Consider the following 72089-nt stretch of genomic DNA (forward strand, 5'->3'; position numbering starts at 1 on the left):
ATAATATTTTATCAACGACATCGTTTTCATGATTTAGCATCTTCTCGTTACTAATCCATCCTCATCCTGCTGGTTGAAAATAAGAGAGGTAGATGATCTCATTGGACGGCAAAAATGGCCCCCACAATCTCATTATCATGAACACACTCAATGCAATAACTTAATCTTAAAGGTTTAATGCCATAAATAATAAGTAAAGTTGTTTGGACGGTATTTTTGTCAAACCCTATTTAACTCAGTAATTAATTCATAAACTCCATGATTACGATGTAATTGGATCAAATTTAAAGTTAAACTAAATAAAAAAAATAATCTAATAAAATATCGATTTCAAACAAAATTGTTGACACTCAAACTTGAAGCTAGAAAGTTTTTTCTGTACAAAAATGTATTTTTTATATATATAGTTATAAATTGTTTTTAATTATTTTTTCTTAAAAAATATTAAATTGATATCTTTAAAATATTATTTTATGATTTTGATGTGCTAATTTTAAAAATAAAAATAAAAATATTATTTTAATACATTTTCAATTTAAAATCACCAAATCTTAAATACCAAACACATAAATAAAATGTTTTACCAACTTACTATGCCAACTCATATAGTTTTTTAAATTAAAGAAAATGAAAAATACACAAATGACTTACTCTTCATATAAACCCTCTAGATATGCATGTTATACACACACACACACACCAATAAACTAAGAGGGTGTTTGGGAATGTGATAGCGGTTGCTTTTCAAATAGCTTTTTATGCTGAAAAGCATGCTAATAATGTTTTTTTATTTTTAAAAATTATTTTTGATATCAGCACATCAAAACGATTTAAAAAGTACAAACTGCACTCAATTTTAGCAAAAAAAAAAAAGTTTGAAATTTTTCAAAAAACAGGTTGAACCTCAATATCAAACAGCACTCGATAATCTAAGATCTTGGTCGGGTAATGCTTTAAGTTTAGTTTAACAATTATGGTTTATATAAATCCCTAAAATTCGAGAATTTTATAGACATGTGATGATGTGATAAACAATTCTTGAATTGGGTGAGATTCCCATATAAGAAATATTTTCTACATTCAAGATAAAAAAAATAAAAATAAAAAACCCATATTTTGTTCGCATTTTCAGATTTCAGATTCCCTTTAGCAGAATATGCCAATTCAGCTTTGAATTCCATAAGTTCTGTAAATGTTTATGGTTCCACTCATTGTCATGTAGGCGTATTCTCTTTGCTCAAGATGACTTCTTCTTCTTCTTCTTCTAGCAGCTAAATCTTTCTTTTATGGCTTGCGATAACGTCACCTGATGAACTTTCAATGAAGTCTCTCTCGACGACAGTAGCTCTTAGACCGGCCATATTTCCTTAAAAAACTCTCAATATTTCCATTACATATGGATTCAAGATGACAAAATAGAGAACAAACCTACTTGCCATCCCAACCAAACTACAGAAACTAATAACGGATGCGCATTCCAGCTTGCATCTTGACAATGACTTCAGGACTTTGTGGTTCTTAATTTTCTTTGTCCCATCTTCTTAATTTGTTCATAAAACCATTACGAAATAATGCATAAAAATCATTTGGAGCCATGCAAATTAGTATATTCTGTATGTTACTGGCCTGTATTTGAATCTCTCTATTGATTTCATGTTTGGGACAGATTCACAAACCTCAGATCTTTCAAATAACTCTAAATATGAAGGATTTTGACGAAATACCCTAGCTAGCAAAGAACTCCAAGATCTTTTATTGGATAATAAAATTGTTGTAGTTTGTGGTTTATAGGCAGATGATACGGTAAAGAGATATTAGAAAAAAAATATTAATACTTCTTGGACGAATAAGTTTTCTTAAATAGTCTAAGATGTATTTATTTCAATACATTAAAAAATAAAAATTACTCGCTCATATAGACATAGACACGTTACCGAACCAAGTTAAATCTTGTGTTCTTTCTAGTTTCTCACCTATTACAATATTCATCAATAATTGTTGCAAGTTTTTCAACAAAAAAAATTGCATGGAATTTTTTGACAGTAATGCCTTGTTGCAGGCCAAATTGATTATAACTGCGATCAATCCACACAAGAATTATTTTACCATGACATAGGGTTTCCATCAAATGTCAAAAAAAGGGGCTGCCAGCAAAGATCAAAGTAAAGGAAGGGTTAAAATGGAATGAAAATAGAACATGATAATGAAAGATGATAGTGCTGCAAATTGCTTAATATCTGTCATTACAACTATTGTTCATAAAAGAGGAGACATATCATTACAACGTTAATAAAGATCATAACGAACTCCAAAATGTACAAAAATTACAAATGTCTGATTCCATCCTCCAAGCAGATCAAAACTAAGCTTGTGATGGATAGACCAATGAAGAGGGAGATCACCAAACTGTCTCCTTCTATGCTGGTCCTGATCGTGGAAGTTCAATGCATTCCAGTACTGAAACAGCTAAGAAAAAAATATGTAAAACCAAGATTGTGAATGCTCCTAGGATGAGGGAGACTACCTAGAGACTGGATAGATAAATCAGCAGGAAAGAAAATGCATGAGCTATAAAGCTAGATTTTCATTGCACAGAGGCCTGAAATATGCAGCCTTTGTGCAATAGATGCAATGGAAAAGGATTGATAGGAACAAGAAAATGTGTGAAGGAGGTTTGGAAAGGAGAAAAAGGGAAGAGTGGTTTGAAGCTTTTGGAATCCTGATAAGAAAGGGAAGGGAGGCTCCAAGGGAATCACAGGTTGTTTGTGAAAAATCTGCAACCAGTGAGTAAAGAAAAAGGCGAGTCTAGAGATCATAGTTTCCTAAGCATAGCAGGTCAAAAGTCATAATTGGTTTATTAAAAAAATCAGCAACCAGTGGAGGAAAAAAAATCTAAGGGGATGGTCCAAAACCTCCTAGAAAAGACTAAAATTTGAGAGAGAAAAGTAAGAGAGAGATAGAGAGAGGCTACTATGCTATACCAGTGGGAAACTAGACTTATGTGTGACTGTGTCAATCAATCTTGATCCTTCAAAAAGTATGACTTCATTGGGAAGAAAGAGGAGGAAGAAGAAGCTGAGCCCATGCTGTCTTGGAGAACACAAGAATCATTAAACTGCTGTTGATTTGGATTAACAAAAGGAAGATGAGATTGTAATAAAAGATTGTTAGTGGAGTCCAAATCGTCCCACACAGGACTCCCTGGACCCCAACCTGCTTGAATAGCATTATACCAAGCTTCTGCCATGTCTCCCCACTCCAATTCTTGAGACCCCGAAATGCCTTCCCCTGCACTGGACCCCTCTGCCACTGCCTGAATCTCATCACTCACAGTAGCCCCACTCGAACCCATCCAGGAATTGTCATCAGGATGGTCTCCTGGAGGTTGTTCTGGTGGTGGTTGTGGTGGTAATATTGGTGGTGACATGGTTTCTGCCTGCGAGTTAAGGCCTTCTTGGGCTTGTTTTGGATTTAAACTTTGATTGGGAGTCAGCGGAGAAGAAACTGTTGTACTTGGAGCTGTGGAAGTTGCTTTATCTTTGTTGAGGAAAAGTTCAGGGAAATTCAGCCTTGCATTCTCACCTCTTAACTTGAACGCCTCGCGATCATAAGCTAAGGCAGCATCTTCGGCTGTATCAAATGTGCCTAGCCAAAGGCGAGTCCTGTTTCGAGGGAGACGAATCTCGGCAACCCATTTTCCCCAATGCCTTTGTCTCACTCCCCTATAAAGCTTTCTTGTGTTTATAGGTTGAATCGGAGGCCTAAACAATGGTCTCCCATCGGGCCCCAGCTTGTTCATCATCATCATCCTTCCTCTCGGACTTAAGTTCAATGCATCACTCCAGTACTGAAACAGCTGCTGCTGCTGCTGGTGGTGGTCAGCCATTGGTAATCCTCCAGCAAAAAACGGAGGATATGCAATGCCATGTTGCTGGCTTTGACCAAAAGAAATCATTTGCTGTTGATTCTGTGCAACTTGAGATAGTGGACTGAAAATTGGCAATGAAGGGTTTGTTCTAAATTGTTGAGGGCACTGAATATGTTGATTGGACCCTTCAACGGCAAAAGGAAACACAAGTCTTGAACTTGAAGATGACATAGGTGAAGGCGACGAAGAAGGCGGATACAGAGACAGAGTCGAGGCAGAGCTAGAAGAGACAGAGAAACGAGATGGTAATTGATGAGCTAAAGATGCAGAGGATTGTATCTGTTCTTGACGTTCAGGGCTACAGATTTTCTTCAAAGGCCTATCCGACAAGAAAGCTTCACCAAAAACCGGTTTCCATTGCCTCCTCTCGAAGCTAACATCAGCTTCTTTTTTGCCTCTATCAAGCTGCCAATCTTGTTCCATCGTCATCTTTCGAGTTTCATCAACAACACCCTTCTTGGATTTTCCAAAATTATTCTTAGCTGCAGCCATTGATAATTACCTTCTCGCTCGCTCTCTCTGAAAAGATTATATTATATGCAAAGGGATATAAGAGAATTTTTGAGAGAGGACAAGATACCAAAGAAAATGTGGTAAAGAAGATTGGAATCAAATGTATCAAAAACAAGAAAGCAATTCTCAAAAGAAGAAAAATGAAAAGCAGCAATACCAAGATCCAAATTTGGTAAAAAGAGATTTGAGAATCTTGTATGGGATTTAATGGCTAATCCGATTGAAGTAAAAACAGCATCGGATACCAGACATATCAAATCTTTGAGCAATCCATCTCTAGAAAATGAATACTCAAGAGAGAGAGCGAGCGCAACGAAGAGAGGTAAAAGAAATCCAAAAGGGGTGTTGTTGTTGTTCGTTTATTGGTGTTTCTGCTTGTAGTGATGAAGAAATCTTGTCTTCTGGTATTTGTGGAGTGAATTTTGGAGAGCTCGAAAACAGAGAGAAAGCAGGGGAGAGTTTATTTTTTAGTTTTGAGAGGGGGAGAAGCAGGGGACGTGGGTTTATATGCGAGCAGGAAAAGATTTTCAAGCAAAGGCTTTTGCGACGTGTAGAGAGAGAGAGTAGAGAATTTGTTGAAGCCTCGTGGTTGGTTGGCTCTGTTTGGGACCCACACGTTTTGTTGTTCAACTCTTATTTGCCTATGCTCTCTGACAGAGATGGCAATAGACACCCGCGGTTTGCATTTTTTTATATTAATATTTTATTTATTATTTATCAAATAAAAATTTTAAAAATTATTAATTAGATTTTAAATATCAATAATTATTTATTAATTATTAATTAATAAAAAATTAAATATTTAAAGAATAAAATAATATATATATTAATTATGTCAATATTAATATGTGTGTATATCATATTATATTAAAAAAATATAAATATTCTAAAAATATATAATACAAATATATGTTTCAGGTTAAGTTCGAATGGTTTTAAATTGTATTTAACAATATTTATACCTACTTATTATTAATTAAATATAAAAAAATACGCATTTATTTTTTATTTTGATCAAATCAGATTAATATCCATTGAATTTAAATTAAATTATTTTCTCCACTTTCTAACATTCTATGCAAATTTTTCTATTATCATTGACAAAATGTTAATTTAAGTTCTCTTAACTTAAATCTTAGTTACAGTTTGTTGATGAAAGCATAAAAAAGATAAAGATTCCTTTTTTGAGTGTAAAACGATAAACCTTAGGTTATTAAATCATAAAATTGATTCAGAAAATTTATGTTTTAAAACTTAATTCAAGTTATATTTAAAGTTGAATTGAAAAAATTATTAATTTAATAAAAATTTATTGATATAATTAAGTTTTTAATAATTCATTTAACTTGATTAAATATAGATAAATTAATATTAGTAAGGTTAAAAAATATATATATGATTTTAATTTTTTAATAAAAATATTAACTTCATAATTTGCATCTAGGATTTTTTTTTTTTTTTTGAATCGGTCTAAAACCATTATAACGAGATGTATTGATTGGACATACTTTATAGTAGGAGTTTATCTATAAAATATCTTATTAATTCATGCTTTACGTTAAAAGTTTGTGCTCGAGTTATTTTTCAAATCAGTATTACAATATCACACGCATATTAAAAGTCTAATTGACCATGCTATATTAACAGTAAAATACCTTCTTTAACTGTTTATAAGAGAGTGACGAGAATAAATATATTTTCTCGTGACTATTTTTTAATTGTTTCTTTTGAGTTAAACTACTTATTTAAATAAACAAATGAATGAATAACGATTTAACTTATAAACTCATAGTTTTTAGACTTGGTTTAGTGGCTGGTCCAGATTCTGGTTTTTTACTGAGTCACCAGATCGTCTATATCAAAATTTTTTTAAAATTAAAATGACATCGTTTTAGTAAAAAAAATAATAAAAAATAACAGGTTGTAACTGGGTTTTTGACCAGGTCAACCCGCTTAGTCAGTCCGGTCAACCTGGGTTTTTCCTTCTCCTATTTTTTCTTTAACTTGGCCCGGTTATAGCTTCAGGTCGGCCGAGTCCTGGGTCAACCCGTCGAGTCAGATTTCAAAACTATATATAAACCTAGCATTATAAATAAAGAGACCGTTTGACTTGGTAGCTTATGTTTTTTTTTACCCAACAATAAAAAAAAAAAAATTGCTTGGGTAATTAAGTAATTTAAAACTCTATATATAATTATATTTCAAATTTTGTTTTTGTTGAAGGTATAATAATCTGCTTTTTATTCATGATGACATGCTTTTTATTTAATTTACATATAAAAATTTATTTTATAATAATTTTAATCAAACACATCTTTTATAAAATTATACAAAATATATAATTTTTTTAAATTTATTTTTAAAAAAGCTTTTACACTACCAAGCAAATATGCAAAGTCCGAAAGTAAGTTCGTGCCATGGGAGGACGAGTTTAAAATACACAAAGAAAGGTCTTTCTTCCTCCATCTACTTAGAGAAATTCAGATTCAAGCACTTAATTTTGAGAAGATATTACATACTTACCACCTAGCTAAAATCTTTGGAGATCGGTAATATTTTTCTTTCTCTAATATTTCAACTCCAAAAGTGTGTTTGTTTTTGGATTCAATAAACATTTTTTAAATTTAGAATTTTTTTACTTTAAATTAATTTTTTTTATGATTTTAGATTATTTAAATATGCTGATATTAAAAATAAAATAAATAAATAAATATTATTTTAATATATTTTTAAATAAAAAAATATTAAAAAAACGATTGATAGATGAAGTATTTTAAACACTACCTAAGTGAATAACCAATTAGGTGCCTATAAAAGATATGGAGGGTTGGCGGAATAAATTACTCTTGCTACTTAAATTTCAATGGCCGTGCAATGATAAAGAGAATATTGTATTGTTTTCAAGTGGCGTTATTGAGTATGTTGCCTAATGATTGATAAGATCTCAGAAAACACATGTACACTTGCTCCGGCCAGAAAGCGGTGCTTCCAACATAATTTCCGGTGATAGGAAGTCACGGTAACGGAATTCTTTATGAATGTAGCTATGCGAATACGTTCATATGTTAATGGATGAGTATTCCATACAGTTTTTTTTTTTGAAAAAAAAACTGCATATGTTCATTTTATATTATGTTGAAATTTAATATAAAAAAATAGATTCATAGTTTATAGGAATGAAAGACTCTAATTTATATAATTAAAGAAGCTTTCATATCATATAAAAAATTATTAAATTGTGATGGGTTTGATTTCTAAACCCTAAACATGTGGTCAATATGATAGGATTCATTACAAGGTATATAAGGATATACATTTAAATTTTTAATGCCCTATGTAGCTCATCTAGGTATCTAGAATTCAAATGTAGATTACATTCTTTTAAGTTAGAGTATATCATATGATATTTACCTAGACTTGAAATGGATCTTTCAATTTTCTAAAAGCTTTATTGAGCAAGCATACTGAGATGTTTATCTTTGAGTTAAATATGAGATATCTATAGAGTCAAACATCACAACACTTTTATATAAAAAGACTAGGTAAATATAAAATGATTAAATCGTGATTAGTCATTTTATTGTGAATTTTTATAGATTTAAATCGTGATTAGTTAAACATACGTTGAAGCCAACCATTCGATTTTGGTGCATTAATCAAATACGTCTTCATATGTTTAACATAATCAATTATATTAAAGTATTCTATATTTATAAATTATCCATGATCAACACAAGTTTTAAGAACCTTGTACTCATTAATTCTTATGGGTTAACACAATTAATAATGCATTTTTGTCAATAAATTGTAATTCATTTGATATTAATATCCTTGTTTTTTAAAGATTTAGAATTCGAATCTCTCTTTATATATATATATATATATAGTAGCTATGTAAGGGTGATAAATTAATTAACTAAATTAACCCGAATATTTATAAAACTAGACCTAAAATTAACCAAATTAAATGAATTTTTTTGCATTTATTGTATAATTTCAATTAGATTGTTTTTAAAAGATCAATTTATATTGATTTCAGTTTTATATTTTAGAAAAACAAAACCCACATAATCAAATTGAACCAGATGGAAAAACGAACTAAACCAAACAAAACTAAAAAAACTCAGACCCATTCTTGGTCCATAATAAATTTGCGTACGCGAGTGAAACATTAGGAATATTGAAGGTCTTGTCTTCTGCCACCAAAAACTTCAAAAAAATAAAAAATTAATGATAATCCATCCACTGTTTTTAAAGGCTCATCACTTTCGGTGAAAGGGAATCATTCAAGAATATGAAATAAAGAAATTTTCTATAAGATCCTTCCTCTGTTTTTTGTCTTTCTAAAGTCAACATTGCAACGGTTTCTTTGAAAAGTCGGTGTAAATCGGCACGTGTCGGCGGTCCACCCACCCACCCACCTCATCATCATCATTTTCTTTTTCTTTCCTTGTCTCTTTGTATTTTTCCAAGTTCGACACTTCAGAAAGAAAGAGAACATTAGAAAGAGAACACTAATTGCGTGTATTTTAAAACAATATTTTTTTATTAAAAAATATATATATTTTTTTTAAATCAGTATATCAAAAAACACTATAAATTATATATATTAATTTGATATTTTTTCAATGCAAATATATTTTTTTAAAAAAATCTAAATTAAAAAACTACCGTGTCTCTAAACGAAACCTAAGGTTTTTTTTTTAGTTTTTGAAAGAATAGTTTTTGAGATTAACCTAATTAATAAATATATGATCTTAATTTAACATAAAAAAATTATTTTAATTTAAAAATTTGAATTGTTAAGTAAAACTTCAAAAATGATGTTATATTATTCTAATACATCATAAAAGTTTTTTAAACTTAAAATTTACATAAATTATTTATTAACTTGTGCTTGACTTTATTAATTTAATTATCTAAAATAGGTTGATGAGATTCGTAATAATCATTATAAATAAAAAATTAACTTAAACTGTTAAATAATTAAGAACATATAAATAATTTTATATTATTTTCTAATATTTAAGAGTATAAGATTATAAGAAAGAATGTAAATGAGTTTTTTGTTGCTTGATAAGAAAATAAATGTATTAACTCTCATATATATATATATATATTAAAGGATGCATCATCGATACAAAGAAATGTTTTTAGACATGAGTATCGGTTACAAAATGGAGTCAATTCCAAGATAGCAGCACATTGCTCTTTAAAATAAACTTTAAAGATGGAAAAATATCAAGCCACCTTCGCTTAGTGACCAAGACAGGAAAAGCTTTCTTTTGAAGTTGGTGACTCAAGTGATGAACACGTGGTTCCCATTCCATGATTGTGGCTACATCAATATCTATCTCGAGAACTTAAAATTTTAGAAAAAATCAAGATCTTTACTGGCTCCTAGAGCCATTGAAGAACATGGAGACAATTTCGAAATCTCTTTCTTCTCGCCCTCTCTACTCAATTTCAGAGACACATGCATGAACATGTCATGGAGTTTGTGATAGAACCTTTTGACATTTGCTGACAAAGGGAAACATGCATGAGTATCTTTCAAACTATTGGACTCCTTTCACTTGCATAATTCCTTGGCACCATCATACTTTGGCTGACACGAAGGCAACCACGCTCCCTCTAAATCATTTTATAGCTCGGTGATTGATTGCTTTGAAGTTTATTTCCATATCAATTCATGCAATTATGTGTTTATAATGTGATTTAGAGTGTTTTCTTTAGATTTGTCTTTTAATTTTTAACATTAAGACATTAAAATCACAAGAAAAACACTTGAAACAATATTAATTTGAATTTTCTTACGTGAAAAACAAGGTTGAATCATGAAAACAAACATTATTTTATAGCAAGCATATTCATGTTCATCATCAAGGGTAATAATAGAACAAAAATAAAAAATAAATTGATAAATAAATAATGTTACTAATCCAGTAGTGATCAGTTGATTAAAGATTTTTTGTAGCTTCATATCCTAAAAAAATTTATCATAAAAAAATTATTAAGACTTTATTTAATCTATAATATAATCAGTTGAGTTCAATCAAATTTGAAGAGGCGTTTTGTATATTCCATACTTGGCATTAATTTGAACCAGTCATGTATTTCGGCATAAAATTCTTTATTAATCAACTAATGGACTCTAAATGGAGATCATCCAAAGCTGATTCTTCACTAAATAATTTTTATTTCATGTAGTCAACACGTATTTTCATTGGTTCCTGCCTCCCTCTTTGTCTGTGAGCTGGAATGCCCGACTCAAAAAAATCTTGGTTGTTACAAGAAAGGGACTGCACCAGCCTAGAAAAATCCCTAAATTATAAAAGAAAAAAAATTGGACATGATTTATCGAAACAAAATCAATTTAATTTCAAGTGTAAGACTCAAGATTTGAAATATCACCTCTGTAATGGGGAAATCAGTAAAGGGATTAATAGATATAAATTTGGAAGAACTATTAATTTGTTGCATAGACATGTAAATTAATTTATAGCTAAGAGACTCTGCTTCAGCAGCCTCTTTTATGCATGTTTTTTTTTTTTTTTCATAGTTATAAACTTAATTTAATGGCTAACTTGAGGCAAGGCACGGGTTATTATTAAAAAAAATTAACCTGGAACAATTCTTATTTTTCTTAAAAAAAAGTTTAAAACAATATGATTTTAATTAAAATAATCAATGAGTTGAAAACTGAACTTTGATCAGGTCAGATCTAGGCCGATAAAATCATTAAGTCAACCTTGGTTTGTTTTTTTACTAAATATATTGAGTTTTTTCTTTTATTTTTTTTACAATCCGAATAATTTTAGATCATAGATTTATTGAGACTTAGATTGGGTTAAATTTTATAACTATGTTTTTTTGTATTTAAAATTAAAAATTCATATACGCTTCAATTTTCTTTCTCAAAAGGAAAATAAAAAAAAATGAAAACTTTTTTTTCTTAATCAATTTGTAAAGACTAGTGGGTGATACACGGCAAATATTTCACATCATATGTTAGCTATAATGGTAATGTGATTATCAAATAGATCATTTCCAATATATATATTAGCTAAAGCACTTTAATTCAGATGCAAAGTGGAGATTAACACATAGCTCTAATCGTGAGAGTACTTAACCAATTAATCACATAAATAGCTCTTAAAATAGCTAAGGAAGTGCTTATTACTAATTACAAGAGGGTGACTTTTCGATTCGCCATTGGTTGCCAGAACGTAGTTTTCCTCGAAATGGATCGAGTTAGGAAGCTAAATATTAATATAATATTTCTTATTGGTAGGGTAAAATAATGGATGGCAAAGTCAACCCTAATTTTTTGGTTGAGGATTTGAAGTGGGAGTTATGGAAATAGTGTTATCATACACTTCCTTATTGGCCCATTTTGGTAATGGCTCAACAAAAGAAGTCTTTCTTTTTTCTTTGTTTTCCACTCTCTCAATTTCTGTGTATGGTCCTCATGCATTAAGACCATGAAATGGTGGGCCATGTCTTCTTCTTTACAGGAGTTTGAGAGTGCACGAAAGGTTTTAATGGAAGTGGCTGTGCACAAAGTCCATGCCACCTTTCTCTCCCGGTGCTCATGGTCAACCGATATTATATTCTTTTCATGGTGAATGCTGTAGCAGCCCAATTTTAACCCCCTCCTCATTTCACATATTTCTCCAAGAAAATCAAATATCATCCCTAGCTAGGTTAAAGAATTTGGAGGACGATATATATATATATATATATATATATATATATATATAGTTATCTATTAGACTACAGGTCATGCTGCCGAAAGTAAACGGTTGATGATAAGTGCAAGTTCTAGGATGATTTCCATAATTTGATGCGCTAAACTTCATGAAGTGGCCGGATGTTTTTTTTTTTAATTTTTATGGCGGATTAGGAATAAGATGATTTGGGTAATTCTTGCTCAAATGAATTATTTATTAAGCTTCATGCCTACCCAATATATGTATAACAATCATGAATTGTTTCTCTTAAAAAAAAAAAGAATTCCAGTTAAAAAATATGGTTTTACTAAGATAAATAAGAGATATATTAATAAAAAATAATAATTTTAGACTTGAAAAATATATGTTTTGTACTTATTTTAAATGACTTACTTTTTTAACAAAAAGAAAAGAAGTTATTGTTCTATAATTAAATAAAAGAATTTGAAGAGTTACATATAATATAAATCATATATATAATTAATATGCATTTTTATCTCAGCTCTTTGACTTAATTTCTACTTTAAATTAATAAATTTATTATTATTTATTAACATATATAATTCTTTATTGATTTTATTGAACACATACAACATAAAAAAACTTGAATGTCATGTAGGATTAGTAGAAAAGTCCATTGCAGAGCCTGATAAATATAGAGTTATTTAGAGTTAAGTTTGAAGGAAAATTGATAAAAGAAAAGAATTAAAGTAAAAGAGATTTGTCTGACCATAAACTTTGAATGTAAATTAATTTCTGTTAATGTTGTTGATTGTTTTTTTTTTCTAAACTTCAATCTAATATGTATTGTTTTTTCTTAAGAATATTTAACTCAAACTTTTTTTAAAAAAAAAATTAATACATGGTATTTTTGGATAATAAAAGTTTTTATTATTTACTAATTTTTTTCCTTTTTTATTCTTGCTCCTGTCATGTTTCTTTTTCAATTTAACTCATAAATAATTAATTGGCTTTGAGAAATATATTTGGAGTTGGTAGATGCTATACAAAATGAGTTTGAGATAATAAGAAAGTAATTGAAATTCCAAAAAGGTTTTCAAACAGGTCTTGGTAATTATTGAAGTTTTTATTTTTTTTTATCAGAAATATAATTCATTAATAATAATAATAATAAAAAAAAGCACAAATTCATCATAAAATTCACAAAACATATATAAAAAACAAAAATATAAAAGTTGAGTCTATTTATAAGGAAAAAACCTGACATATTGAATCTTTGGATAACATTTTGTTCTTCGATTCATACGTTTTGCTAACTTCCAATCAGCTTTTTTGAGTTCTCTCTTTTTAGGCTTCTCCATGTATCTCACGAGGCCCCAGAATTCAATCTTTCAAATTCGCTTTTTTTTTTTTTCTATACTATCTAACAAAACAACTCACAGACATAGATTTAACACATAAAATAAAATAAAAATAAAAACTTATGTTGATTTTCTATGCTTAGTTGCATAATGATATATAGACAAATTAAGGTTTCCATCTCCAACTTTCGGCATCGATGGTTGTTAATGGAGGTTTTAGATTTGTTTTGGTTGTGGCGTTGGGTGTTGATATCAGTTTTGAGCTTGTTTATGACGGCGGTGGTTAGTGATTATAAAGTTTTTCGGTGGCCGGCGGCCATGGAAGAAGGAAAACATTTATGGTTATTATTTATACGAAGGTATGATCTTTAACTTTTCCTAATTCTAGTAATATAAATTTTAACACCAATAATTTAAGATATATATTATAACACAAAATATTAACACACTCAAATTCAAACCATTAATTATAAGATGATTATCATAATTTATCGAAGCATAATCTACTTGCTATATGCTTCAGTTCATAGAGATTGGAGATTATTTTCAGGGTGCCTGCGTCGTTTTCGAAACCAAATTTTTGATAGATAAGAATTATCAACTTTTACGCATGTTTATGGAGATATCAACATGCCTCTGAGTCACCATGGAAAAGCAAAGTGTTTCTCCATTAAAAAATGATGCACGCTTCAGTTAGATCATCGAAACACAGCCGGACAACACTTCTGATCTGTTTGTAACCTTTTCTTTTATTCTTCATCTACATTCGCATGCCAAATATGTTAACGTTTAGGAAATTATCAAGGTTGTATTTATGCCACAGAGGTGCTAATCAGTGGCATCTATGGTGGAAAAATACTCAAATTCCTCCAACTATATATAAATATCTATATACTGTATTGTCTAGGTCGATGGATTAAGCAAAAAATCAGAAGAAAATCAAAGTCCCACATGCATGTTCATGAAGTTGCTGCTACAGCATCCATTGATTTGTTCAGAGCAAAATGACCTGGAGGCTGGAACTGACCTACAAGTTAAGCAAGCCATAAATGATTGGGCGTGTTCTAGTTGAAATTAAACCAGACACAGACCAATCAAGAAGGAAAACTCTTGAACTCCTTATCCAGCAACTTCTGTCTGCAAGTTGCAAGAAGGAAAACTCTTGAACTCCTTATCCAGCAACTTCTGTCTGCAAGTTGCAAGAAGGAAAATTCTGTACATATAGTTATAGCAATAAATTGATGGGACCATATTCCATGTTCTTTTCTATGCAGCTAAGACTGAGCGATCCTCCTTAGCCCAAGCAAGTGCTCTCCACCATTAAAATGATTTGTCAAGCAATTATGAACATGAATGAAGAAATTAATGCTACGATGTTAAGATGATTGTATTCACATCTAGAATTATATGCTGCTGTGAGAGAACTGGTGCTCATAGTTGTTCATAAATTTCTTTCTTGGTTTATAAGAAATTCGAGCCTAGAGTTTAACGGGGGATGGGAATGACGATGTGCATGCTAATTGTCTCAGCAATCTTTCCATATTATCTACCATCTTTTATTTCTTAAAAAAAAAGAAAAAAATAGGTTTAAAAATGATACTTAAAAATATTGGAATTAATTAATTGATTTTTAAATCTAGAGAAACTATTTAATTCATAATACTCTGTATGTTGAGCATATCCCACTTTTTTTCTTTCTTTGTGAAGAATGTAAAACGAAAAAGAAAAGGAAAGAAAGGAGGAGCCCTAAAGTCAAGGAAAGACACACCAGTCCTAAATAGAATGGTTTGAGCCCATGACGGGTTCCCACTAAAAGTAGTTTTATGAGTCCATCATAAGTAGCACCCCAACCTGATCTCGCTATCAATATTTATTTCTAAATATAATTATTGGGAATGTTTTTTAAATTATTTTTTATGTTAAAATATATTAAAATAATATATTTTTTATAATTTAAAAAATTATTTTTAAGATTAATGTATTAAAATAATTTAAAACATATAAAATAAAATTAATTTTTAATAAAAATAAATTAATTTTTTAAAAAACACGAGTTGTCCTGTGTTTTCAAACTCTTCCAACCTCAACTGCTATTGTTTTTATACAATTTATATGTTTATTAGCGTATTGTTTTAAAAATAACAGGACTTAATGAAACTAATTTTCCCTGTATAAAAAAAAAATGAAGCTATTAGAAATTTTGAGTTTCTAATTTATATTCAATTCAAGGGAAATGGTTAGATGAAACTAGATGAGTGTACAACGCTATAATAAGGGCTAACCAAATTTTTTCAAAATAAAAAAAATACTTAGATGATATTACTGTTTTTTTAATAAAAAAATATTAAGATTTATATCATTAATTTAATTGAATCTAATAAACTCGGTTAATTTTATAATATAATAAAAATAAAAAAATAGATAACTATAAAAAATAAACTATCAGTATAATAAAAAAAATATTCTCCTAGTATTTTTTAAAAAATTTTTCATGATCTCCAATTAAATGAATTAATAGAATTTTTTGTTCATATTTTCTATTTGCAAGTAAATTTTTTATTATAAAAACAAAATTTAATGTATATTGATGAAGTTATAAAAAGATTTCATACAAAAACCCAACTTTCTACATGCTTATATCTTGGACCAATACATTTGTATTTGATTAAGGGCTTGATCGTTTTTTAAAAAATAAATCCCTTATAAAATAAGAGACTCTTCAATATTTAAGTTAATAAATATATGATAAATATAATATGCAAGAGAATTAAGAGAATATTTTGAGTTTGAGAAAATTATCCTTCTTTTATTTATCTAATGACCTAAGGTATTATCGACCTTAATTATGTCGGCTCACATCGAGAAGTTGAGAGTGTAAACCATTCAGGTTGCTACCCAAAATGGCTATTATTTTATTTTTAAAAAAAAAAATTATTTTTTTTATACCATCATATACGAAATAATTGTTTCTTTTTAATATCAAGATGATGACATCTTTAATAGATAAAAACCTATTCAAGTTAATCTATTAAACAAGTGATTGAGGTCATGGATCCTATTGAGATTAATAACATCATTAATTTAGAAAAAAAAATTTAATCAAATGACAGTAAAAATACATGCTATCAAGAATGCAAACTAGATAACTTTTTTAAAAAAAGATAATGACAGGGTAAAATAATTGCTAATATTATAAAAAAAAACTACTACACACTTGTTTAAGAACAAAGTAAAAATGAATTATTTTTAATAAAAACAAATATGTAATAAATAATTTTAATTAATTTAAAATGTTAATAAATCAATATACTTATAATATTTTAAATTAATTAATTTAGAGAAAAAATTAAATTAAAGGAATAAAAAGTTCAATCGCACCTAGTTTTTTTTTTTTTTTTTTCTTTTACCTCGAGATTGGATAATGCATCGTTTGCTCCATTTCTTTATTAAGCAGATGACAAGTTACTTGCTGGGCTGCTATTCAAAATGAAAAACAAGGGGATTTCCCTAAAAATCTATGTTCTTGCAAAAACACCATAAAAACTTATAAAACCATCCAATAACCTCAAAACACCCTAAATCAATAATATATATATATATATATATATATATATATAATGAATGAGAAAAATCAAAATTAAATCCAATCTATTTTTTCTGCTATATTTAAAGAAGAAATTCATTTTCATTAAACTTCTCTTAAGAAAAGAAAATTATTGACACAAAGATAATTTTTTTATGGCTAGATTGTTGTCAAACAACAACTTTATTATTTTTCAATGAGTTTCTCACTCCTTTCTCTAACTCAAAAACTGAAAAATTAAAAAAAATAATTTGGATCAAAATATAAATTACAAAAACCTTAAGACTAGTCATATATTTTTTCCATATTTTACTTTGTGGTCTGCTCACTTTTAATTTTATCTTTTTAATTTAATTGAAAACTTTATCTCATATAAGGAGACCTCAAAAGTATCAAGTCAAAAAGAAAAAGAAAAAGTCTAAGAATGAGATTTAAAAAAAGGATGAAAAAAAGAGAGGAGGGAGGTGTTTTATTATTTATATGAATAGTGAAGTACCGTAATATACTCGGGTTCTTTTAGTAGTTTTGTTCCATGGAAAGGAATTTGCCTTTTTAAATGAGTGACAATTTATATTTACTATGAAAAAAAATGATAATTATAAGATATAATTTAGAGACTAACCTCCCCAAAGTCTAAATCATGAATTGATTGAGTTAATCAGCAAAATCGATAAGTCAATTTAATTTTTTCTTCAACTCTTTTTTTTTTTTTTTTATGAAAATGATGCATAATAGGATTTTCCAATTAGAATGACATTATTTTGATAAGTAATCGAATGAGATCCAACTTAGGCAAGAATCCAAATGAGTTTTATAACTAAGGGAAAAAGGACGTTGTTGGGCGGTTCATCATGTTGCTTCATGTGATGAGTCTGATCTGGTTGGAGAGCTTAAACTAAATTGGTACTTCTTTTAACATGAAAAAGTAAGTAGTTTCTTTCGATAAAGAGCCATGAGTATAACAAACAAATTTCTATATTTCAATCAATTGCTATTATAAAACAAATAAAATCATTCTAGTCTTGATCTGGGGTAGAAATAGAAAATCCTATAAATAACTCAAAACAAGTGCATCGTTGTTACAACCTAGTTCAATCTGTCTATGCGTGAGTGTTCTTTGCATGTTCTCTCTTGAGAGCTGTGAACTTAGCTGCTATGTCATCACAATCTGGCAACTTAGGGTGGACATGAAAGGGAGATTCAATGGGAAAGGAACTGCTCCTTTCAACATTTTCTCTGTTACTGTTCTTGGACCTTTCTTGGGGCATTGTCATGGCTCTTAGATAAGGAGCCTTTGGTTCTTTTCCCGTCAATGAACTAGTTGGTTTGGGGCATGGATATGCAGAAGAAACGTTGCTGCTTGTAGAATTTCGTTTCCTTTGCAGATCAGGCTGCCAGTCTTGGCTGGTAAAAAAATCACACGTGGAAGCACCAAATTCACAGCTTTTTCTCCGAGGCTGGTGAGGGAAGGCATACCGTTCCATTTCTGCATCTGATTCTCCAGTTGTGGGACAGTGGAAATGATGAACAACAGTGACGAGTCTCTTTTGGTTCCGAGGTGGAACCTCATGAGCAACTCTGCCATCATTGGTGCAGAAGTAACAGGGATGGTTCAAGCAGCAGTGGTTGGAGCGGTGAGGTTGTTTTTGCCTCTTATCTGCATCACATGTTTCTTCACTCTTTCCTATTGCAGTCTTCTTTTGATGCTTACTGGGAAGCTGTGATTTGTGCTTGGGATCAGTTGTGTATCTTTTGCATGGTTTGTTGTAATAAAGCATGCATTGGATATCCTCAGCACTTGAATGTTCTTGAGATATCGATCTCCTTCTTGATCTTTTAACATTTGTTTTCCTTCTAGAGCTGCTTGAACTTGACTTCTCACTCCCTGATTCATACTGATCCATATGTTTTACATCGCAACTGTCTTCAACTTTTTCTTTTTTAGGCAGGAACCGAGATGATTTGAACTTGAAAATTCTCTTGTCCTGGCAGCTACCTTCTTTTGTGATGGATTGAACCTCCTCTACATCATCAAGATAGACTATCATCTCCTCTGGAAACTGAGGCAGACTCTCTGAAGAAGTTCCTGCCATCTTTCTCTCTTCCTTGTGTTTTGAGGTGGTAGAGTAATCACTACTAGCTACCTGACTTTCTTCAGTGCTTAAAGCAACCACTTTAAATTTTGATGGTGAATGCAGTCCTGCAAAATTGTCCTCTTTCTCTGCTTTGTTGCGCGTCGGAGATTCCAGTGTATCAGGTGAAGATTGCTGAGCTATGGAAGAATTAATGGAACCACTGCTTGTATGACTGTTCTGAAAATAGTGAGTTGATGTTGTTGAACTTCGGCTTGTCGACCTTGAATCAATGTATATTGCTTTCCCTTCTAGATCGTTGCCATCTAAAACGTCCCTCTTAGATTCTTCTATTTTACTGCCATTATTTTGAACATCTTTATCTCGGACCTGATGCTCTCTATGTTCCTCTTCCTGTGGTTACATGGAACAAAGATCTTCAGTATTTCTTATTAGAATAGGCAAGCATTAGTTTAGACAGATTGACAGAAGTATAAAAAATGACCTGCTGCTGCAGCTCGGAAGCGTATTCAAGTGCCAAAATCTCTGGTCGGAGGCAGTAATCTTTAGCAATCTTATCCACCAATCTCTGCTTCACATCATCAGGAACTGACAGAATAGAAAGTCTCTCTTTTACCTGTGGTTACAATTTTCCAGTGCATTAACATATGTATACTGAAGAAATCATACGAATTATGGCAGAAACTTCTTATAAACAAGATACAAGAACCTGAAAATTAACAAGGTTCCCAGGCAATAGTTCAAGAGCTGTCTTTTCAAATCTTTGGCCATAATGCTGTCCAAAGATCTTCCGAACAGCACGAAGCTCTGGTACATCCCCACATCTTGCAGAGGAAAATATAAGAGTTGAAACTGCTTCATTGACATCATTAGGACAATCCCTGAAGCCACAAAATTCCGAAGACGGAACAGGTTAACATGGAGTAATCTAGATGTGAATACAAAATCCTTTTCAGTTATATACGTACTTGTTCCAGCGGATATATGACAGGTTGGCAACGATGAATTCGCAGAAACCATCCAATAATTCATAAATCGCTACAATATTTTCATCTTTGAAAAGAAGCTCAGCCTGGAAATCACAATAATAATCATAATCCCATTTGATCATTCTGCAAATTCTCATGCAAACAATATCTTCTATTCCATCAAATTTCAATGACATACTGCTAAGACTTAACAGTAAAGCTTAGATGATCGATGCTATCAAAATTAAGACTCTTTCATTTCACATATCATGTTGATGAAAAAGTAAAGCTTATTTACTTATTAAACAAGAAAAACGTGCCAGGACTCGAGCATTCAAAAAGTTCATAAGACTAGAAACAACAGAAAGCAGCAGGACAATGAGCAGAGGAGATAACAGAGAAGAGATTCCAAGTTAACATGACATGATACTATATCAGCAAAGAAATCGCTTATGCTTACCCTATTAAATGCAATATTTTCATAGCCGGCCTTAATGAGCTGAGCAACATCATCCCTTAACTGCCTTACAATTGAATGCCTCTTCGTCTTCAATAGGTTAATCCGGTATTGAATTTGCTTCATCAGCCTCTTGCTGCAACCCAAGATAACAGAAACCCTTTAAAAAAAAACCAAAAAAGAACATCATGGAAGCTATAAACCCACGAAGCAGCTTAGTCACTTACCACTTGGAAGCTTTTCTCCACCCAAACAAGGTAAAAAACATGTTTCAAAGTTTCTGTCTTCTTGATGGGTTCTTTCTGATCCTACTATAGAAACACCAGAACAACAACAACATAATACTAATGTTAAGTCTTGCTAGGAGTATAGAAAAAAGCTGGTATAGACAGTTTGGATGATTGTGTGTAGTGGGGGAAAGTTAGAGCTACCTGAACCAACATGACAGCGTCAGTTTGTGGAGTTTACGTGGTGTGGGAGTCAGTTTCAAGGAGGAGTGGGTTTGACAAGAACCACATAGAAATCATTGTGCTTCGTTGTCTCTCCTTCCAAAAACTGCTCCACGTCTGATTTTGAAACACTTGTCTTGATGCGCCCCCATAAGCCAAAGAGAAATCCCAAATTAATGAAGACTTTTTTTCTTCTTACCAATGTACAAAACAATACCAGATTATCACCTATGGTTCAATCATTCGGTCACATTGAACCATCTAGTTTCAAAATGAGCAATTAGATCCATGCCATGTAAGATTCATGACAACCTTAGTCTCTCTCTTTAATTTTGTTAGAAATCTCCAATAACGTTAAAGTTATTAGCTTAAATAGGACACGTGACAAATGCTAATTGGTTGGATTTTTATCAAAGTTTGACCACTAAGTGTTAATTTTAGCAGAAAGCGGTCACACAATTAGATTGAGGGGCTAACTTTGTGTCCTGAAAATCACTTATTAAGGACCTAACTGCATTTTTCTTAAGCCCCAAGTTTGCATGTGACTCAATGGTGGAATTATAGGGACCTCCACTGAAGAAAAACAGATTAAGGAGGATTTTTGGTTACTATGGTTATTCCTGTCCGTCTCATTATTTATTTATTTATTTTGAAATCACTGAGATTGGTTAATTTCCGTGTTTAATTGGGTTTAGGCAAGTTGGCTACTTTCGTTTGATTTTTGGTGAATTTGGCAATTTCAGGGGCAAGCAAGCCCACCTCTCGAATTGAGATGAGATGGTGGGTGATAGGGGAGAATAAGTCAGCCATCATGGGAAAGAGAATATGAAAATATCTTGAACATGCGTTCTGCTAATTGGATCATTAGTCTTTTCAATTACAACTTTTAGAAGACTCTTTGCATTTTAATCATGATGGAAAACTTTTTTTTATTGGATAGGTGACTTTTTGATTTAGATTCTAGATTGGATGGAGCTTGTTTTGGGATAATTTCATAAATTATTCAATAATATTCTTGAGTAGGGTCCTTAAATGAGATTTAAATGGATTAATTTTAAGAATTTTATTTTATTTTTTTTGTAGATGCTATTTTATTTTTTTAAAAATTAATATTCTCTTTAAAATAAAATTAAATTATTTTAGGTTATCCTGAGAAATCCATGACCCAAATGTTAGGTAGGGTCTTAGAAATATTCTTTAATATAAGTTCATGGTTGATATTTCCTAGAGAAGAGAAAGTGTCAAATTTGTTTAGGTGCAGGAGAGAATATTGGTAACGTGCAAAGTGTTTCGATAAAAATTCATTATTTTTTTTTAAATTAAAGTGTAATTTTTTAAGATAATGTTTGGTAACGCGGTGCAAACTAAAAAATTAATTTAATTTGTGTTTTAAATTGTTTTTAATGTGTTGATTTAAAAATAATATTTAAAAAAATAATAAAAAAACATCATTTTGATATATCCTCATAAAAAACAATCATTATGACAAGTCAACCGCAACTAGGCTTGAAAGTCTAACAAATTTGTTACAAATGATTTATCTAGTATAAATTATTCTTTAGCATTTAAGTTTTAAACATAAACAATTTATTTCATCATGTTTGAAATCTGTAACTTAGTTTATTTTAAATTATTCTTTACTGTTTAAAAAATAATAATAAATAAAGAATTGACATCAATGATATTTTGGTCATGGGAGAGAGAAAAATATCTTGAACATGGGTTCTGCTAATTGGAGAATTAGTCTTTTAAATTAGAACTTTTATTTGAAGACTCTTTGAACTTATTTTAATCATGATGGAAAACTCTTAAGTTATTATTTTAAAATAAATTTAGTTATTCTAGATTATTCCCAAAAATTCCGCTGTCCAAATTTCAAGTATGATCGATCTTATAAATATTTTTTTTAATATAAGTTCAATGGTTGATATTTCTAAGGGAAAGTGTCACAATTGATTAGGTGCAGGATCTCAAAAGTCTAACAAATTTGTTACAAATGAATTATCTAGTACAAAAACATTCTTTAGTATTTAAGTTTTTAATTCTTCTTTACTGTTAAAAAAAATAAAAAATAAATATAAGAATTGACATTAATGATATTTTGGTCCTTATTGTATGACAAATCGCCCAAACTAACCTTTGACCGTATGTGTGTGTATATATATATCATAAAATTAATTTTATGTTAAATTCTGTTATGGTTTCTATTTTTTTTATTCAAATATAACAAATTTATCAAAGATTAGCATTCCAAACTCACTTTACTTGAGAGAACGTTGAATTTATCCATCATGGATTAGAATTTAGAAAAGAACAAGAAGTTCAAAAAAAAAAAAAAAAAAAGAAGAAGAAGAGAGAGCCACGAGCACGGCTGTAGAGGTAAGTGTGATTAAATGAGAAAGGAGCAAAAGGTCAAGAATATATAAGACGGGAAGAAAAAAACTTGAGGCAGCTAAATAAGTTTCTTGGATGTTGTAGTTGTGTTTGGTTTTTAAATAATTTTTTGTGTTAAAAGATATATTAATAATATTTTTATTTTTTTAAAATTATTTTTGATATCAACATATCAAAATGGTAATAAAAATATTAAAAATATATTAATTTAAAATTAATAAAAAAATAAAATAATTTTAAAAGTATAAAAATATAAATGCGGAGTGCTGAAGGTCATTTCTGCCGGCCTGACACAAGACCTGATCCTTAATTCACACGCAGCAAGGTTGCCGCCTGCTCATGATTGGTTCTTGTCTTGTAAGAGCTTAGATTTATAGCAAACAGACAGAAGCAGAAGACTTTTGCTGTTGTTGTTGTCAGGACAGGAGTCAAAGAAACAGGTGATCAAACCCACGCCCTCTCTCTAAAATGTTTTTCTAGTTTTGGGCTGGTGGCCAACTCATGGCATGCAAGTGCAAGAGGTGGTTCCTTGTCTGGGCATGTTAGGAAAGCTTGGGAGTCTGTGATGATGGAGACCAGAGCTCTCACTTTGTTTTTTACGATTGCTTTTTCGAGGAGATAAAGGGAATGTTCGTGATGATTAGTGCACAATAATCTAACCATCATTCAATTTTAAAAGGGTTTTGTTTGTACAATGAATCTTTTTTTTTTTTTTTTTTTGCAGAATTTGTGTTTGGCTTTGTTCTGAAAGTGCATTGAGTGTATTTATATTAAAAAATATATCAAATTGATTTTTTTAATGCTTTTTTAATAGTTTTAATGTGTTAATATTAAAACTAAAAATAAATTTTTAATAAACTTTTTAAGCCAATAATACTTTTTAAAAAACACTCTATACCAAAATACTAAATACATATTAAATATAGACTTCGTGCTTGTTTGAAAATATAGTTGCGGCTGTTTTTTAAAATATTTTTTTCATGATGAAATGTATTAAACTGTTTTTTTTTATTATTTAAAAATCATTTTCAAAAATCAATGCATCAAAACGATCTAAACTTAAAAAAATAATTAATTTTCAGTAAAAAAACTAAATTTTTTGGTGTTGAAATCATGATTTAGCCAAATTCTTTAGCGTTTTGGTTGTTTTTAAAAAATTATTAACGGTGAGAATTAATCTAGGATGTTGGTAGAACATGGTCCATTGCTGGGATTCGTAACAGGGGATGTGAAAATGGAGATAGGATTGATCATTTTGATATTCTTTCTAAAGTAAAAATCCCTATGGAACTTGGAAAAGCTTGAAATGTTCTTAGAAATGGTCACAATTCCCACACTTTTTTAGGGCTAGGAGGTGAAATAACAATGCACATTGAAATTGAAATGCTTAACGGGCTTATCCACTATGATGATTGGCTTGCCAGAACAAGCAGCCCATTTACCTTAGAGGCCCAAACTGTGGGAGAGGCCGAGTCTAATGGGCTAGGTGGATGAACTTGCTCAAATTTTTAAATAGGAGTTGAGGGAAGAACCTTTGCAATCATGCCCCTCTAATTAAGCTTTTTAAGATATGATAAAGGATATCCTATTAACCATGACAATTCCATTTGATTTCAATTCGAATGGATATTGATACGAACCGTTTTGAATTAATGATTTTTCTTAATAGTTATTTTACTTAATACATAATAAATAAAATATAAATATTATTAAATCTGACCAAACTATAACTTGAAATATATATATTTGTAATATACACAAATATTTGCTTATATCTAAATTGTCTTATGTTTCTGAAACATTTGGTATTAAAAAAGATTTTAATAATGGATGCCATGATGCTAATAAAAATTATTAAGTGATATTCTAAAAATAATTTTATATTATTTTTGAATAATGATATCCCCAGTACTGCTTGGAACTAGCCGTGTCAACATACTTGTTCACCTTAAGAGTTGGAAATCTACAAGCTATCCAAAAACAAGACTTAAACCCAAGATATCATGGATCCTTAGCCAAGTCTTAATCACTTATGCGAACCCTCATGAATTTAGCTTCGGCTGATTCTACTGCAGTGGTTTTCTACCAATAATATCTAGCAGGTCTGAAATCATTATATTTTGACACCATGTGTTTGGTTGCAGAGAAAATAGAGAAGTGGAAATAACAATATCTGAGATTGCGATTTTAGTGTCATTGGAAAAGAAATTGAGAAGGAATGAACCAAACATGGATTAATCTTTCTAAATTAGTGAAAACAATAACAGGTTCTGGGTGACATATACATTACAGAATTACAATACTGCTGACAAAATGCATAAAGTTAAGAATAAATTCCAACAAAAGCCTGCACAGAACAAGCTAAAACTGCATAACATAAACTTGCTTTATAATCAGCAATCAACACAATATAGCATGCAGAACAAAACTATTCTGATTTCATCTCTGAGAGAAGACAAATGGCATGGATGCTATTAGCCCATTCTGCTCCTCCTTTCCCTTCTAGCTGGAATCGAAGATGTTAATGAAGAAGAGGAAAATGAAAAAAATGTGAGTCACTTACATTTGGAGCTTCATACCATTAACGGAATAGGCATATTCACTTGATAAAATCCGAACTCTCTTGTTGGGTGACAAGTTATCAACAACCAAAGAACAGTTGACATTAACTATAACTTCTCTCAATGGAAAACTTTTAAGCACCACAGAAACAGGTGCGTTCACCATTACAAGCAAAGGGATCTTTCCTGTTTCCCTGTTGTCCATAAGAACTTCTTGAAGTCCGGAACCGAACTCGCTTTTTCCTTTCAAAACAACTTGGATCATTGTTGTGTTCACGCCTGGTTGGTGAAAGGCAGGAAGCTTGCCCGAACAAAGAGTCGAGTCTGAATAGGCTACAACGACAGAGCTTTCCTTGCCGTAGATGAAAGAAATGTCTGTGTTAGGATTGTTAGCTTTCACAGTGACGGCAAATTCTGTGTAGAGGCTAAAATCTGGAGCCATGTTGAAAGCATTGACATCGAAACTCGCGACATTATATTCAGGCATTTTGGGGTTAAGTGTCATGTAAAAGAAGGCAATAACACTAGCAAGAAGGATGATCATAACAATCAAGAAGCAAAAGCAAAAGCATACACACTTTAAACAACCACCATGTGAATGATGATGGTTTGATTGGTACCTAGGAATGTTACGCCTTTGAGGAGGAGGTCTTACGCTTGAAGAATTATCATAGTTTAGCATAACATAATTTGGTCGGTATTCAGGAGCAGTGCCCATTGCTGCCTAACGTCGATGGATGAACCCTATGAGCATAGTCCATACAAGAAAGGAGAAGAAGAAAGAAAAGCCCTTTCCTTTCTCATCCAAGAATCTTGAACTTGGAGGTGGAGAGAAGAGAGAGAGAGAGCCTTTTTTGGGGAGTTTGTCTCCATTAGTTTAGGGTATTGTTCCACAACGTGTGGACATGGAAGATTTTTCGTAAATGGCATGGTTGTTACACAACTCTTGATTCTTCTATTCTTGGCAGACAAACTCTGCTGACATTTGCCAAGACCATCCAAGGAGGAGCCATTTTAGGAAAATCTAAAAATATTTTTTTCATATCATTGTGAAAAAGCATGGATTACATGCACAAAATCAATTAATCAAAGCAGATGCTAGCTAGCAATGGCAAATTGCAGCCTGTTATACATGGTACTAAATGGTAAATGATCAGCCTATAAATATAGCCAACACATCAAATTTGCAAGGCCACCCAAAAGAAAATGCCAGTTTGTCAAGTTGAAGCAGCAGGTTTGAAGAATCTAATGATTCTAAATAGTCATCTGGATCTTCCACCAGTAGACTCCTTTATCTATGATCAATGGGGTAAAGACTTAAGTCTAAAAAAGATGTATTGGCACTAGCTTGATAAGAAAATTTCATCATCTAAACTTGAGATCAAAAAGATGTATTTGTTTTTTCAAAGTTACTTTTAAAATATAAAAGCAGACATTTTTCTATTTGTTTCGTTCACAAGTTGAATATATTTAGCGGGGAAGATTGTTAAGGAATATATCAGACAAGCAATAAGCCTCTAGCTTATACACAGTTCAAGTCATATATCTTGATGAAAACCAGAGTGTTGAATCTTTGCTAATCTGTCTGCTTAAAACAGATTATACAGATGCAGATGCAGATACCTAACTCAAAGAATTGCAGCATCAGAGGATGCTTTATTAATGAAGAATTTAGTTCAAAAAAAGAATAAATAAATAACAAAAACTAACAAGACTAGTTGAGTTTCATAGGAGAGGAAACACAGATTGATGATCTAGAATTACAAGTTTTTAAAGCATTTCCTCTCGTAAATGAAACTACTGACAACACAATCATCCTAACCTTAGCCACCACCTTCTTTAGCTTCAATGATCTTGACCTTCTTCTCAGATTGGTTCTTGATGCTAACCTGTAAGACTTCAGAAAAACCTGCCTTTGCTTGGCCCTTGCAGTTCTATACCCCATGTCACGAGGATCATTGCTATGCATAGAATCATATCGATCCAGAGGCTGGTAACCATTCATTCTACGGCTAAAGTTTTTTGTTATGGCGTCATGGACAAGGCTGCTGCTGGTGTTCATCGCTGTATAAGCTGAGAGATAGTAGACAAGATCATAAGACCTTGATCATGGGGTTAGTTGTACTCATATATAGACCAGAAAAACTAAGTTTAATGTTTGATTTTATTAAATATTGTTCTCTTTCTTACCATAAATTTCATGTTTTCATTCCTTGGCGGCCGTACATAAACTACTACTATATCTATAGCAAGTCAAAACCTTGTCTTGAATGTTAAATGGGCAATGAACTTGTGCATTAAGATTCCTATTTTGACCATTGACCAACAAGGTAACATGTATATTCAGAGGGTAAGCCTGAATTTGAAAATATTTTTTCACACGAAACATCCAAGTTTCCTACTGGGTGACATGAATATGCATAGTTCGTTTTATATATATATATATAGTAAATGCTTGGTTGGTGTTCATGTTTTCCTCATCGAGGATAGACTTGAGGCAAGGTTTGGAGTAAAAACTTGGGAGGATAGACCTAAGTCAATTTTAATTTTTATTTTTTATAATAAAAAAATTAAAATATTATTATTATTTTTTTTAAAAAAATAATAGGTTATTAATGATTAGGTTATTAATGATTAGGTTTTAATCAGGTAAAACCTGGTCAGGTCCATGTCACTGAGTCATTCAAGTATTTATTTATATATATATATATATATATATATATATTTATTTATTTTAACTAAATTGACTCTGAATCTATCTAATGCATCCATTTTTTAAAACAATAGTTTTATTATCTTAAGGCAAAACATTGAGGTTTTTGATATCTTACATGCAAAATATTTTGATGTTTTCTTGCGCACAAAGCTTTTCATAATCTAGGCTTAGCATGGATAGTAAATCTTCAAGCTTTTTTATCATCCGGTGCAAGAATACCTTAAACTGACATAACTATGATGATAATGATGATGATTATTTAAACATTCAATAGAGGAGAAAAAAGGCAAATTCAAATCTCAACAACCTGTCATTCCCCAAAGCCATCTCAAGCTCAGGCACACACTAAACCTGCCAATTGATTAGTTCATAATATATATTTTTTTGCAAGTATCTTCACAATGTTCATATTCAAGTTGAGGTTTTATAATTCTTTATGTCTTAATTTATTATAGTTTGGATTGTCTTATCCTATAGAATTTCAACCCTGTTAAGCAAGAAGCCAAGAACTGCCGCATCCAAGCTAAATATTTTATGCCATGTTTTTTATGACCTTCTTCCATCTTTGACTGCATCGATATTAAGAAAACAATAAATTGTGATAATATTTTTGTGGAAAAAATAACAATTTGGAGAATATCTACCCTGAATTTCCTAACCTTATAGTAAGAGCCATTCAAGAATTTTGCTTGAGAAAATTCAGAGATATTGCATTTAATATAGCTATAGCTACCAAAATCTCTACAAAAATGGAGGAGATTATCTAACAGGTAGCAATTTGGGCATTTTGCAGAAGAAATTATTTTACTAAAAGTGATCTCAGTCCTGGATTTATCTATATTTATTTTCTATTCAACACCAATCAACTTAGATTCATTATTAATTGAATTATTATTTGAATTAAGATATTTAACATGTGCGACATCAATTTATTGTTTTAAAACCTAAACTAGCCCAATAAATTAACCCAAAACTAAGCCGACTCAAGGCTTGAATTGGTCCAGATTAAATAACATTAGAAAATAGAAAAAACTCGGCTAACTAGGTTAAAAACCCAGGTTAACCTAGGTCTAAACCGGTCAAAACCTAGTTATTAACTCTTCAACTCTTTTTTTAAATTTTTCGTTAAAACATGTTTTGATTTTATAAAATAAAAAAATTAAATTGATCCAGATGAATCATTTCAACCAATCAAACTGAATGATCACATGGAAGTCGATCCTAACCTAATATTAGTCGGGTTTTACATTATGCCCCTATATCTTCAGGAAAGAATGATTGCGTGAGCTACAAAAGATGACATTTGAAAAACAAAAAACTCTGAAATCCCAAACAAGTAGAGTCTTTAAAATTTTGTCTTTATTTTCATTATATATATAGAATAAAAATGTAGCAAGAGAGGTTACAAGAAGGATGGCAATGAAAAAAATAAATAGATCCATTCATGATATTTCCATTTGTGAGCAAAATTTACCGCTGGCAAGATAAAAACCAAGAGTAACAAAAACTTAAATTGCTATATCTTAATCCACATGTCCCAAAGCCAGCTGCCCGAGGCGCCAAGCTGTTGTTGCTCTAGTTGCATGGCCATCAAGATAGAGTAATAAAAAAGATTACGAAAGATGATTAGGATATGGCAGCAGCTTCTTTAGCACTTTCTTTCACCATTGTCTTAACAAAGAGTTCCCCTGCTCTGTACGAGGATCGAACCTGGAAAAATCAAAATTTAAAGCTCTCGTAAGAAAATAAATGCGGTGTAAATATTAAAAAATGTTGATGAATGGTGTTTTGAATATTACCAAATGAACTCAAGCACAGATAATAAATATTGGATATGAAGCAAAACCATACATAATTTTGCAAGCTTTTGTTATAGTAGCAGACTTAAAGTTTGAACAGTCAGGATTTTAGAGGAACACAACTGGACTTGAACAGGGAACCTGATGCATTTACGAATTTTGATTCTGACAATTTGCCTGTTTTCCTTTTTGTTAATTTGTGTAAGAACACAAATTTTAACATGTATAATCACCAAAATATATAGTTACTCAAAGAACTTACCAGAGGTCCACTGGCCACATAACGGAATCCAATAGACTCTCCGTATTCTTTCCAAAAAGCAAACTTCTCAGGTGTAACATACTCCTTGACAGTTAAATGTAACGGAGTGGGCTGCAAGAGATAAGCAATTCCATATTGAGAGACCGCTATAGTAGTCAGGTAAATATAGTAGCGTGATATAACACGACAACCTAACAAATGTCTAAGCCGTGTTGAGCTGAAACCATCTTATGACAACATGAGAATACCAAGGCACAACAACGCTAGACTATGGCCAGCTTTAGAAGTGTAATATATTTAAGAAAGCAAAAAAGCCCAATTCTAGGCATAATACATGTAAAGTACTCAAACCAAATGGCATCAAAGTGTATTGGTATATCATTTTACCTGTAAATATTGTCCAAATGTCAGAATATCAACACCTATAGCCCTTAAATCAGCCATGGCTTCCTTCACCTCATTATCAGATTCTCCCAGACCCAACATTATGGAGGTTTTTGTTATCATTCCCTTCTTACTGATTTTTGCATGTTTCAAGACTGATAAACTCTGTTCATACCTGAATTTTCCAAACCACAACTTAGAATCAAAATTGGCATCCACATCAAATTCTCTTGAAAGAACAACCAGTCTGCATAAGCTTTCTTACTACAAGTACACCAACCCACTAGACATGGTTTATTCATGCAATTTTTGACCTGTTCTCAACAAATAATAGAATACCTTTATGCCTTACATGTGTATGTATGCTTTAAATGGAGATAATCTTGAATTTTATAAGCTAAATATTGTTTATGTTTTGTGTCATCTGTAAAGTCAGAGCTAGCATAGAACAAGATACCAACCAGAGAAGTTTTGATGATTTTGGTCCAATTTTTGTATTCAAATGTTATGAACTGACTATCAAAGTACAACCACGGCTGGTTAGCTTCAAAAGCAACACAACTGATCTGGCATAGACCGATGTTGAACTCTTGCTCAAAAGCAATAACATGCTACTCACCCAGCCCGAGGATCTCTAACAATTCGTTGGAGGCGTTTAACAGTCTCAACATTGTGGGCAAACACATCCAATCCTGAATGTACCAGAGTATCTACAGCCTTTAGGTCACCACGAAAATCAGAAGTTAAGCATTCAATCATGATCTCTGGCTTTAGTTCCTGCAGGAAAGGTGTATAGGATCCAATTTGTGATTCATATATTGTGCAACTGTTCTGCGCAGTAACATAGGAGCATGACTGCCATAGAGCAATCCAGATAATATGCAAACCTTCATAGCTCTAACAGTTTGAGCAAAATGCCCACTTCCTCCATCTGGCAGATCATCACGATCCACACTTGTAATAACAATGTAATCCACACTACAAAATCAGGAAACAAACAAAATGCTAGATTAGTTTGATGCTTAAACTGAGTGGAACACTATATGCTGAAATATGGTTTATCTTTTTATTTCTTCTTACATATTAAAGGCAATGGTATTGAGAAGCAACCAAAAAACAAGCTTTTATTTGATATTCTAAAAAAAAAAAAAAAAACACTGGCAAACAGTACAGAAACAATCTTTTCATTGTTAATTATAAGAAACAAACTTACCCCCAACTTGCAATGGCCAAAGCAGTGTTAAGGGGCTCCATGGGATCAGGAGGAGGAGGGTTGCTGCTGGTTTTAACAGCACAAAATCTACAGCCACGGGTACAAGTATCACCTAAAACCATAATAGTCGCAGTTGCAATGCCATCACCACCACCATTCCAACACTCTCCGATGTTGGGGCATTGAGCTTCTTGGCAAACAGTGTTGAGCTTCAAGCGAGACAGAGATTCTTTTACCTCATCATACCGTTCACCTTGAGGAGCTTTCTGCCTCAACCACTCTGGCTTCTTCACATTGGGATCCCTCCCAGTATATGGCCCCATCTTCCCACCTCCTGGATATGGGTATGGACCCTTCTCCTTGTTCTTCGAATCCACAGATGCTGATGGTGAAGAACCATTGCTGTTAATGGTAGAAATTTGTGGGTGTTTTGCATCAATTTTTGATGAAGAGGGATAATCAACCGATTCACATCGAATTTTTGAATAGGAGCATGAAAAGGAGGATTTGGATTTAGGGGGTTGAGGAATAGGAATTGACAATGAGAATGAAGGTTTTGAAAGGTATTGCTCTATCATTTTATCTTCTGGGTTATTCACTGACTCAAAATGAGCATAAAAAAGGCCTCCTTTCTTTTGGTTTATTCAACTGAGTAGCTGCAGCTGTATCTAAATGCTGTCGACCAACTGTTCCTGTGTCCACTCAGAAGACATTGGCATGGATCTGAATTCCATCCAGTTGTTTTGCTACAGCAGATTTACAATGTTCATTCACAACTTTCAGCAAAATTGTTCCACCCTAACGCCTTCAATTCAATCTGCCACCAAACACATCATCGATAAAGACAATGAAAGATGCATTGTCGACTCACAGATGAACAGAGCATAAATGAAGAAAATGAGAAAGAAAACTCCATAAGAAATGAAGACATGCATGAAAAAAGAAAATTAACAGAAGATAAACTCTTATAACACACATATCCTGCAACTCAACTCTATTAATCACCGCACCTCTGCAGGAGGAAATCATATAATTATAGAACCAGTGGTTCTAGCACAACACAGAGGTTTTACTAGCTACACTATTTGAAATCTTCATATATGATAGTTCTACGTTGTTTGTTGATTTTGTTTCATATTGGTCCATAGTATTTTCTCAGAATCCAACAAAAACAAAGACCATAAACTTTCACAATTAGAAATGAAACAAGTGCCACCAATGCATCATCAAATTCAAAGATGCAGTATACCAAGCTTAAAACTTAAGAAACTCCAGGAATCTAACAATGAGACTAATAGCAAATTATTCAAAACCCATCACCACAATCAAACTACACTGCACATTTTTCAATTTTTTACAGACATCAAAGAACAAAACCCGGAAAGGTTTTAACCTTGAAAGTTCACATAGGCATTTTAACAAACACCAAAAACCCATAACATCATTATTTTCACGCACATATAAACAAGAAAAATGTAAGTAAGCTTGAAAGAGAGAGAGATAAGTACAGACCCACCTATAATGAGAGAATTCAGTGATGAAAAATGCAGGCTTTGTGTTTGATGAAATGGTATGATGCTGGGATTTAAGAGAGAGAGAGCTTTTGTTTTGGGTCCTTGTATTCTCCGTCCAAAAAAACGAAAACCCTTTTTGTTTGTCGTTGGTAGTTGCAACCGTCATGGGACGGTTCCTATCTATTATGGAAGGCAGCGATAACACCAATATTGATGGTAGACGACATGTCTTTCCACAAGAAAAAAGATTGATTGTGAATTTTATTTTTTTATTTTTTTAATATATATATATATATGCGAGAGAAAGAGAGAGAGAGAGAGAGAGATTCATTCAAAATAGAGAATTTAGGAAGGATTTGATTTGAATAAATTTTATAACATTGTATTTTTTAATTTTGATTAAAAAGGCATTATTAAAATATTATTCATAAAATAAATTGAGCAAATTAATATACTAATATATCTAGCATCAGCGCTGTAGCATTGGAGACTGGTATGCCAGTAAACAAAATTAACAAAGTATAATATGACAATTTTTGGGGGGAAGAAAACTATTTTATTATTTTAAAATTGTTAATATAAAATTTTACACAATAATTTTATTAAATGTATTTTTTTATCTTATTTTAAAAATAGAATGATAAATAATTTAAATGGTATTAACCAAAGCTAAATGTGCTTGGAAAAATATTACAGACACAAGCTCATGGACATTGTTTAATAGATTAGTGAAATTGTGATTTTTTTTCTTTCCCATAAAAAATCCTTGTATTAATTATTGGAGGTATTTAGATCTTTTCACAAGGCCCATTAATTATTATCAAATTGATCAGGGATAAGTAAGTCTTTTATCATTTCAAATTGACAATGAAACAACCAAAAAATTCTTGAAAAAAAAAAATCAAAACTAGCATCAAAGGGAATTTTAGTATTTTTCACAATGACTTTTTCATTATTATCAATTCAACTAAGGGGCAATTTGATATTTGACCAAATATATATATAAAAAAGTATAGTGAAATGATCAAAATGCCTTTAAAAGCAAAAAAAAAAAAATTAAAATTAGTATCAAAGGGCTTTTTCATCTTTTGCAATAGTTTTTTTGTTATTATTATATCAGTTTAGAGACAGTTTGGTGCGTGAGTGACACTCTCTTTAAAGCATTTGGCGCCTTCCAACATCAAAAAATGCATTTTTGTCATGTCTTGTAAAGTCATGTCGTGTCCTCTTCCTCGTAGTATCGTGTACGTAGGCAGTAGTGGTCCAATTTGTTGTTAATGAGTCTCCCCTCTGCTTGAGAATTACAGTGTGACCCTCATTCTTGTTGATATTTCAACTTCAATCTTTATTCTTTTCATTTGTAAAATTTGTTTTGGTCATTTTATAGAAGATTTATTTGTATTTAATTTCAGCCTTCATTCCCAACTTTTCAAATATTATTTTTTCTCAATTTGGTACTCATTCTTTTAATTATTTTTTAGGCATTTGTTAAATTGATTTTTCTTTTCAATTTCACCCTTCAATAAAAAATAAAATTTATTTGTATTTTAATTTTGATCCCCATTCTTTTAATTGTTAATTTTTGTTTTGGAACCTTTTGTGTAATTGATATTCTATTTCTAAGTTAATCTTTCAACATTTAATTGGTTGAGAATTGAGTTTTATGGTTTTTGTAGATATAAGGTGCTACTGGTCTAATGTCCAGGGTTGCAGGTCTAAAAAATAAAAATAAAACATTTTTTCTACAACCTTGTTTTCAACCTCAAAACACCATCTAATCACTTTAAAAAAATAAAAAATCAAATTAAACAAAATTCATAGGCCTCGATCTATTTTTTCAAGATGGTTGAATGCCAAAACTAGTGACACAAAGATTAGCATTTTTTGTAGCTAGAATGAACATGAACAAGAATTCTGTATGTCCTCTCCCTTTTTTACAACATTCTCTCTCATCTCTCTAAACCTAAGGACTAAAATGTGATGAAAATAAAAAAAATTTGAGGACTAAAACACAAACAAAAAGACTCAATGTAAAAATAAAAAACTCACGGACCAAGGTGTATTGTTTTACATTAAAGGAACAATAAGAAATAACAATTAAAAGAATATGATAAAATCTGAAAAATAAAATAAGATGATTAACTTTAATTTTTTAGCTGAAGAGTGAAATTAAACAAAAAAAAATTTACAAAATGACCTAGACTAAAATTTAACAATCAAAATAATAAAAATTAATCTGAAATAATAATAAAATGTTTAATTTTTTTGATAGGTCAGTCTAAATTTCAAGAAGATGGGAGATAAAAGAGATAAAGAAAAAAGAAAACAACATCGGTGATACGCTACCATCAAAATGACCATATGCACTTCCTTATATGGAAGAATACGCTACGCCACATCTATCGCCATCGTGGATAGTTGAATGTGGCTATCGTATAGGGCCACGTGCACAGCCAGAGAAGTGCAGTCTCCCTCACCCTTTTGTGCATGCATTGTACATGCTAGACTACCTTATTCTAAATCTTAACCACACTCCCTTATATTTCTTTTAGCATCCATTTTGGTCCCTTAAGCCCTAACTATTCTAAATCAACATAATCTAAACATATTTTGACAAATCAGGCACCAAACCTTTTCCCCAACATTGTGTGACCCCTATAACTAGGTAACCAAAATAAACCAATTAGGCAATCCCAAATGATAATAACAAAAAAACATGGCAGGATCAAATAAAAAAAATGAAAACTAGAAAAAAAAAAAAAAGAGACAGATATTTGCCTTAGCTGTCCAGCCCAATCCCTTATGGGACAAGATTAAAGGGGCTTGATATTTATCAAAGTTTTAAATTCAGTCTCGAAAACTTTAATTATCATATATCAATAAAATTGAATTTTATTTTGCAAAGTTAAGCAACGATATATTTTATTGACATCTCGAGATCCCCATTCATATACATACCAAACAACATGTAAAGCCCAAACTTATATTGTTGCAATGCCCAAAGGTCAAATTAATTAAAAAAAAAAAGGAAATCGAATGACCCAAATATAAAATAATGAAGAAGTCCCCAAGGGGTGTAGCGTGGTGGCAAAGGGCTTGAGATCTGCACAGCAGGTCTTGAGTTCGAGTCAGGGCGTGCATTTCTTGTAAGAGCCTGGGACAACCGGGGTTTTACTTACTTATCTGGGCCCACAAAGTGCGCTTTCCGGAAAATAGGGTTTCCTCGAATTCAAAAAAAAAAAATAAAAAAAATAATGAAGAATAAAACAGAAAAGTAAATCCAATGCAAATTACTCACTATTGTACATTACTAGACAATGTACAATAATTTCTTTGGAGAATTAGGTTTTGCTTTCAATAATACAATTGCTATCCTAATTTTTAGCATTGACATGGATATAACAGACAATATTATGTATGTATTTATAGTTGTTAAATTTAACCTAGGAAGTTAACTTTAAAAACTCACTATCAAGAAGCTGAAAATACTAATTTCACTCTATAAATCCACAATAAAATATGATTACGTGGACAATGAAAGGCTGAGCTATCTTTTATTATTATTATTATTATTATTATTATTATTATTTGTAATTGTTACTGTAATACAGGTGATGATGATCTCTTATGAATAGGAGAAACGATAATGCATGATAAAGAGCACTAAAGTTCATTTTTCGCCAAAAAGAGAGGACACTGATTACCTTCTACTACATTATTTTTGGCCTCCCTCTCCAGTCTTACAACTTAATTATTTGTGTAGCTGGGGATCACCTCATTGAGTAGCTTGCTGCAGAATGGGGGAAATGATTGAGTTTTAATGGTACCATATACTGTAACCAATCATGTTCAAACCAAATTAATTGAGCAAAATCTGGCCATCAATTACAAACCTGTGATAATTAACTATTGATCTTTTTAAATTATTAATAGAAAATATATAGGGTGTGGGTTTTTCATTGTAGTACTAGACATAGATTATTATGGATTGCTATAATCAAATTATCTTTTCTACTTTTTGTTTAAAAATTGGAAGTTTTGGTAAATTTGAGGGCAATTTCATCTTTTCAATGATTTATTAATCATTAAAGGATTATTAGAGGTATATTGATCTTTTCAAAAAAAAATTAAAATAGTGAGATTATTTATTTACTTCTGAGATAAGAAGATATAAGTGTTGACCAATGTTTTTTTTTTTTTTAATTTTTTTTGTTTATTAGAATACAATAAAAAAATGAATTTTCCCTTAAAAGGACAAAAACTAAGCCATGCATCTTGGGATATTTTTGTCCTTTTACATACTTTTTTTTATATATAATTTACAGGGTCATAAGGGGAATTTTGTTATTTTTACATTGAATAATTAAATTTTTATTTGAAAATGCTACTGGTGCGTGATCATTTCATGTCAACGAGTGGGTGACATCTATACCATTTGAATGGCTTGTGAGAATTCACCTGGTGGCCAAACTTACTTTTTCGTTGTGTCTTTGGAAGCGCCACCACGTCCTCTTTCTCATGGTGTGGTGTGTGTGATAATGGATGATGAATGATTTATAGTTAGTGATCGTTTCTAGTTTTCCCCTCTCTTTTTTCTCTATTACTTGAAAAAGTACGTGATTGTCCTTTTTGTTTTTGTTTTTCCAATTTAATTCCTTGTTCTTTTAATTTCTTATTTTCATTCTTATTCATTTTATAAAAGTTTTGTTTGTTCTTAATTTAGTCATTCAATTATAATTTTTCATTTATTATCCTTTTCATTTTAGTCCTTATTCTTTTGATTTATATCTTTTTTTTTCTCTTAATCCTTTTGTTAAAGTTTTATTGATTTTCAGTTTTATCATTCAATCAAAGTTTATGTTGTTTTTATTTTTTTTCAATTTTGACCCTCATTTTTTTTTTTCTGTTTTTCCTTTTCTTAAAGTTATTTTTATTTTCAATTAAACCCTTCAATTGAATGTTTTTTTTCCTCTAATTTATATTTTATTTCAATTTTCACCTTCATTATTTTAAATATAGTTTTTTGTTTTAGATTCTTTTGTGCAATTTTTTTATTCTAGTTTTATCATTTGTCTTTTGATTTGTTGGAAATGGGGTTATGTGGTTTTTTTATTTGTAGTGCTTTTAATCTAATAAGCACGGTCATGATTTTAAAAGTTAATGCATTTTAACATTCTTTGTTTAGCTCATTTCTGTTATGATTTATCTTTATATATATATATATATGTATGTATTAAAAAATTGATTCTATGATTATCTTTAATTTTTTTTCTATTAGTTTATTATAGTCTCATGATGTAAGTTATGAGCTATGCAAATCTTTTTTGAATAGAGATTTTTTTTTTAAATCTTTGTTTGTATTTTATATCTGAAGATATTATTTTGTTTCATCTATAATTTTTTATTGTTTTATACATATAAAATCTATATTTATTTTTAAATAATATTTGTATTATGTTTGGCCTTGTGTAATTCTTTTTATTTTATTAAATAAGTTTCATGTGTGTTTTTATTCCTATTATCTCTTATTGATTTTAATAAATAAATTCTGTAAACCTAACTGAGTAGATGTCTGATTTTACAAGTTTAAATATCTTGATGTACATTTATTTTTTATTTTTTTTTTTTTTGGTTATCATTAATTAATGATTTTTTTTTCATTTATTTATATAGATAGTTATCGATTCATTTAATTATATACACGCATAAACTTTTCTATTTAAATTTTGAATTTCTTTGTGTAAAAAAACACATCAAAATAGCTTGCATACTTGGTATTTTTTTTTTTTTAAATTACGACTCCAACACAACACAACATGGGTAAAATACTTAACATGTAGGCTACTGGATAGGAGATACTCCAATGTGGATAGGGTAAGATTTGAACAGAACTAGGTATCTTATTTTCCAGGAATTAAATAGCTTCAAGGTGGTCCGAACTTAAGCATATACTATATCTACTATAGAAGCAGAAGGCATTAATGGCAATCACATTAAATCTACAGTGTCTAATTTATTAGCTCCTACAGGGCCTTTAAGCTTCAAAAATTCAATAAATTTGAAAATCCCTCCCAACATTTATATACTTAGTCAGAAAGTCACGTAAAGAAAGCACTTGAATTCAGTTAATTCTTTCATTCTATATATTTCACCTTTCTTCCATGGAACCACACCCATGTCAAGGCTTGAGTCCTGTGACTATCGTAAGCAAACCTGGCTTGTGCATCCCTTTTCATGTGACCCTCTCTTGTCACACTACTTGGGCACACACTCTTGCCTGTGATTTGCTTCAATTCTTTCTCCTCCTGCCCACCAGTTTATATATATATTACTGTACGTCTACACTTCCTCTCTCAAACCTTAATTTGTCTCAAATTTTCTTTCAACACATATAGACGCACTCCACTAATTAACACAAATGAGAAAAACCAAAGCCATGAAGGTTTTTGTTGCAGCATCAGTCATCATTGCTCTCTTTCTTCTTCCAATGGCCATATCAGCGAGGCATATAGGCAGGCCACGAACACGTATGAACCCTTCTCCTTTACTCCTTAACTCTACTTCAAATTCGTTTGCTAGGGTTTCTATTGCGACTAACTTTCTTTTCTTTTTTCTCCATTTAATGCTGAACAGACCATGGGCACCACCATTCGACACAGCCTCGAATTAAAGATGGGACAGTGGCAAAACCCAAGTTCTTATACGGGGAAAGGTGGCCGGCAAAGAGAAGGGGTGCTGATACTGTCCAAATTGCAGGATCAAGTTTGCCAGATTGTTCTCATGCATGTGGGTCATGCTCACCGTGTAGACTAGTAATGGTCAGTTTTGTTTGTGCTTCACTTGAAGAGGCTGAGACTTGTCCCATGGCTTATAAGTGCATGTGTAATAACAAGTCTTACCCTGTCCCATGATGGTCAAACCCCTTTTTTTCTTCTTCTTTTTTTTTTTTTTTTTTTTTTGAGAGAGAGAATGTTCATCCCCTTGACTCAACTCTCTACATGTTTAACTTAGCCTAACTAGTAGATTTAGAACTTTGTTTTTGTATCATTTTTTCTCCAATTTTGCCTTTCTATTGTAGACATGCCTTTCTTTTGTGTAATCAGAGAGTTAGTTTCCTTTATCATTATGAGACTTTTGGTGTTTTTTGTTGTTGTTGCTAGTTGCTTGGTCTAATTAATTTGCAGCCACGACTTTGCTATGATGTATGGAGTTACTTATGGGAAAATTATATAATAACTTTAGATTCAACTAAAACTATTTCTCCAAAAAGATAAAATATGTCCTTGGAAAATTTATGACATTCTGAAGAAATCTAAAATAAAAAATATTATAAAGATACAAATTACTATTTATTATAATAGTAAAATTATAAATTTGCTCTTAAAAAAAAAGACAATGCACTAAGATTTGAGTTAAGATTGTCTCTTCACCATGACACAACTATTTTTTTTTATAATTTTATGAGGTTAGATTGATAATTTTATTTTATTTTGTACAATAAAATTATTAATTTAATTCTAAAATAAAATAATTTGATACCTACTACTCACGGATATTTTTGTATTTTTAATTTTTTAAAATAGTGTAATTATATACTTTGATGCCCTTAAAGACAAAACCAATTGAAAACTCAAGGGTTTTTTTTTTTTTAATTTACATTGTTTTTATTGTAATTTCCAAGGGTGCTCAAAGGTATTTTTGTAAATTAAAGTTATTAAATATAATTTTAAAAAAACCTGTTAGCGCGGGGGCCATCTGACCACTAAACTTCTACTTCCAAGATGATATTTGAAAGGTCTTGGCCCCTCAAACCAGATAAGGAGGTGCGTGTGCCAAGATTCACGATGGTTTAGCGCTAACAACCATTTCTTCCCCACTTCTTCTCTCTACCCCACCTTAATTTTTGTGTCAGCCCTTTAAAAATTCAAGAACGACCCTTCAATTTGTTGGTTCTTTAGATTTTATCCATTTTCTTTTTATTATGATATTTTTTTTTATCTCAAATAATTTATTGAATTTGGTCTCAATTCTTTTGTTTACTATTTTTTTTTATGGTAACCATTTTTTCAATTGATTTTGTAGTATGATTTCATCCTCATTTGTTTTTTTTTTTTCCTATCAAATTTAATAAATCATAAATGATTTTATTTTACAATTTCACCCTCCTTTGCTTTTTTTTTTTCTTATCAAATTTAATCCATATTCTTTTTATTGCTAATTTCTTTTTGCTTTGAAAAGTTTTTAAAATTTATATTTTTATATTGGATCATAATAAACTTCTTGATTGGACCCGAATCTAAGGTTTCACGGGTTGCGAGTTTTTTAAATTTGACCAGGTTTAAGATATTTACCCAGGTTTACTCGGTTTTACAAATATTTTTTTAATTTCACCTCTAAGATTTTTTTTTCATTTTTAAAAATTAGGTCCCCATTCTTTTAATTGCTATTTATTTTATTTGGCATCATTTTTTTTAAAAAAATTGCATGTTCCTTGGGTTTTTTTTTTTTTCTATTAAATCTTATTCTCACTATTTTTTTATTGAAGTGGTCAAGAAATTAGGCTTTTTAATTGAATCCAAGTCAGATTTTACAAGTTGTGACTTTTAGAAATTAGAATAGGTTTAAAAGGTTTTTCGAGTTTGTGTGGTTTCTTTTTTCTTTTTTCTAAATTGATATTTTCTTATTTTTTATCCTCTTTCTTTTGGGTTTTGTTTTGTTAGTTTTTGCCTTTTGATTTTATTGGGTCAGCCTTCAACAATTTCTTTCTATCTCATCCAATTATTTTTTTAATCTATAAATAATCTATCAAATTATAAATGTTTTTTGATTTCACCCCTGATGATTCTTTAATTTCTAAAATTTGGTTCTCATTCTTTTAAGTGCAATTTATTTTATTTAGGATCATTTTTAATTATTATTTTTTCAAATTTCATCATCGTCGGGTTTTTTTCCTATCAAATTTTATCATCATTCTTGTTGTTGTTATTTTTTTCTTTTGCAAGTTTTTTTATTAATATTTTATACGATTTTATCTTTCAAAATTAAATATCTTGAGAGTTAAGTTTCTTGATCGAACACATGTCCAAGATTTCACAAGTTGCAGATTTTAGAGATTAGAGTAGATTTAGGAGGTTCTTCTGAACTTTTTTGGTTTCTTTTCCCCTTTTTTGAGTTTATTTTCTTATTTTTAATTTTTTTTGGGTTTTTTTTCTTCTTATTTTTTGGGTATGATTCTATTAGGTTAGCCATCTATAATTATTTTTTCAATTTCACCCCATATCATTTTTCAATTTATAAATAATTTATCAAATTACAAATATTTTCAATTTCATCTCCTATGATTTCTTAATCTTTCAAATTTGGCACCCATTCTTTTAATTGCCATTTATTTTGTTTGGGGTTATTTTGTTTTTTCAAATTTCATCATTTTTAGCTATTTTCTCTTAAATTTTATCCTTATTTTTTTTTCTTTTGCATATTTTTTTTATTAATATTCTTCAATAATTTCATCATTTAATATTAAATTGATTGACAATTAAGTTTTTTTTAATTAAAATCGGGTATATATGATTCAATAAGCTGCATGTTCTTAAGATTAGACAAGATTCATAAAGATTGCTTGAGTTTTTTTTTTTTTTAAGTTGATGTTTTTTTTCTTGAAGTTTTACCTTTTTACTTTTTGCGGTTTTCCTAATATTAGTTTATTATTGAGTTGTTTTATAATTCAAATAGGTTTATTTATGATTTATTTATTTATTTTATTCATTTATTTATTGTTGTTATTTTTTTATATTATTTAAATTGACACTTGGACCGATAATTCGAGATTTAGATTCTTTTTGGCGTAGCACTTTTTTTTTATATAAAAAAAGTTTTCTTGACCCACGATGAAACTCGAATAACATATCTAGTGGAATCGAATACATGTAAATTTGTATAATGAGAGACAACTGCATCGTAGAGGAAAGTTGTCTCTTTTTTCCCACCATAAACATAAATCAAACTTGTGTAGTGAGACATGATTAGACTTGTAATTAAGTTGTAATCAACTAAAGTTTAAGCCTAATGGAAACCTCGAGGAAAGTTGAAGTTCCAAACCCACGTCCAACCAAAAAGGAATAAAGCCAGACTGATAGGCCCGAGTCCTACGATGTAGCCAAGTTTGTAGGAAATTGGCTGGTTTACAAAGCCAAAGACAGACAATGCAGTGATGCACAGACAAAACAACCCTCAAATGACTCTTAACTTTCCTAAAAAACAATACTTTGTTTGAATCCAAAAATCCATCCAAAACAGAATGCCATTCTCTATCTTCTCTTTCTATCTCCTTCCCTTCATTGAAAAATCTAGTTTTTGTCTCCCCTTGACCTCCCTTCTGTGGACATTTTTACACCACCACCACCACCACCACAATGCCATCCTCTCAAACCCCATAAAAGGTTTGATCCTTTTTTATTGTCTTCATAGCTTTGTGTGCTTATTTGTTTTATTGGGGATATGCAAAATTTGTCTAGTTTGCTGTTTTTATTGCATATAAAGAGACATATGCCACCACTTTTTACAAAGTTTCAAACTTTTTTGTATTGCAAAAGTTGATGCATAAAGATCCCATTAATTGCGCTTGTTAAATCTCTGCCTCTCCAAAAAGTTAGCTTCTGAGCATCTCTGTGTTTATACCATCATTGCCTTCCTCGACTTAATGAGAGAAAATGATGCGTGGTTGAATATTATGAGGAGAGCATGGTTTGGTTGCAATCATGTCACTTTTTTTTTCAATGCCTTCTCTTTTTTTGTCTCTTGGCCTTTTGCTTTTGGTTAGAAAGAGTAAAGAACTAAAGCTTTAATTTTTATGGTCTCCTCATGAGATTGAGAAAGAGTAGACAATGCTTTCCCTCTTGTTCTTCTCGTCACAGAGTAAAAATCCTCACTTCTGTTTGATATTTTAGAGACTTTAGGAAATGCCCATCCGGTAAAGATTTGGTATTTTTTTTGGTGGGTATTTTGTAATGCCTGTTGCAGCTGATTGATGAACTAATTTGTCATTATTGGAGTGTCTTTTTTTTTTTTTTTTTCTGCCATAGATTACTTCCTTTGTATCCATTTCAGTTTCAAGACATTTTTTTAGTCTTTTTTAGAATTCTTAATTGATATCAAGAGTCTACTAATAATGCGCAATATGCCTTTCGTTTGCATCTATAGGTGAATTAACTATTTGTAATTAGACTCTGAGTTCCTGTGTTGACATCAAGATAGCATGTGTTCTCTCAAGAGTGTAGAATTTTGAATTTCAAAACCTTATTTTCATGAGTTGAAGCTCTCTTTTATGTTTGTGAGCTTATCTTCACTTCGTAGCCTGCTTGAGGAGTGTCTCTATGCTCTGCATTGAATACATTTGTTTGATAATACCCGTCTCTTGAATTTGTGAAGAAAACCAGACAGTTAAATCCTGAACATAGAGAGTTTGATCTTGTTATTGTTTTGGAAACTCACTGATGTGTATGATCCATCCCAAATATTTGATACTGAAACGCATTTTCAAAATGAAATGCAGGTTGACGAGGATGATGTTTATTGGAAACGAAAGAAGAGTGGTGAAGAGTTGGAATGGTCACATAATTCCACTCACGTTATTTCGCAGTTAACTCAATGTTTTGGTGAGTACAGTTTCTTTACTCTGTTCTGAATACTCACTGTTGTTGTTATATCTAAACAATTCGCTAGTTTTAGTTTGTGCTGTCATATGCCAGGTTAATTTCTATGTATGAACATTCACAGCATTATTATAGTGCTGTATTTCAATTCAATTAATTTGTTATTCTCTGGGCTGATAATGATTACCTTTACATAGCTTAACAACTAGGAAGGGCTCTTTTCTCCAAAATTACTGGCACTGCCTTGAATTCTCAATCTCACAGAGCACATTTGGCAATGTGGAGTTCAGCATGATGCAATATGCAAGAACAAAACCGCTACCACTCTCTTCTTCTGTCATATTACATTATGCTCCATAAATGTTTTATCAGACATCTTAGGTCTCTTAGCAAGCTGCTGAAAATATTTGACTACAATATAGTAGTTTGTAGGTTAGTAGATAAATAATATTTTAATGCCTAAACCGTTTTGGATTTAAAGAGTGTTCTGTTTTTTCATTGTCTAAGTTTCAGTTTTCTGGGAAAGGATAGGTGCCTTGTCTTGCTTTCTTTCATTCATGTCAGAATGCAATATCCATTTGCGTTTACCATGGCTAGCGGTTTTAGCATTCTTCATGATACAATCTCAACTTCATGATGTAAAAACATGTATTTTCTTTGCATTGAAGGTGCTTTGCAATTTGTTGTTGGAAGCATTATGTTTATCCGAATTACATTCCTTCTTTCATACTCATGCCCCCTATCTTAGAATCTAGGGACTAATACTACTGTAGCTTTATAACATGGATGTATGATGTGTTATATAAGTCAGTGACATATCTATAAGACTGCCCAACATTACCATATAATTCTTCCAGCTTGAAACATTTCATTGGATACTTTTTTGATTTTCGCTGATCAGTTCCTGATGGTTGTAGCTAATGCTATGGTTGGACCACGTTCATGGATAGCAGGGCTCTTTACTCGCTCACCATATAAACGTAACGACAAAGTTCTTGACTTCTGCTTGACTCCTCATTTGGTAAGTAGAAGTATTAAGTAAAGAAATGAGCCTTTTCTCTCTAATCCTGTATAGAAGGATGGACACACACTTGCACAACCCCCACCTATTTCTAAGTTCTGTGTGTGTCAGCATGTGAAGTCAAAATTGATCGTGGAATTTATGTAGTGGCACCAACTGTTGCAGTTAGCTGGTTCCTCAAAGTTACCAATAGTCCCAGCCATTGCCTTTTGCTCTAGGGCTTCAGTTCAGGGAATTTATGTTGCATTTTTCAGAATTTAAATTTGTAATTGTTGCAGGATGGTTATGCCATAATAATCTTAAATATGATTTTAATATGCCATGCTCATCTTCACTAAACTTGTAATTTATTCTTTAATTCTTACCAGGAACAAAGACTACAAAAGCTTCAAGAACGAATGAGAACACCTTTTGACGAGACACGCCCTGATCATCAAGTACTTTCTTGATATGATATGATTTCTGTCAAAACATTTTTCTTGAACTTTATCTTTGACTTTGGTTTTGTCATACATAAGCTATTGCTTGCTGATCATACACTATCATGTTTCATGCATGTCACCATTATTAATCTTTGATATTATAACTACCAGATCTCATTATCCTTTGTCATTGTCAGGAAGCTCTCAGATCATTGTGGAATGCAGCTTTTCCAGATATTCCTCTGAAAGGCTTGATCTCTGAGCAGTGGAAAGACATGGGGTGGCAAGGTGCTAACCCATCAACTGACTTCAGGTAAAGTTTTTTCAGTGGCTTCTTTTCATGTCCTTCGCTGATGAGGAATGAATTCTGTCATGTAGAAAGAACTGAATCAATATAGAGGTTTAATCCATAATTTCATTTAGAAATCCTCCTTAAACTATTGTTCATGCCTCTCATCTTTTCCAACTTTTTCCTTAGGGGCTGTGGTTTCATTTCTCTTGAGAACTTGCTGTTTTTTTCAAGGACTTATCCGGTATGACTTTTAAACTACTGCAAAAACTTTTGCAAGCATTGCTTTATTTATTCCTATCAGGGCCTGTTCATGCTTCTCTTCGTTCCAGTTTCCCTAAAGTACGAATTTGCACAGAGTGAGCTGTGATTTTTACTGATTATGAAAATACAAAATGAAGGCATCTTTTCATAGGTTATTGTTCAAGCAGGGGGGGCAGCGAGCTACTTGGGAATACCCATTTGCTGTTGCTGGCATTAATGTTTCTTTTATGTTGATCCAGATGTTGGATTTACGGTCAGGTATGCAGAAATGTTCAATTATCATTTGCAAATGTGATTCTTTTTCTTCAGTTTTAACCAAAAACAGAAAAAGTAAAAACTGCTGCATGGGGTTTTGACTATCAAGTGAAGGTGAAATATTTTATATTTACAAGTCATGCGAGATTTGACACATTTTTTACAGTTTTCGAGAAACTTTACTTTCCCCGAGCTTTGTTTCACTGTGGGATCTAGGAACACCTTTTCATTTCATTCTCTCCTAATCTCTTATTTCCCCCCCTTCATCAATGTCTTAACAAAATGAATGTTATCTGCTTGAGGACAACCGGGTCTTAGTTTTAAAATCAATGGGGTATCCAAAATTCTTTTCATCACAAGATTTTCCTTATTTCGAGCTTAGAATTTTAAAGACAATGATGATGGAAACAGCACCATATTTTAAGCTCATTGTCTCCTTTTGTGGGCATGAATAGTTCCATCTAGTTTAAATAAGCACATAGTTTTTTTGATGCAACGGTATCGTTTGTTTCCCACTTATCTCTCCCATCATCTCTTTTGCAGAAAAACCAAGATGTCTTCCAGGAGTCACTTTTGTTAAATTACTAGGAGGTATTGAGATTACAGCTCCAACTATATTATGCTCAAGTGCTCTTTGATATACGCAAATGAATTTGGTTTTTAAGCTTCTTCTTTGTCCAAGATATACACTTATAATAGCATGTTTATAATCACAGAAGATGAATCTGCCTTTGATGTACTATTCTGTATAGCTTTTGAAATGATGGATGCTCAGTGGCTTGCTATGCGTGCTTCTTACATGGAGTTCAATGTATACCCTCTATCTCAGCAAAGTACTAGATTCTTGAACTATGGTGTTTCTTTACCATGATTTGAAAGTAGCATTATTTTCAACACTAGTGAATCTATAAATTTTCCATTTGCCTACATGCATTTGGTCATTTGCATGCCTTTGATGTAGAGGCGCTCCATTGACTTCTGCATGATATGTTTTTTCATTCCTGCAGGAGGTTTTACAAGTAACAAGGACACAATTGGAGAGGGAACTATCTTTGGAAGATGTTCATCGAATAAAAGATTTACCAGCATACAACCTTTTGTATCAATAGCAATTTATAGTGAGGTCCTCTTAAAATGCCCCAAAGTACTTGCTAGGTCCAGTAGAACATTTCGGAGAACCCAAAGGTTTAGATATAAATTCATGTGTCGAACTGCTGAACTGTAGAAACCATTTTTGAAGATGTTATAGCTATGCCTACAATGAGCTTCTCACAAGTTAATGGTGCTGAGGCCGAGTCTGAGTCTGATAGTGAACCCTGTAATCATCTGATGAACTGCTGTTCGCTGCTAAAATTAACTAGTGTCAACCTAGGTGGACTGCTTCTAATTCCTAACATGGTTCTTTTATGTTTATTAATATTTATGGCCTCCAGCATTCGACTGATGACAAGCAATGTTGTATCCAGGACTGAGGGGGTTTTCCCTGTGTCCAACAGTATTCCTGTTTCCCATGGTTTCCACGTTTGAGTCAGAGAGGAAAGAGGTTTGAGAGGATTAGGATGGCACATTATGTAGACGATGGAGACATGCATGCAGTCACCTGCATACGCAAACTTGATTTGAAGAATGTATGAACTTATTGTAATTTGCAACTTTTTAAAATCAAACTCCCATGATGTGCTGTTTTTCTGGTGGCTGCTCAATTCTGAAACCTTTGCTGGCATAAGAAATATTTTACTCCTTGTAACTTTACATGGCATGAAATTTGAATCTTAATAACTAAAATATGACTGAAGAAAACATCAGAACTCAATTTTTTGAAGTCTAGAATCGAAGAAGAATATGAAGTGTAGAACTCCATCACCCAAAAGCTACAAAAGCAACGTTCAAACCGGAGCCACTAAATCCACCTCCAGTTTCCAAGGCCATGAATTCTTGTTGGGTCCTCTCCTTCCCTCCCTGATTTTGAGTTTACACATAAACACATCCATGTGGGCAGTGTCCCTTGCAGCTGCACTATTCTCTGGCATTACTGTAAGGACCGCATCCATAAGGATTACTTCTCCATCACTTGGTTGGAATAGATTTGTAACAGTTCTTCAATAACTTCAAGCAATGCTCGTCATCTTGTTTTGCATTGCAGTAGCTTTTGCGGTTTCATTTTGAAAACGTAGATTTAAGAAAAATTATAAATTATAAATTTTTTTCAAATCCAAGTTTTTACCATAATTTGAGTTGAAAAACAGGTTTAAATAATGAAATTTAAACAACTTTTTATGCTGTGGTCAACCTCAAAGCAGTTCCAACTGCACCGTATTATACTGCTAAGCAAAAACTAATTATGAAGTATCCACTGCAAAGTTTACATCATCACATCATTGAACTAATTAACAAAACTCTAAACATTGTGTACAAAAATATTGTTCGTGCTCACATATTTCACCTTGGACTTCTCAAAACCATATTATAAAGTTTGAGTCACTAAACCATTTGCCAATTAAATATTAATTAAATCTTGATAGCTATATCTCCAAGAAATAATTACATGGTTAATTTCAATGACTTTTTAACCTGTCATTCGTAAATTCATTATCAACTGCGAGATGACAGCAACAAAACAACAAATGTTAGATTCCAGCAATTATGTAACTGTCCGTTGTTTTATAGAATTTTTATGTTGTCTGCCCCCTTAATTTTTTCTTTATTTCTGAAGTGTGAAGTAAGGGTTCACCGAAATAGGAAAAAGAAGAAGAAGACAATTTATATAAATGTTTTGTATATATTGCTGAGTTGAAAAGCCTTCTAATCATATATAAATTTATTCTTTATTTCAAAAATGTTTTACGAATGAAAAAGCTTGATACCTTTTAAATTAAAATTTAATAAATAAAAAATTTGGAAATTTGAAACAATTAAATTTTAAAAGGTTTAAGAAAAAAAATAAAAATGATCCGTGATTATTTCAAAAAAAAATAAAAAGTTTAAAAAAATAAAAAAATAAATCAAGCAGTGAATTGTACATGATCAAGTTCAAGTTTTATATTTCCAAAACACCCCTTATTGAGAGATGGAGAATAAGATGAGAAGCTTAGAAATTCTACTTAGTTTTATTAAGTTGCACGTGTAAGTTATTCCACACACGGTAAGTTTTAACAAGGAATATTTCAAACATAAAAAATCTGAACTTTATGATATACAAGCCATATATATTATATACCTTTTATTAGTTTTGATGGCAAAAATCTAACGAAATGACATTTTGGAGAAGAAAAAAACTTTTTACGAATAGATTAGAAATATAAAGATAGATTTGACTCAATTCGTTAGATTATTTTTATTAAATAACATATGTTTTGTGTGCGCTGGCTGAAGTTTACTCTCTCTTTTTTCTTTTTTTCCCTTTCTTTGTCGTTTTCATTAATTTCAGTGTGCTGCCTGAAGGATCTACCTTGAATAGTATTGGTTTTGGGTCTCCACCCTCAACAACCTAGCCATGAGTCAATGGTGGTGGGTTGGTGTGTTGCTGGCAGAGTTTTTTTTTTTTTTTTTTGTTTTTTTTCCTTCTAAAAAATACTTGTTGATCCTTTTCTAAATTTGTTATCTTTCATGTTTGTATCTCAATATTTTTCTGATGTTGACTTTTGGTTTTTGCTGTGTCTACTAAATGTGACATAATCCATTTCAGCATCCATCTTCACTACTTTATCTGGATGGTAATGAAAGACTAGCATCAATATTTTTTCCCCCAAGTCTATGTTTTTTTTTTTTTTTAGCTATATCTCAATCGTTGGACTTTTGTTCTTAACCTTCCCTCTCCATTGATTCCATCAAGGTCTTTAAAATATCTCTTGTTTTCTCCTAGTGTGGGATGTGATCCTGTTCAGGGTTTTTTTTTATAAAGAAGAAATATTCTATTAGGCTCAAATGGGTTTGCTAAGGATAAATATCTTTATAAAGTGAGGGGATATAAAAAATGGCCTTTTCTCATTTTAAGCAAGGTCGGTTAGAACCGATAAATTTTGATCTCATCTAGTATAATGATTTGGACTTGTAAGAATCATGATTCACGAGTTCATATTACTGAATCCACTACGTGTCATTATGCATATTACTAAAACTTAGATACATGATGTGTGGTTTAGTTTCATGTGTGAGTTCAAAGTTGTTTGACCACCTCATACTATTTTAAAGAGCATCGAGTCATTTCTACTATCAAAACACTTTAAATCTTCTGGATTGACTAGCCTTAATTTTGTATGTTGGAGTTTGATCAAAATATTTTGTCAAAATACCTTTTGAAAGAAGCATCTCTTGATTTCAAAACAACAAGAAGACAAAGAAAAGACATGTTTCCTTCAAGGATGAGATGTGGCCTCAAAACAAAATGCAGAGCATCAAAATTCCATAACAATATTATTGACAAATTCGGTATCATCCTTAGATCAACTTTTTTGGCGATATGTGTGTTTTGCCCAACATTTCGATCATTTGTCATTCTGAGGATGTTGTGGTGACAATATGGCTGATGACATCATCTTTCACAAACTCAATTTGCCTCTTGAACACCAACCTCCAGACTCAATTCTTGAAATTCTTGCAACTATTCAACTGAATGGTCGAGGACCCCACCATGGTATTCACATCTCTTATCTGGATTATATCGTTTAAGAAACGGTGATTGCATGGGACTTAACGGAGTCGAGGCACCAAGTTTGGAATCTAATAGATGCTAATAGACAAACTCGAGTGGCAGATGAATGTTAATCATGACAACAACACTTGAGCAATTTGGTGCTACAACGATACCTAACTGAACCACATAACTAAAGTTTCTCAGCTTTAGAGTTATCTTCTGATTCATCTCTCATCATTGTTTTAGAATCCATGGTAGGTCCTTCAATCTTTCCCATCTTCATAGCTTGTTCAATTCTTTTAGAAATCCTCATAACATCATACCAATCCTCCAATGTTGTTGTGGTCGCATGAGGACTGTTGGAAACCTTTTGAGGTTGTTAGGTAATCCTGGCAATGTATGGAACCACGTAGCATTGCCACTGCCGATGTGTGGAATCATACAGTCTTTATTGGAGGAGAACCTGATGAATTTAAAACTCCTCTATTTCGTCTTGGATTCCTCGCTGATGGTGTAACAAAAAGACACTTGTAGAGGGAGTTCTGCTCTATTGAAGTTTCAGTCTTCTTATAGTTTTTCAGCCCAGGTCTATCTTTTCTCCCTACTTCTGTGTTTTCATGCTGATAGTAGTGAGAAAAACATGTAGCAGATCTAAAACTACTACACCTCCTCTTGGATTCCCTACTAGCAGATCCACAAACAAATCTCTATAGATGGAGTTCTGCTACATTGAAGTTCGATGTTTGCTTATGTTTTTTAGACCAGGTTTGGCTCTTATGCTTACCACTATGTTTTGGTGCTTCTGTTGATGAGAGAAAGTTTTATAGTGTATGAAACTACTACATCCCCTCTTGCATTTCACACTTGTAGAGCCACAAACAGATTTTTATAGAGAGAGCTCTTCCACGTTAAAGTTTGACAACTGCTCATGTTTTTAGACCATGTTTGACTCTTCTACCTACTACAGTGTTTCGATGATGAAACTGATGAGAGAAAGTTTTATAGCATATGAAACTACTACATTCACTCTTGCATTCCCCACTAACAGATTCACAAACAAATCTCTAGAGAGAGTGTTTTGCCATATAGTAGTTTAATATCTAATCATGCCTCTTTTTTTTTCCAGACAAACATCCTATGCTGCTAAACTGGAATTGAGCTCATAGTAAAGGTGACTTGGAAGGAATACCAATGCTCATGATGTGAAAAGGATGGCAGTTATTGGGTGCCAATGGAAGATGTGGAGGCGGTGAACAATTAACAGTGCAACTGGACTAGAAAGGGGATCATCTTTAATTGATGACTGAAGGTGTTGCTGATGCTATTCAGGAATGAAATGAAGGAAAAGGCAGAGCATTGATGCTATGGCCACTACTGATGGAATGCTGATAAGAAAAGCCAATCAATTTTCTTATGTGTGTAGTAAACTAACAGTGTTCCCACGAAAGGCTGTGTAGGCATTCCTTTTCTTCTTAATGCTCAACACTTGTTTAAGCAGATGTGAGTTTAGCTACTTCACCTTCGATGCTCCAATTTTCTTTTGACAATGAGCCTCTATCTAACCTCGTTCTTCATTTTCCATCATCTTGTTTTTTTAGTCTCATGCAATTGACCTTAGATGGGGGAATCTACATTTCAGCCTTATGCATGCATGATGAATGTATGAATATGTAATCTATATGATGAATTTGCCCTTCAAGAGGTGACATATGGTCGTAACTCTTGCATGATGAAACAAAAATCTTGATTCTTGCCCAAACTCTACAATGAAAATTTTCTGAGTGACGACCATTGTGTTACCCACAAGTCTTGAGTTCAAGATGCTTCAGAAAGGGTTTGCCCTATTGCAAATAAAAGATAACACATATAACCTAAGGACAAGATCTATTTATTATGTGAACATGAGTAGGTTTTCTATCTGGTTTTGAAAGGGTCTTATATCTGCCCAATGACGATCTTCGTAAAGACAATATATGGGTGTTGCGAGAAATGATTAAGGCACGTATACCCAACATTACCAAGCAGACACTTAAATATGAGTTGAGTGTTTCACGCATCTAAACTCTGACTAATAGTCATAAGGCAGATTGCTAATTCCCCAACTAACTTAGAAGCTTGTGTGTGCTTTCAAAAATAAAAACATATGTTGCATGGGACAATTTTATACAATACATGTAAGAAAAAAAACATTAACAAAATAAGACAAAAGGCAAAAACATAAACACATCAAATACATAAAGCTTAATCCAATATTCTTAGAAACAATACCTTCCCTAGCAGAGTCGTTATTCTGTCGTACATCCCCCGCGTGGCGTCCGATGGTGATTTTTGTTCATTTGCATGTTTTGGTTCTTGGGAGTCACCACCTAGTATTTGATTCAGGGTTACTAGGAAACCCAGGTGTACTGATCTTTGTTAGAGATTCACGAGTAAGGGACTGGTTGTGGCCAGGAAAGGTATTAGCACCCCTAGCGCACCCTACCTAAGGTAAGCTGCTTTGTGATTTGATGTGAAAAAGGTTTTGAAAGTTGTCTTGCCGATGAATTTTTTAAAAAGAAAAGAAAAGTTCTTCTCGGTAAAGAGATCCTTATCTTATCAGGTAAAGAAAACCTAATTGCTCTAGTTTAAAAAAACAAAACAAAATTTCCATTTAATATCATTAATACATCTTATGTATAATATTATAACCACGGATACCAAAAGAAAAATATTTTTTGATATATTTTTTTGAAATATGAATCAAATTAAATGCAAATTAAAACATTTAATTTTTTCCCTTTTAATTATTTTATCATTAAAAAAAATGCATAAAAAAAACACACACACATCACTTTTTATTATGTTTTTCTCATACACCCACATTTATATATTACAAATCACCAAAATTCAAAATGAAACAAATAGTACATTAAATAATTTAAAATTTACAAAATAAAACCCCAAAAAAATTCAGAATAATGCTAAGAAACCCCTTGGACGATAGGATCAATGGCGGTGTATCAGTCCACTCGCGACCGTCACTAACAGTGCTTGGGTTCTCGTGCCACTGCAAAAAATTCGGGCAGAAAGGCAGATCCATAACGACTTCCTCCCCTCTTCACTTTCCTGCTAGCGGTGAGGATCACCATCACCTGCAACAAGAGAAAAATGCACAAATAAAAGTTGATTATAATTTTATTTTCTCCTTAGATCTGGTTCTTTCTCATTTTCAAATCTATCTCATTTCTATTTTCTCTCTTTCTTCGGTGCTAGATCTGGCGGTTGTCGTCCGTGAATGCTAAAGATGCGATTAAGATGGGCGTGGTTGTCCGGTTGGAAGGGGAAAGGGAGAAATGGCATCTATGGCTGAAGAGGGAGACCGTGGGTCTATTTCCGGTTGAAGAGGGAAGATCTGTTAGTTGTGTGCTGCAAGGCGATGCTCTTGGTGGCTGAGAGAGGTTTCAGTCAGATCTGGGGAAGAGCTGAGGAATGGTTGGCCAAGGAAGGGAACTGATTTATGAAGGTCGATGATGGGGTTGTTGGGTCGGTTGTGAGAGATTAAGAAAGGGAGAGGAGGAAGTGGAGTGGGTGGCCTGTGTGGTTGTGGTGGGGAGCTAGAAGGAGATGGGGATGGCTGAGATAAGGACCGTGGGTTTTTAGCCGGCTCAAAGAGGGGAGAATTGGTGAGGGAGAAGAAAGGGGGGAAAATCTGGTGATGGGTGTGAGAGGGAGGTGAAGGAGAGTGGCTGGTCTATGAAAAAAAATCAAAGAGAAGGGCTACGACTTCTAGTTCTCTTTTCCCAAGGGAGAGAGCGGCGGCCCCTAGAGAAGAAGAAAAATGGTTAAGATTTTTTTTGGGTTTTTTTGTGTGGTTTAGGCTTCTCCCTTTTAATTTTTTAAAATTGCCCCCACCCTTTGTATGTGTTGTGTAAACTGATATTTATAGGAGAAGTGTGTCATGGCCACAAACACATTGGTCCCTCAACTTCTTTATTTTTTGTATTTTTTGGAAAACAAGCAATGTTAACGTCGACTTAACAAGGAAAATCAATGATTTTAAAAATGACGCGTGAAAAGTCGAATGCATTTGAAAGTCCTTTGAAATTTTAAATTCTTTTGAGACGATACTAAAAATGCTAAAAACGAAGCAATTATATTAAGAAACATAGTTTTTTTGGATTTTCATTATTTTTCGCTATTTTTGGATTTTTTTGAAAATTTTTATCAAAAAGATGGGTAAAAAATTAGATAGCAACAATACTGACGGAATAATGTTATCAGTATATACTGACCAAATTACAGATATAATAATATCCGTCAGTAATTATCACTGCAATTTAATGATAAAATTATTTCATCGGTAATTCTGTTGCTGTTTGGCGAATTTCTGGTAGTGTGTGTCCACCTATTAGGATGCAGCTGGTCTAAGCTTAACTGATAGTAGCTAAACACATCCCTCACAAATAATACCTCATCGTGTACATGCAGAGCGAGGGTAGTGATCTCTAAGAGACTTTGGGAGTATCCTATGGTCATTTTGCTAATATGCTCATCAGGGAGAGGCATCTAGGTAACATACTCACCATGTTGTTGGCAAGCCATTAATTCCACATTCATGATGCAAATGTTGCCAGTGACATCATCGCTAGGGGTCTGAGGCTACTTCCTTCTCTCTTATGAGTCTATAGCAAGGACATGGGAAGGACTTTTACGGGACCCTCTCTCTTGAGCACCTCTAGTAAGAGAAGAAGATGGATCCTTACAAGAAGATCCTCTCTTCTCTCTACCAAAAAACAATGCCAATATGGCATCCCCTGAAACCTTGGGGCCTAATATGAGGGACCCATTTCCACTATTGCTCTTTTCAAGTTCTGGTTGAAACTTGATCTCTTTGTCAAGAGCTAGAGCACTTCTCTTTCTTGCATTAGTTCTGGTGTTTCTAGACTCCAATACTTTTGGTTGAAAAAGAAAGATCCTTTAAAATTTTTTTGAGGATGATTTGTACAGGTTTTTCTTGTGTCAAGGAAGATATGACTTGAGGTCTTTTATGTGAGAGTAACTTTTTTCTCTATTTTTACTGATGAGATGAAGTAAAATTATAGGCAAAAGTAAAAATGACTAGAGTTATAAATAAAAAATTCCTACATCTTTACCGTCAAATGAAACATTTTTTTTTGGGTCATCACATATGTTGAGAAGGCTACACAAGTGCTACATTGAGTGCTAGTCATTGTTTAGTTCCCCAAACCGAACCTCTTACCCATAGAAAGATATCTACCTAGACTTGAGGATCCAAATGGTGCTAGGAGGGATGCATAAAGATCTTATGGGAAAGACAAAAAGGTTCTCACCTGCTACATGTAGAGGCTTTTGAAAATCTTCATGTATAATATTCAAAGATTTAAGGGGCTACTGAAGGATCATCATTTATTGTGTTTTTTTGTTTGTTTGAAACTGCTCTCCAAAGGGCTGACCATGAAAGGGTTATGACCCATTTTCCCTAGGCTTAGTCAAGTGCTAAGTCCAGATACTTGCGAGTCTACCGAGTTTCCAAACCCATCGTCCTTAGGTTTAGCCAAGCACCGATCTTAGATGCTCTTTAATGGAACATAAGTATTATATCTTGATAGGACTGTTGATCATAAATATTTTATCTTGATTAGAATGTAAATGAGAGACATTTTATCTTAATGGATTAGAGAAATTTTATCCCAATAGGACTGTGGATCAAAAATATTTTATCTTGATGGGACAAAGATATTTTCCCTACAAGAATGAAAAGTATATGGGAAGCTATAAAAGGAAGAAAAAGAGATGATTGCCCAGGTTCAATTTTTTCCCTTTGCTCTTACAATGACTTTTATATCTTAAGGAAATAAACCCCTTTCTTAAAGGGATAATTGGTCTTTCCCTAAAGTGATTATAATTTAATCATCAAAGAGTCTCTAAATAAATAAAAGGAGGTCTTTTGCTAGTAACAATAATAATCTACCTATGCTTTTACCATGAAAGGGTGGACTAAATTGCTTAGAACTAAAAATTTAATGACTTTATCACTCAGCCAATCTTCAAGCCCATGGAATAAAATAGGACCTCATCAAGAGAAAAACCTCTTCCCTCTAATAATTTCTTCCATTGGTGATCAGTTCTCTCCTTCCCACCAGTGGAGTGTGCAAACATCACTAAATCCATTACCATTGTTATCATAATATTATTTTCTACCATCAATGATTGTGGTGTAGCAATATAGGAGAATGTGCTTCTAACTCATTAAGTTAGAAGTTCAATTCTCACCATCGAAAATGTTCTTTTTCTTCGTGTAATATTGCATATTGATTGTTAATAGATTCAAAGAGTCTGGTTCTTGGAATTGATCCAAGGCCAGGGGTGATCGAGCGCTGAGTGGTGGATCGAGTCTCGGTTACGTAAAGACAGAAAGATTTTGAGAAGAATATTAATCTCTGTTTCAATACTTAATTATTCAGAGATTGATCTCATATATATACAACTCTTGCTGTAGAGTCTGTTACAAGAAAACGTAAGTAACAGAAGAAGAATAACCGCCAGAACAGTTGGCTTAACTAACTTAACAAACTTTGATAACTGACTTTCAGTTATATGTAACTGATTCTAACTAACCCCTTGGCTACGTAACCGTCTCTTCCAGTGATGGTTTATCATCCCCTCGCAAGTGGAAGGGTCTGGGAACAAGGCATAATTGAGATTTGAGGAACAAGAACCTTTCACTTGTGAGGTGCTTAGTTAGTAAATCAGCTGGCTGTTCTTCAGTAGGAACAAACTGTAGTTGTAATTTGCCCTTAAGAACTTGATCACGAATGAAGTGGAGATCAATCTCAATGTGCTTCGTTCGTGCATGGAAAACATGATTCTTCGCCAGGTGATAAGCACTGACGTTATCATACCAGAGGAGAGGAATAGCAGAAGTAGAAACACAGAGTTCTTGTAGGAGGGCCTGTATCCATATGATTTCTGCAGCAGCTAAAACCAGTCCCCGATACTCAGATTCAGCACTGTTGCGAGAAACTACCTTTTGTTTGGTGGAGGACCAAGACACGAGATTGTCCCCTAAATAAACAAGATAACCACTCGCACTACGACGATCATCAGGTTGAGCACCCCAATCTGCATCCGTGAAACCTTCAATTGTCAAATGAGGTGAAGGACGTAGCAACAAGCCATCATGCAACGTGCCTTTGAGACAGCGAAGTATTCTTTTGACAGAGAGCCAGTGAGCTGTGGTTGGTTGTTGCATAAACTGGCAGGCTTTATTTACAGCAAAAGCAATGTCAGGTCTAGTAATGGTAATGTACTGAAGAGCACCTACGATACTGCGATACTGAGTGACCTCTTCCAGAGGAGCACCATCAAACTTGGACAAATTTTGCCCAACAGCGCCAGGAGTTTTGGCAGATTTGGTGTGAAACATTGCTGTGCGATGCAGTAAGTCAGAGGTGTACTTAGTTTGGCTTAGATGCATAGAACCTGCAAGATAAGAGACTTCTATGCCCAAAAAATAGGAGAGCTGCCCCAAGTCTCGTAAAGCAAAAACAGAATCAAGCTTAGTAATGAGGGAAGAAATCTGATGAGAAGAGCTCCCTGTGATGAGAATATCATCCACATATATAAGGATGATCAGAGTTGTGGATGCATCAAAATGAAGAAACATTGAGCTGTCAGGTCTAGAATGATGAAATCCCCATTGTAGAAGAGTAGAGCTAATTCGTTGAAACCAAGCTTGTGGAGCTTGTTTCAAGCCATATAACGCTTTCCTCAATTTACAAACTTTGGTGGGAAACTGAGGATTTACATACCCTGGAGGTTGAGTCATATAAACCAGCTCCTCTAACTCACCATTGAGAAATGCATTGTGAACATCAAGTTGACGAATTTCCCACTGAAAACTGATGGCAACAGTTAAGATGATACGAATAGTAGATGCTTTAACAACCGGACTAAAAGTTTCAAAATAATCAAGTCCAAGAGTTTGATGATAGCCTTTTGCCACAAGCCTGGCTTTGTATCTGGCTATGCTTCCATCAGGCTTGTACTTCAGCTTATACACCCACTTGCAACCGATTATATTAATGTCAGCAGGCTGGTCAACAAGGTCCCAAGTGTGGTTTTTATGTAGAGCAGCAATCTCAACATCCATAGCTTGAATCCAATTTGAATCTTTGAGGGCCTGACTAAGAGATGATGGTTCTGAGAGTTTTGTAGCAGATAGATCAAAAATAGGCTTTGTCTTTGTTATACCATGCATCAATCTGGTGGTCATTCATGGAGCTGGGACAGAAGCAGTATCTTGATCCTCAGGAATAGATGCAGATCCAGAACGAGAGATAGGAGTAGATATAGAACTACTCATAAACTGTGTATTGTTACTGTTGCTACCCAATTTTTGACCCATGTTTTTGATATATTTTCAAAAAATCCAAAAATAGAGAAAAACAATGAAAATCCAAAAAATATGTTTTTTTAATATATTTTCATCATTTTAGCATTTTCAACGTCGTCTAAAAAAAGAATTTAAATTGTTAAAAGATTTTCAAACGTGCTCGACTTTTCACGCGTCATTTTTAAATCATTGATTTTCCGCATTTGAGTCGACGTTGATATTGCTCGTTTCAAAAAAATACAAAAAAATAAGAAAAATCAAAATTTACAAAAAGAAAGAAGTTGAGGGACCAAGTTGAAAAACCTAGCAACATTTTGCCTATAAATACTGGTTTCCTCAACACATTCAAGGGGGGAGGTTAATTTGGGGACATTGAAAAAAAACACAAAACCCTAAAACCCAACTTTTTCTCTCCACTCAAAAACAACTGGCCGGCGGCGCCTCCCCCTACTGATTTTGAATTTTTGTTTCTCGGGGTCCTTGGATTTTACTCTCCCAGAACCAGAGAGCCAAGGACCCCCACCATCGGAGTCCCACATTTGACCCACACGGTTCACCATCTTCATCTCTTTCTCCCACAGCCGTACCTACCAAAAAAATCACAGCCGCCGGCCAAGACCTTTTTTTTCCTTCCCCATTTTTCCTCCACCACGGCCAAACACCCCCCACCTTCTGATTTTTCTTCTCCAACCGGCCGCCAGGACAGCCCCTCTTCTTCTCTCCCGGTCGCTCCTTTCCTAACCAGAGAACCGGCCACCGTTGATCTCTCTCCCTCATCCCCACGGATGCGGCCAATATCCTCTCCCTCTCCAACGGTGGTTTCCTTTTCCTTCTCCGGCTCCCCTGTGAACCAGCCCCCTCCCCTGATTTGATTCTTTTTCCCTTCTCACAGCCGACCCCCAATAGCCCCCGCTGCTCACCATCTTCTTCCTCTCTCTCTCGCCGGCCAGCCTTCCACAGCAGCACCCAATCTCCTCAGCACCGCCACCGATCTCCCCACAACTGAAGAACCCAGCGACGAGAAGCAGCTCCACCGAACCGGAGATCCGCCACCAGCTTGGGGGACGCCGTCTGACCTTCCCAGCAGGAATCCCCTTCACCGGCTTCTTTCATCGAAGAACCCAGCTCGCCCGGACCGCATCGGAGCCTCCAGCAGCAGCTCTTTGGACACACGCCGGCCATCCGAAGCAGAGGAGAAGGTGATGAAATCCTTCACAACAGAAGCAGCGCCGGAGGAGGAGAGAACTGAAATGATTTGAAAACCGTAACCAAAAGGACCCAAAAAAAACAGATCTGAAAAACAAAGAAAAAGAATTAAAATCGACTGCTGTGTTGTTCCCTTTTTTTTGTTCTGCAGGTCATCGTCGGCGTTGGGAGGCTGAGAAGAAGCCGATCCCCCCTGCTGCTGCGTTTTCTCGTGGAGGCGCGTGAACCCACGCGCCGCCAGTGGCGGTGGCGCGTGGGAAGACGCGCCGCCACTGATTCTCTGCACCTAAAGCCTCCCAGCACTGTTCCCGTGTACTGTTCCTGCATGTTCTAGAAGCCTTAGGATGTTTTAGGGGTTGTTTAGTAATTTTAGAATTGTTTAAAGTAATTTTTGTTTAGTTTTGAGTTTTTGTAATTTGTATTTTTGTAAATATTGGATGTAAAAGAAAAGAAAAAGAAAAGAAAAAAGAAAAGAAAGAGAAAATAATAATAAAAAAGGGGTTGTGTGTGTTGGTGTATTTTTATTTATTTATTTTGTATTTGTATTTGTATTGTGGATGTAAAAGAAAAGAAAAAGAAAAGAAAAAGAAACAAAAAATAGTAAAAGTGAATGTGGGTGTTTGTATGTGTTTTATTTTTTTATTTTTTATTTATATATATTTATTTTTTAATGATAAAATTGCAGATATCAAAAGAAGAATTTAATATTTTGATTGGATCACGGTTAAGAATTATTAACTTATACGTAAGTAATATTTCTAATTTCCGATGAAAAGACAATTATTAAAACTTCTTTCACACATCAAATTCGCGAAGCAGCTTACCTCAGGTAGGGTGTGTTAGGGGTGCTAATATCTTCCCTAACCACAACCAGTCCCGTACCCGTGAATCTCTGACGAGACCAGTACATCCGGTTTCCTAGTAGCCCGCAATCAATTACTAGGTGGCGACTCCAACGAACCAAATCGAAGCAAACAACAACATACGAGACTTAAATCGCCAGCCGATGCCGCGCGCCTGAAATTTTTTGGGGTGCGACAGAATGGCGACTCCACTGGGGAAGGTACTGTTTTTGACATTATTGGACTAAGCTTTGTATATTTGATGTGTTTAAGTTTTTGCATTTTTATCTTTTTTGTTAATATTTATTTCCATGCATTTTATAGAATTGTCTCATGCATCACTTGTATTTATTTTTAAAAGCACACACAAGCTTCTAGGTTAGGTGGGGAACTAGCGATCTGCCCTAAGACTATTGGTCAGGGTTCAGATGCGTGAAACACCCAACTCATATCTGAGTGCCTGCTTGGTAATGATGGGTATACGTGCCTTAACCATTCCTTGCAACGCCCCCATACTGTCTTTACGAAGAACGTCACTGGGCAGATATGAGACCCTTTTGAGACCAGATAGAAAACTTACCCCTGTTCACATAATGAATAGAACCTGTCCTTAGGTTGTATGTGCTATTGTTATTTGCATAAGGGCAAACCCTTCTTGAAGCATCTTGAACTCAAGACTTGTGGGTGACACATTGGCCGTCACTCCGAAAATTTTCATTGTAGAGTTTGGGCAAAAATCACGATTTTTGCTCCATCATACAAGAGTTACGACCATATTGTCACCTCTCGAAGGGTGAGTTCATCATATAGATTACATGTTCATCCATTTATCATGCATGAACCGGGTCGAAACGTAGGTCCCCTGTACAAGTTGTGCTGCACGAGATTGAAGAAAGATAATGGAAGTGAACAAAGGAGTCAGATATAGGTTCATTATCAGATTAAGGTTGAGAGCATCAAGGGTGAAGTAACGGGACTCAGATCTGCTCGAACAAGTGTTGAGCATCAAATGGAAAGAGAGTGTCTGCATAGTTTTCTGTGGGAACACTGCTTGTTCCTGTCCAATTGAAGCTGTATCTCTCCTTTTCCGTCATGAACAACAACAACAATGCCTTTAGTCATCAACTACTGACAACTCTGGTTCTTGCCCACTTGCACTGTTAAATGTTCATCGCCTCCACATCATCTAATAGAACCAAACGACTACTAGCCTCTTGTACATGGCGCATTAGTCTTCTTGGAAGCCACCCCAATTATGAGCTCAACTCCAGTTCAGCAGCACAAGATGGTCTGAAAAACCATGATTAAACACTGAACTTCAATGTGGCAGAGCTCCCTCCATAAAAATCCATTTATGGCTCTGCAAATTGGGAATGCAAGAGGGAATTTATAAGTTGCATATGCTACAAATATTTCTCTCATCAGTTTCAGCACGGAGACATCTTAGTACATTGAAGATCCAGACCTGGTCTGAAAAATACGAGCAGACTTCAAACTTCAACGTAGCAGAGCTCTTTCGGCAGGAATCTGTTTGTAGATCCGCAAATGGGAAATCCAAGAAGGAATACAGTAGTTTCAGATCAGCTATGATTTTCCTCCAACAGTGTCAGTATTAAAATGCAAGAGTAGAGAGAAGAGACATGCCTAGACTGAAAAACATGAAGAAGACTGAAACTTCAACAGAGCAGGACTTCCTCTATAGGTATTTGTTTTGTTGTGAGGATTTGCCAAAAAATTGAACAAGCTATCAAGATGAGAAAGATTGAAGGTTCTGCCAAGGATTCCAGAGAAACAATGAGAGATAAATCAAAAGAAGACTCTGACGGCGGAAAACCTTAATTATATGGTCTAGTCAGGTCTCACGGTAGCATCAATTGCTCAAATGTCTTTACCAAGATTGACATTCCTTTGCCACTTAAGTTTGTCGACCAGCATCTGCCAGATTCCAGAATTTTGCTTGACTCCGACAAATCCCATGCAACTACCAATTTCTCAGTGGTATAATCCAGATAAGAGATGTGATGTCATGGTGGGGTCCTCAACCATTTCAAGTGAACAGTTTCAAGAATTGCAAGAATGGAGTCTGAAAGTTGGTGAGCAAGAGACAGGTGGAGTCGTTGAAGAAGGGTGTCACTGTCTATATTGTTCCCCGAACAACTTCAGGATCACATGTGATCGAAAATGCTTTGCTAAACACAGATATTGCTAGAAAAGCTGATTCGAGAATGGTGATGAACAATCAATCATATTGTTATGGAATTCTGCATTTTGTTTTGGGATCACATCTCATCCTTCAACGAAACATGCCTTGCTTTTGTCTCTTTGTTGTTTTGAAATCAACAGATGTTTAACATTTTATTCTGACAAAATATTTTGATCAAACTCCAACATGCAATAAAGGTTAATCAATCCGGAAGATTAAAAGTGTTTTGATTACAGAAATGACTCTATGCTTGAAAATGACATGAGGTGACCAAACAATTTTGAACTCATACCTCCTGAAACTGAACCACACATCATATAGCTAAGTTTTAACAGTATGCATAATGACATGTAGTGCATTCGGTAGTTATGGACTCGTGAATCATGATTCTTACAAGTCCCAATCATTACACTGGATGAGGTCAAAATTTATCGGTTTTAACCGACCTTGCTTGAAATGAGAAAAGGCCATCTTTGATATCCCTTCACTTTCTAAAGATTATATCCCTTGCAGTCCCATTTTGAGCCTGGTAAAATATTTTCTTTCAAAAAAGAAACCCTGACTAGGATCACACCCCATACTGGGGGCAAATGAGAGATATTTTAGAGACATTGATATAATTAATGGATAAAGGGGAAGGCTTAGAACAAAGGTCCAATGATTGAGAGAGAGCTAAAAGAAAACACATAGACTGGGGGCATATAAGAAAATTTTGAGGAAGGCTATGAAAAAAAAAAAGAATGAAAAAAAAGGAAGTTGAAATTGCCCTCACTTAAATACAAGTCAAAGATAAAGGAAGGAGAACGCCTATCAAGTCTATGAAGAGCAAAAGAAATTTCAATCAAGGAAATGCACAACAAAAGTCAATACCAGAAAAGACTAAGCTATAAACGTGACTTTTGGTGTCCATTATAAAGCTTTTGATGTTATCAGATGATTAAGGTTGGTTATTCATCAAGGAAAGGTGGATTTGCATTATAACTTATGTTAAGAAAAGTCTGAACTTTGAGGTTAACAAGGTTATATGTCGTTTCCTCTACAAAGATAACAATATAAAAGAGTTGATGAATAGTTGATGTTGATCCTAGGTCTTTGAAACCCTCAAACACCTTTTGAGCCTTTGAAATTCCTTTCTTTCATAGCCATAAACCATAGCCTGCATTACGTGTTTTTAAAAGCCCTTTTTAATCAAGCAAGCAATTTGAACCGATAAATGGCGCTCTCAAAATTTGAAGAGTTTTTCCATAAGGGTCGTGACTTCATGAATTAAGCTATTGGTTATTATGCATGTTGATAAAACAAGTTATAAGAAGAGAAACAACCTTTCTTGATAAAGCTGGAGTTTTGACTTGAGCATTTTTGTTTTTTTTTTAAATTCATGCAAAGGTCACCTCATCATAGACTATCAAATGATACACCCAATATCAAGGATTCAAATTGATACAAAGAACCATGGAAAAAGCTATTTTTAATCCTACATTGGGTCAATTTCTGTTTTCAAAATGCATGACAATCAAAGGACTATATATTTCGAATAAAATGTGTTGGGCCTTTGATAAAAAAAAAGCTTGATTTTCAAAAGATTTTCAAAAAGACATCTCTGATTTCATTTCAACAAACTAGACTTTGAATAGACATGATCTTTGAAATATGAGAGTTGATTCCAGAACAAGGAAGATTATCAAACACAGAAGAACATTGATTGAGTATGCAAAATCGTTGATAGAAATGACATTGAAGTCCTCGACACTCCTTGAAAAGTTGAGCAGCCGGGGGCAATACAATAGACCTTGAAAAGGAAAAACAAGCAGTGCTCAGATCAGCTATGAGGCAATGTTTAAATGATGAATCAATGAACTGAAGACAATGATGTTCAAAGACAAATAATCAATGAACGAGCACATTCGGATCATACTGGGGGCAATATCATTCCAAAATGGCCCATGCTTTAGTGAATCCTGCCGGCAATGGATAAACAAAAAACGTACCTGAAGGGCACTTTCCTATCATTATTTTTTGAAACATGGCTCGCGATCGATGAGGAATACACAGATGAATGTAATTGAATGGAGAAAAGATGCATACCACCAAGACTGACTGTGGAACGATGCTGCACTTAAAGGACAATCTCATATTGTCATTCTTTAAAACATGGTTTTATAGACAGATGTTATCACACAACTGCACTGAATGAATGTCGGAAAGGCACCCACCTCGAAGACTGATTGTGGGACATCTGTTCTGAAGCCAGATGAGCACTTCACCGCATGAGTATGGGTGATAAAAGCATCATCATTGATGAGGCCGAGACATATCTTTTCACAAATCTGATTAGAAGAGTTGAAGGGAATCTATTAAGAAGAACACTGAGCATACAACCATGAGCCTTTGTACTGCAAGCTATGAGATGCATGACTGGATGACTGAATGAGTTCCAAGAAGGTTGATGATAACATGTACTTGAAGAGTACTGTTTCAACTAGAGGCAAGTTCATGATTGATTAACAATCTTGATGGGTATTGGCATGATGCACACAATCAATCAGAGGATAATTCTCAGAAGAAGTCAGGAGAGAAAATCCTTCATAATGAATCAAGCAGTACCACACTTGGGGGCAGGGTCAAGCTTGATGAACGATGCAAGCAGTAATTGTCAAAGATAGCCCGGGATGGGCACTGCGTTTACAGCTGAGTGGATGGCCAGTACATGAATGAGTCAATGCCTCGGAAGAACAAAGAAAGCTTTGGGATGCAAACAAGGGAACCCTATGACGATGGAGCATCAAGGAGGGGGGGACCTATATTTTTCTCAGGTAAGTATACATGCATATTGATCATAATGCATTGCTTTTAACATTGTCAGGTCGGTGTTTCATCATCATCTTTTGGGTAGTGTGTTTTCTAACCCTACCTCATTTTGAGTGCGCCTTTGAGCTCTCACCTCTTTTTGTGAGCGCCTTTGAGCTATCATCTCGGGTAGTGCGTTTTTCTAACCCTACCTCATTTCGAGTGCGCCGTTGAGCCCTCACTTCTCAGGTAGCGCGTTTCAAACCCTACCTCATTTCGAGTGCGCCTTTGAGCCCTCGCCAACATTTTTCTTGGGTAGGTCACCCATTACAATGAGACCACACTTCATATTCTTTCCATCTGGGTAGGTCACCCATCATAATGAGACCATTTTTTTTTTCACTTTCTTTCCACCTGGGTTGGTCACCCATGACAATGAGACCGCGTTCATATTTTTTCCATCTGGGTTGGTCACCCATTACAATGAGACCACACTTCATATTTTTTCCATTTTTGGGTAGGTCACCCATTACAATGAGACCGCACTTCATATTCTTTCTATTTGGGTAGGTCGCCCATCACAACGAGACCGTTCATCATATTTTTCCCATCTGGGTTGGTCACCCATTACAATGAGACCCCACTTCATATTTTTTCCATTTTCGGGTAGGTCACCCATGACAATGAGACCACACTTCATCATATTTTTTCCATCTGGGTAGGTCACCCATTACAATGAGACCACACTTCATCACATTTTTTCCATTTGGGTAGGTCACCCATCACAACGAGACCACCTTTTCATATTCTTTCCACGTAGGGTTAGTCACCCGTACAATGAGACCAGCATTTTTCTAGGGTTCGTCACCCGTACAATGAGACCAGCACCAGGGTTCGTCACCCGTACAATGAGACCAGCACTAGGGTTCGTCACCCGTACAATGAGACCAGCATTTTTCTAGGGTTAGTCACCCGTACAATGAGACCAGAATGAGGTCGCCAGATGGGATCTCATGTAGCTTTGGTTAAAGGGAATCGCCAGATGGGATTTCAGGTTAACCGAGTTACACATATTTCGTTCCAGAATGAGGTCGCCAGATGGGATCTCATGTAGCTTTGGTTAAAGGGAATCGCCAGATGGGATTTCAGGTTAACCGAGTTACACAGTTTAGTTCCAGTTGAATGAGGTCGCCAGATGGGATCTCATGTAGCTTTGGTTAAAGGGAATCGCCAGATGGGATTTCAGGTTAACCGGGTTACGCAATATTTTCGTTCCAGTTGAATGAGGTCGCCAGATGGGATCTCAGGTAAACCCAATGTGTGGGCAGGTCGCCCGTGAAAATAGACTATTGGGAGAGTGTGGGTCGGTCGCCCGTGAAAATAGACTAGGGTGAGTATGTGTGGGTCGGTCGCCCGTGAAAATAGACTTGAATGAGTACGTGTGGGTCGGTCGCCCGTGAAAATAGACTTGAATGAGTACGTGTGGGTCGGTCGCCCGTGAAAATAGACTTGAGTGAGTATGTGTGGGCAGGTCGCCCGTGAAAACATATCAGTGTGAGTGTGTGGGCAGGTCGCCCAAGATAATGAAATCATTTTCCTTTTGTTTTCTTTACAAAGCTTACTATGCAAAATTTTGAGGAGTTTTGCTTCGTAAGCATTGTAAAGAGGGGGCATCTGTTGCTACCCAATTTTTGACCCATGTTTTTGATATATTTTCAAAAAATCCAAAAATAGAGAAAAACAATGAAAATCCAAAAAATATGTTTTTTTAATATATTTTCATCATTTTAGCATTTTCAACGTCGTCTAAAAAAAGAATTTAAATTGTTAAAAGATTTTCAAACGTGCTCGACTTTTCACGCGTCATTTTTAAATCATTGATTTTCCGCATTTGAGTCGACGTTGATATTGCTCGTTTCAAAAAAAATACAAAAAAAATAAGAAAAATCAAAATTTACAAAAAGAAAGAAGTTGAGGGACCAAGTTGAAAAACCTAGCAACATTTTGCCTATAAATACTGGTTTCCTCAACACATTCAAGGGGGGAGGTTAATTTGGGGACATTGAAAAAAAAACACAAAACCCTAAAACCCAACTTTTTCTCTCCACTCAAAAACAACTGGCCGGCGGCCTCCCCTACTGATTTTGAATTTTTGTTTCTCGGGGTCCTTGGATTTTACTCTCCCAGAACCAGAGAGCCAAGGACCCCCACCATCGGAGTCCCACATTTGACCCACACGGTTCACCATCTTCATCTCTTTCTCCCACAGCCGTACCTACCAAAAAAATCACAGCCGCCGGCCAAGACCTTTTTTTTTCCTTCCCCATTTTTCCTCCACCACGGCCAAACACCCCCCACCTTCTGATTTTTCTTCTCCAACCGGCCGCCAGGACAGCCCCTCTTCTTCTCTCCCGGTCGCTCCTTTCCTAACCAGAGAACCGGCCACCGTTGATCTCTCTCCCTCATCCCCACGGATGCGGCCAATATCCTCTCCCTCTCCAACGGTGGTTTCCTTTTCCTTCTCCGGCTCCCCTGTGAACCAGCCCCCTCCCCTGATTTGATTCTTTTTCCCTTCTCACAGCCGACCCCCAATAGCCCCCGCTGCTCACCATCTTCTTCCTCTCTCTCTCGCCGGCCAGCCTTCCACAGCAGCACCCAATCTCCTCAGCACCGCCACCGATCTCCCCACAACTGAAGAACCCAGCGACGAGAAGCAGCTCCACCGAACCGGAGATCCGCCACCAGCTTGGGGGACGCCGTCTGACCTTCCCAGCAGGAATCCCTTCACCGGCTTCTTTCATCGAAGAACCCAGCTCGCCCGGACCGCATCGGAGCCTCCAGCAGCAGCAGCTCTTTGGACACACGCCGGCCATCCGAAGCAGAGGAGAAGGTGATGAAATCCTTCACAACAGAAGCAGCGCCGGAGGAGGAGAGAACTGAAATGATTTGAAAACCGTAACCAAAAGGACCCAAAAAAAACAGATCTGAAAAACAAAGAAAAAGAATTAAAATCGACTGCTGTGTTGTTCCCTTTTTTTTGTTCTGCAGGTCATCGTCGGCGTTGGGAGGCTGAGAAGAAGCCGATCCCCCCTGCTGCTGCGTTTTCTCGTGGAGGCGCGTGAACCCACGCGCCGCCAGTGGCGGTGGCGCGTGGGAAGACGCGCCGCCACTGATTCTCTGCACCTAAAGCCTCCCAGCACTGTTCCCGTGTACTGTTCCTGCATGTTCTAGAAGCCTTAGGATGTTTTAGGGGTTGTTTAGTAATTTTAGAATTGTTTAAAGTAATTTTTGTTTAGTTTTGAGTTTTTTGTAATTTGTATTTTTGTAAATATTGGATGTAAAAGAAAAGAAAAGAAAAGAAAAAGAAAAGAAAGAGAAAATAATAATAAAAAAGGGGTTGTGTGTGTTGGTGTATTTTTATTTATTTATTTTGTATTTGTATTTGTATTGTGGATGTAAAAGAAAAGAAAAAAGAAAAGAAAAGAAACAAAAAATAGTAAAAGTGAATGTGGGTGTTTGTATGTGTTTTATTTTTTTATTTTTATTTATATATATTTTATTTTTTAATGATAAAAATTGCAGATATCAAAAGAAGAATTTAATATTTTGATTGGATCACGGTTAAGAATTATTAACTTATACGTAAGTAATATTTCTAATTTCCGATGAAAAGACAATTATTAAAACTTCTTTCACACATCAAATTCGCGAAGCAGCTTACCTCAGGTAGGGTGTGTTAGGGGTGCTAATATCTTCCCTAACCACAACCAGTCCCGTACCCGTGAATCTCTGACGAGACCAGTACATCCGGTTTCCTAGTAGCCCGCAATCAATTACTAGGTGGCGACTCCAACGAACCAAATCGAAGCAAACAACAACATACGAGACTTAAATCGCCAGCCGATGCCGCGCGCCTGAAATTTTTTGGGGTGCGACAGTTACTTTGAAAAGGTAAATCAGACTGTGATGGTGAGGGATTGGTGTTTGGAGGTAAGGGACTGGAAAAGGGCAATATAGCAGGGGTGAGGATCTCGGCTGGTGAATCTTTGAGAGGAGGAGGTGTGGGGTGAAGAAATTTGGTTTCATCAAATACAACGTGGGGTGTAACATATACACGTTCAGTTAGAGGATCAAGGCACAAATAGCCCTTGTTTTGGAAGCTGTACCCAATAAAGATATATTGAAGAGATTTGTATTGCAACTTGTGATTGTTATAAGGGCGAATGAAAGGA

The 72089-nt window shown here is 33.7% G+C and overlaps 5 protein-coding genes across 12 annotated transcripts; 2 read left to right on the forward strand and 3 right to left on the reverse strand.

The window, feature by feature from the left end:
* Positions 1–2217: 2217 nt before the first annotated feature.
* On the reverse strand, positions 2218–4932 carry LOC118040152 (uncharacterized). The gene is made up of 2 exons (XM_035047021.2): positions 4599–4932; positions 2218–4447 (listed from the first exon to the last, which is right to left on the reverse strand). The coding sequence occupies exon 2, from the start codon at positions 4418–4420 to the stop codon at positions 3017–3019; it is 1404 nt and encodes a 467-aa protein (XP_034902912.1). The 5' UTR covers positions 4421–4447; positions 4599–4932; the 3' UTR covers positions 2218–3016.
* A 13106-nt stretch (positions 4933–18038) lies between these two features.
* Positions 18039–21198, reverse strand: LOC118040149 (uncharacterized). The gene is made up of 7 exons (XM_035047017.2): positions 21029–21198; positions 20825–20908; positions 20601–20733; positions 20141–20244; positions 19882–20053; positions 19657–19788; positions 18039–19565 (listed from the first exon to the last, which is right to left on the reverse strand). The coding sequence occupies exons 2-7, from the start codon at positions 20863–20865 to the stop codon at positions 18180–18182; spliced, it is 1968 nt and encodes a 655-aa protein (XP_034902908.1). The 5' UTR covers positions 20866–20908; positions 21029–21198; the 3' UTR covers positions 18039–18179.
* Positions 21199–30058: 8860 nt separating this feature from the next.
* On the reverse strand, positions 30059–34050 carry LOC118040151 (lipoyl synthase 1, chloroplastic). 2 transcript variants are annotated; one of them, XM_035047019.2, is made up of 7 exons: positions 33892–34050; positions 32376–33192; positions 32050–32140; positions 31782–31939; positions 31166–31337; positions 30779–30889; positions 30059–30427 (listed from the first exon to the last, which is right to left on the reverse strand). In XM_035047019.2, the coding sequence occupies exons 2-7, from the start codon at positions 32951–32953 to the stop codon at positions 30344–30346; spliced, it is 1194 nt and encodes a 397-aa protein (XP_034902910.1). In that variant the 5' UTR covers positions 32954–33192; positions 33892–34050; the 3' UTR covers positions 30059–30343. The 2 variants fall into 2 exon arrangements, with proteins under 2 accessions (XP_034902910.1, XP_034902911.1); XM_035047020.2 differs by having other exon boundaries at positions 33888–34044.
* A 6192-nt stretch (positions 34051–40242) lies between these two features.
* On the forward strand, positions 40243–40822 carry LOC118040153 (uncharacterized). The gene is made up of 2 exons (XM_035047022.2): positions 40243–40416; positions 40523–40822. Exons 1-2 carry the CDS (start codon positions 40308–40310, stop codon positions 40798–40800), a joined length of 387 nt encoding a protein of 128 aa, XP_034902913.1. The 5' UTR covers positions 40243–40307; the 3' UTR covers positions 40801–40822.
* A 3219-nt stretch (positions 40823–44041) lies between these two features.
* Positions 44042–49219, forward strand: LOC118040169 (uncharacterized). Of its 7 annotated transcripts, none has more exons than XM_035047043.2 (10): positions 44484–44803; positions 45441–45543; positions 46458–46561; positions 46930–46998; positions 47181–47296; positions 47462–47516; positions 47674–47794; positions 48335–48382; positions 48511–48602; positions 48799–49219. In XM_035047043.2, the coding sequence occupies exons 1-10, from the start codon at positions 44750–44752 to the stop codon at positions 48898–48900; spliced, it is 864 nt and encodes a 287-aa protein (XP_034902934.1). In that variant the 5' UTR covers positions 44484–44749; the 3' UTR covers positions 48901–49219. The 7 variants fall into 7 exon arrangements, with proteins under 7 accessions (XP_073260020.1, XP_073260019.1, XP_073260018.1 ...); XM_035047042.2 differs by having other exon boundaries at positions 44495–44803; positions 48508–48602; XM_073403919.1 differs by lacking the exons at positions 44484–44803; positions 48511–48602 and adding an exon at positions 44042–44328.
* Positions 49220–72089: the final 22870 nt, after the last annotated feature.

The sequence above is a fragment of the Populus alba genome, chromosome 13, assembly GCF_005239225.2.
Source record: "Populus alba chromosome 13, ASM523922v2, whole genome shotgun sequence".
Lineage (NCBI taxonomy): Eukaryota > Viridiplantae > Streptophyta > Magnoliopsida > Malpighiales > Salicaceae > Populus > Populus alba.

What these genes read in the sequence shown, in the direction of transcription:
- LOC118040169 (XM_073403917.1), top strand. Translation starts at nt 44,750, where the DNA reads ATGAGATTGAGAAAGAGTAGACAATGCTTTCCCTCTTGTTCTTCTCGT. An exon ending in CTTGTTCTTCTCGTCACAGA is followed by an intron (nt 44,804 to 45,440) that starts GTAAAAATCCTC and finishes AATGAAATGCAG; the next exon opens with GTTGACGAGGATGATGTTTA. An exon ending in TCTGCTTGACTCCTCATTTG is followed by an intron (nt 46,562 to 46,929) that starts GTAAGTAGAAGT and finishes AATTCTTACCAG; the next exon opens with GAACAAAGACTACAAAAGCT.
- LOC118040152 (XM_035047021.2), bottom strand. Translation starts at nt 4,420, where the DNA reads ATGGCTGCAGCTAAGAATAATTTTGGAAAATCCAAGAAGGGTGTTGTT.
- LOC118040153 (XM_035047022.2), top strand. Translation starts at nt 40,308, where the DNA reads ATGAGAAAAACCAAAGCCATGAAGGTTTTTGTTGCAGCATCAGTCATC. An exon ending in TATAGGCAGGCCACGAACAC is followed by an intron (nt 40,417 to 40,522) that starts GTATGAACCCTT and finishes AATGCTGAACAG; the next exon opens with ACCATGGGCACCACCATTCG.
- LOC118040151 (XM_035047019.2), bottom strand. Translation starts at nt 32,953, where the DNA reads ATGATAGAGCAATACCTTTCAAAACCTTCATTCTCATTGTCAATTCCT. An exon ending in GTTAGAGATCCTCGGGCTGG is followed by an intron (nt 31,338 to 31,781) that starts GTGAGTAGCATG and finishes TGGAAAATTCAG; the next exon opens with GTATGAACAGAGTTTATCAG. An exon ending in ATGTGGCCAGTGGACCTCTG is followed by an intron (nt 30,428 to 30,778) that starts GTAAGTTCTTTG and finishes TGATTTTTCCAG; the next exon opens with GTTCGATCCTCGTACAGAGC.
- LOC118040149 (XM_035047017.2), bottom strand. Translation starts at nt 20,865, where the DNA reads ATGTTTTTTACCTTGTTTGGGTGGAGAAAAGCTTCCAAGTG. An exon ending in TGGAGAAAAGCTTCCAAGTG is followed by an intron (nt 20,734 to 20,824) that starts GTAAGTGACTAA and finishes CTTGGGTTGCAG; the next exon opens with CAAGAGGCTGATGAAGCAAA. An exon ending in AAAATATTGCATTTAATAGG is followed by an intron (nt 20,245 to 20,600) that starts GTAAGCATAAGC and finishes TGTGATTTCCAG; the next exon opens with GCTGAGCTTCTTTTCAAAGA.